This window comes from Pinus tabuliformis, chromosome 9 (genome assembly GCF_031772625.1).
Source record: "Pinus tabuliformis cultivar Carrire ecotype Pingquan chromosome 9, CPIR1, whole genome shotgun sequence".
Classification (NCBI taxonomy): Eukaryota; Viridiplantae; Streptophyta; class Pinopsida; order Pinales; family Pinaceae; genus Pinus; species Pinus tabuliformis.
This window is the reverse complement of record NC_142307.1, coordinates 1,283,961,986-1,284,034,074: the sequence shown is the minus strand read 5'-3', so window position 1 is coordinate 1,284,034,074 and position 72,089 is coordinate 1,283,961,986. Positions and strand designations below refer to the sequence as shown.

The window sequence follows — 72,089 nt, the reverse complement described above, 5'->3', positions numbered from 1 at the left end:
TTGAATTTAATTTTGCATCATTTGTTGCATCCAATTTAGCATCATTTTTAACACCATTTCTTGCATCCAATTTTTCATCCTTTTGAGCATCTAAATTTGCATCCTATGTTGAACCATATATTGCATCCACCTTTGCATCCCATTTTGTGTCTATTGTTACGTTCACTTTTGAGCCATTTTTTCGTCTACTTTTGCATTTGTTTTTGCACCAAGTTTTGAATGATTTGTTGCATCATTTTACATCCAATGTTGCATCTCAATTTGCATCCAAAATTGAGCCATTTTTATGCCCATTTTTGCACCATTTTTTCTTCTTTTGTGTCCAATTTTGCACCATTTTTTATGTCCAAATTTGCATCCTTTTTTCTGCCACATTTTGTGTCCGCATTTGCATCTCATTTTGCACCTAGATTTTAGTTGGAATTTTCATCTAGTTATGCATCATATTTGACATCCTTGGTTTCACCATTTTTTAGTCCCATTTTGCATCTTGTTTTGTGTCTTTTCTTACATCCTTTTTGCATCCTAATTTTACACCATTCTTTGCATCCTCATTTTGGTGTCCATTTTTGCATCCTTGTTTGCACCCAATTCGGTATCCTTTCATATGCCCTATTTTGTTCCCTTCTTTGTGTCTAGTGTTGCACCCTTTTTTAATTTTACTTTAAAAACCTTTTTGTGTCATTGTTTGCATATTGTTTTGATGGCTAGTTTAACATCCAATTCTACTCCCAATTTTTCATCCATGGTTAAATCCACTTTTGGCTTCTTGTTTAGAGTTTTACTTTTATTTCCATTTATGACCACCTCTATGGGTTCATTTTACTAAGTTCATTTACATAGTGAAATATATTAAATTTTCTAAATATCATTTTGCTGTAGGATTTAATGCATGGTTAGATGAAAACAAAACCCTCTCAGTTTATCTCAGAAACCTAGGACAAACCAATTAAGAGAAAGATTGTTCTAAGGCTTAGGATTCTTAGTAGATCAAGATGTAGAGTATAGATTAAGAAAAAGAGAATGAATTCTTGTGAGTCCTCGCATGTAGGTCTTCTTGGAGTTTTTCGTATAGCCAAGAAGCGCTCCTAGCTAGCTCCAAAGCTTGGTCCTACACATAAGAGAGAGAATAAAGCAACCTTCACAACATAATATCTTAATAATCAAAACTATAAAAAACATATAAATATTATTGAATAAATAAATATAAACCAAAAACCCATGCATACATTAGTTAAATAGAAGAAGTAAAGAATGAATAGAAACATATGGAAGGAAGAACAACTGATCTATATGAATAAAGGAGTTGGAGGAAAGTTACAACAATCAGATATAGTTGCAACATCACCTCCCCCAACTCATAGCTCCAAAACTCTCCCTCTCAAGACAGATCTCAAGAGCGTGACAATACAAAATTCCCATCATTTTTTCAATGGCCAAGCCTCTAATATATAGGAAAGTGGAGGCTATGAAGATTTCCAAAATTCCTCATTAGTTCAATTTGGGAAAAATCTTTTGGGTGAATAATGTTTCCTCATATAAAAAAGGAATTTTCCACTTTTTAGATGCTTTTGTGCTTAGGAAAAGGCTTCCCCATGCTTTATGGCTCTTTCCCACTTTTGTATGCTTTTATTTTTTAGGAAAAAGCTAAAAATGAGGATAAAGAGATTACATTCCACCATATGTTTCCGAAAGTGACCAAGAATGTCAAATTCAAATTCTAGTTTGCTTATGTTTTAGTTTTTTTTTAAATATATATTTAGTTTTAGTATTTTTTTTTCTAGAAAAATATATTTAGTTTTTGGTATATTTTTCTATAAGAAAAATTATATTTTGTTTTTATAAAAATGGATTTTAAACATTCCATTCATGCTAAATTTGTGATTTTATGATAGGAGTTTAAATTATATATAGTAAAGTAACTTAATGTCATGTGTCATGTTGCTGAGATGGGTGTTATACATCTCTTTCTTGCTAAGTTATAGAATGTGCTTGGGTTTTCTTAATGCAATAAAACTAATTATGTTCTTCATGATATCTTGAAATGTTCATCTTGAACCAGGCTAATAAAACAATAAAGTTAAAATAGGTTTTCCTTTGTCCTTTATAGATCTTTGTCCCCATTAATCTTGGTCTTAATAGATTAATTGTCTTGTGGTGGCCTTGAGTGGTCACTTCCATTAGTTGCATGCTTTGTAGTTTTCAGTTAGTGACATTTTTTAGGCTTGATAATATGTTATTTAATTTATCAAAATGTGTTATTGTCCATATTATTGTTAAATATTAATATTAAATATGCTGATTTTTAAGCATGTTTTAGCAAAACTTTCCCAAAATGTTTATAGATTGTATTTTATAATGCAATGATTCTTTGCTTGATGAAATTGTTTTGTATATTTTTTTTAATGATTCATTGATTGATGAAATTGTTATGGATATTTTTTTTAGTATATTAAATTGTATGTGATAAAGTCAAAAATCACCTCTTTTTTAGATTTTCATTGATCAATTTCCCTTAAGGCCATCAAGTTCACCATTTGGTCCCAGGTTAAGGAAATATAGGAGTCATGAAGTGGAATTGTCCAAGCACTTAAATCTTGAGACATGTTTCTTTTTAGTCACTTTATACTTTCTTTCTATGTAAATTTTTGATGAAAATAGTCTTCGAACATGAGGGGCGTCAATAGTAAGCGAAAACAAACTCCTAAAAGAAAAATGGTATGCAAAGAACCCATAAATAATGTTGATATAAGAAGCAAAAATATTAAGTGAGGTTCAACCTCATATAATTAGAAAATGGGGGAGGACTTTCCAAGTAGTAGTGATTGATGCTTAGAGATACTTGGGTGGAATGGTTATTATTTGAAATGATTAAGACATCAAGGTTACCAATATGTTTACCTCTTTTCGCATAATGACAATACAATTTTATTTAATTGACATTGAGGACTACTACCATGTATCCAATGTCTATGACTCCAATATCGCAAATGGAAAACCTCTATTTCTCAATTCTATTTCTAGCACAAGTAATTTATACTCCCCATCTCCATGGATTGTTGGGAGTGACTTCAATATTATAAGTGTCTCGAGGAAAAGAAAGAATGAATCGAAATGTTTAACAAGATATTTTGTAAGCTATACCATTAAAGCCACAAAGTAGTCTCCATTAAAGTTGTCAAGAAATGAGTCTCCAACCCACACATGTGGATCAATGAGATGTAATACATGTGTGTGTGGTTACGAACTCAATACACCTCTATAATAACTCCACAAACTTATGTATTTCACTCTGTCACATAAATTGACAGTAGTGTGACATAAGTAAACCAACAGTAGACATGAAAGCCTTAGGAAACAAACATTCCTTAGATCCTCAATTAGGTGCTTAAATGATGAAGTGAAAATGCAAGGAGAAAAGAAGAATTCATGATTTAACCATCACATACATGTGATCAAGTGTGACTAGGAGTGTATATATTCATATATTTTCCAAAGAGGGAGTGAATACATGAGTTACCATTTATTGGCCCTTATTTTTCTTTCTTTTTCATTTTCTTATATATAGGACTTAGGGAATAAGGTTTTCATAAGTTTGGCACAACTCATAGATATAAGATTTACATGAATTTTCACTTCAACCTTAGAGTTTAGACTTAGATAAATCAATATAGTGTATGTTTAATGATTTTGGCTTTCACTTTTTTATTGTATTTCATCACAAATACAAAAGGGGAAATATTTTGCCACAAATCTATGAATGCTTAATCATAAAGTCGTCATGTGATGAAAACAAATTAATCATGTTATTCTCTACGAAAATGATGGGTATTCTTGAGAAAATCTTATGCTTGTGGATGTTTCCTCCCTGGTTGAGAGGGAGTGAGGGTAGACACCATGTTATCCATGTGTCATGTACTATGGCTAGGATTAACAATCGTAAGCCTAGTAAAGGCACTAGTAGGGATAATGGTGGATTGGATAAACATCTGGGACCAATATTCTTTGAGAATTTGGACATTGACTAGGACTAATCGCCATAAGTCAAGTACATTAATCCAAGATAAGAATAGTCATGAGGATTGACATTTTCTGGTGTCAAATATTATGATAGTGGATTAGGAAATGATCATGTGAGGACATACCTGGTAAACATCTTGGTGGGGTAAGTGCCTTGAAAGGCAGTGGTGTCCAAATTTATGCCTCCCAACATTGTGCTCTGATCTAATGGAGAGATAAACTTGTTAGTCAAGGCCTTACTATTTTGAAAATTTTGGCTATGATGATGTAAATCATCATTGATGCTTATCAATCTAGATCCCTTCTTATATGAATATTTCAACTTGAGAGTACTTTTTTGTCTCATTATGAGTACCTCGCTAGTTTAGAGGGAGGGTCATCATCTTCATTATTGCCATCATCACCACCATCAATGTGATCATTATTGTCATCATTTCATTATCATCATAATCACCATTCATGTCTTCTTCATGATCATCATCATCATCATGATTTTGTATATTGTCGTCAATTGTTCATAATTATAGGTATCATAAGAAATATCACCAACCTTAGGACACATGATATATGAAAGAAAAATAACCACTTTATTTTTTAGAAATGATTGATGATCATCAACATCACTACCATTATCATCGTCATTATAATTGTCATCATCCCCATCATCATAACTAATATAAGTTTTATCATAATTTTTGTCATCTTCATCATGAACATCATAATTATCATTCATGCCATTATTGTTCTTGATTATGACCAAGATGAAAATAATGATAATGATGATCAGATTATGATGACTTGGAAGATGACGCCAAAGATAATTATTATGATTTTTACCATGATAACATTTAAAAATTGGGAGGAATGGCCAAGGTCATTAGCATCATCATCATTGTCATTGTAACTCCCATCGTCTTTATCATCATTGTCATTATCATAACAATCGCAATTCATGTCATCGTCATCATCTTCATTATCATCATCGTTATAATTATTGACATTGTCATCAGTTGTTCATAATTTTCAATGTCATAAGAAATATAATCAATGCAAAAGATATGATGTGTGTTGGAAAATGGATGCAAAAGTAAACAAAAAAATGGGGGTAAAAATAGACGTAAATTTGGATGAAGAGTGGACACAACATAAGTAGATGCAGAACAAGATAGAAAAATTGAACAAAAGTGGATGAAAAAGTAGATGCAATAGTTCATACAAACTTGAACACAAAATAGGACTCAAACATGGATGAAAAAGTGGAAGAAAACATGGGCACAATAGTAGGCATAAAACTTAGCATGAATTGTGGTGAAACAAATGTGGATACTCCAATGAATGTAAAAAAAGGGACACAAACTTGAATGCAAAAAGGAGGAAAACTTGGATGAAAAAAGGGATGTAAACATGGGCCAAACATGGGTGCAATAGTGAACACAAAATTAGTTGCAAAACTAGAAAAATCAAAAGTGGATGTAAAAGTAAATTCGAAATGGGATGCAAAAAACATAAACAATATTTGATGCAAACTTGGACACAAAAGAGGATGCAAATATGGATGCAATAGTGGAAGAAAATGTGGGTTGCAATGATAGGCATAAGATATGGCACAAATAATAGCACAAAGAAGGTGGATGTAATAATAGACACAAAAAAATATGCAAACTTAGATGCAAGACAAGATGCTATAAGGGATGTAAAAGTGGATGCAAACACGGGTGCAACATGAGAAACAAAATTGGATGCAAAATATGGATGAAATGGAAGTACATGCAAAAGAAGATAAAAAATGAGATGCAAAACCCAACACAAAAGTGGATGCAAAAATAGATGAAATATTTTATGCAAAAGAGGATGTGAAGATGGATGCAAAATTGGAAGCAAACGTGGGTACAACAGTATGTGCAAAACATGGAACAAATTTTGTCACAACAAAAGTAGATGTAATGATAGATGCAAAAAAAGAAGCAAATGAAGATGAAAAATAGGATGCAAAAAGGGATGTAAAAGTGGGTGTAAACATGGGTGCAACAATGGATGTAAAATAGCTTTTGCAACTTATTTGAAAGAGCAATTTTGTCCCAACAATTAGACTTGTAGCATAAAGAACATGGTTAATACATATGATTCGACCAAAAACTAGTTACTACCAAAATTCAACAAAAAAAAATATTACTACATAAAAACAGAATTAAAAAAAAAAACAAAAATTTCCCAAATTAAAAATAAATAAATGATAAACTTTTTTTTACCAAAATTTAGTGATTTTTTTAGTGCTAATACTGCCATTACAACAAGATATAAGAGGGATATAATGCAAAAAGTTTAATAATAATATGTATGTAGAAGATGGTCTTCAGACTGGTGAATTCATGATAATCAATGGGACTACAGTCAAAATAATTGGATTTTATTTACTTTTTTACATAGATTGTCAAAATAATTGCATAAATCGATTTTTTTTAACCAAAATTTAACAAAAACTTTGCTAGTGCTAACATTAGAACCACCATTACAACAAGATATCTTTCTAGTGTTGACAACACCATTATAGTAAGATACCTCAAGAGAGACAGAAAATTTAAAAAGTATGATAGTAATATGTATCCAGAAGATGGTAGTGAAACTAGTAATTGTTCATTCTCATTATCATAATCATTGTCATCATCATCACCATCGTACTTGTCATCGTTATTGCCATCATTACATTATCATCATAATCACCATTCATGCCATCATCATCAGCTCCATCATCATCATCATTATGGACATTGTTTGCAATTGTTTATAATTATAGACGTTGTAAGAAATATCATCAACCCAAAAAATGTGATCAGTGCTAGAAAAGGGTTGTTTAGGACACATTGATATACGTAAGAGAAATAACAACTCTATTTTTGAGAGATGATCGATGATCATCATCATCACCACCATTATCATCGTCATTGTCATTTTTATCATCCCCATCATCATCATTAATGTAATTTCTATCAACATTGTTGTAATCATCATCATCATTCATGCCATTATTGTTTTTGATGATGACCTAGATGAAAATGATGATGATGACACCAAAGATAATGCTTATGATTATGACAATGACAACATCTAAAATTGGGAAGATTCGCCAAGGTCATTAGCGTCGTCATCATCATAATCATTGCCATCATCATCATTAATGTCATTGTAACCACTATCGTCTTTATCATCATAATCACAATTCATGTCATCACCATCATCTTCATTTTCATCATTGTCAATATTATTGACATTGTCATCAATTGTTCATAATCGTCAATGCGATAAGGAATATCATCAATGCAGAAAATATGATGAGCGTTGGAAAAGGGATGCAAAAGCGAACATAGAAATGGGGGCAACAATAGAAGTAAAATTGGATGAAAAGTGGATACAACATAAATAGATGCACAACAACATGAAAAACCTAACACAAAAGTGGATGCAAAAGTAGATGCAGTTGTCAATGCAAACTTGGATGCAAACATGAAGGCAAAAGTGGAAGCAAACATGGGTCCAATGGTAGGTGTAAAACTTGGCACAAACTGTGGTGAAACAAATGTGGATGCAACGACGGACACAAAAGTAGATGAAAAAATGGATGAAACAAAAGTGGATACAATAGGGGATGCAAAAACATACACAATATCTGATGCAAACTTGAACACAAAAGAGGATGCAAATGTGGATGCAAACGTGGAAGCAAATGTGGTTGCAATGGTAGGCGCAAGATATGGTGCAACAAAAGTGGATGTAACAATAGACAAAAAATATGCAAAATAAGATGCAAAAATGGATGTAAAAGTGGAAGCAAACATTGATGCAACAGGCAAAACAAAATTGGATGAAAAAAATGGATACAATGGAAGTAGATGCAAAAGTAGATACAAAACGAGATGCAAAACCCAATGCATAAACCTGACATAAAAGTGGATGCAAAAATAGATGCAATATTTGATGCAAAAGAGGATGTGAACATGGATGCAAAATTGGAAGCAAACGTGGATACAATAGTGAGTGCAAAACATGGTGCAAATTATGGCATAACAAAAGTGGATGTAATGATAGATGAAAAAAAAGAATCAAAGTATGATGCAAATGAAGATGTAAAAAGGGATGCAAAAAGTGAAATTTAAAATGGGTGTAACAGTGGATGCAAAATTGTATGCAAAAGTGGATGCAATAGAAGTCGATGCAAAAGTAGATGCAAAACGAGACACAAAACCCGATGCAAATCCTGGTCCAAAATTGGATACAAAAAGGGATGCAAAAATAGATGTAGTAGTTGATGAAAACCTAGATGCAAATGAGGATGCAAACGTGGATGCAAAATTATAATCAAAAGTGGGTGCAAAAGGAGGTGCCAAACTAGGCGCCAAACTAGGCGCCAATTGTGGCACAAAAATATTAGATGCAATAGTGGGTACAATAATAGATGCAAAAGAGGATGTAAATATGGATGCCAAACAAGATGGAAAAGTGGATGCAACAAAAGTAGATGCAAAATTATATGCAAAACTAGACACAAAACTCGATGTAAAACGTGGCGCAAAAGTGATGCACAAATGGATGCAAAAAATGATTTAAAAAAGGATGCAAAAAAGGATGCAAAAGTCGATGCAAGTGTAGGTGCAAAAAGTGGATGCAAATGAGGATGCAAAAGTATGTCAAACAAAAATAGATGCCAAAATTGATGCAAAACCTGGAACAAAACCTGGTGCAAAGGATGACATAAAACTTGGCATAAAATTTGGTGCAAAACGTGGTGCAAAACCTATTGCAATACCTGGTGCTAAACTTGGTGTAAGATTTGGTGCAAAACTTGATGCAAATTTTGTGTCAAGTTTTGCACCATATTTGATAAATGGATGCAAATAGCACCAAAAATGGGCTCTAGATGCAAAAAAAGAAGTAAAAAGGGACGCTAATCGCTGGTTTCGTTGTAGTGTGAGCACGCACATCAGCTGACATCAAACATGGAAGGTCCCACTCCTCCGCTTAAGTAGAACATGCGGAAAAGATAAATTGGCCACACAATTAATTAGAGGATTCTTGATCACGCAACTAACATCAAACATACAATTAATCAGAGGATCCTTGAGCACGCAGCTAACATCAAACATACAATTAATCAGAGGATTCTTGAGCACGCAACTAACATCAAACATGGAATGTCCCACTCCTCCACTTTGGTAGAACATGTAGGAAAGACAAAACATCACATCTGCATTAAAGAGGCGAGGGTCATTGTAAGGATTGATCACTTTCATCACTGTAAGTTTAGGGAGGCCTTGGAAATTGAAAGGAGGCCTATCAATCTGAATAGAGATGATGGTTGCAGTATTAGCACGTGTTGGATCCCTACCTTGTATTCCTAAGTTTTTATAATATTTAATTAATTAATTTACTTTTCATATATATATATATATAAACCATATTATTTTATTTTTTGGATTTAAATAATAAAATTGAGTTAATTCATTATTTTGATTTTTCATTTTCTTATTACCATTTTTAGCTTTATTGTTTAGAATAGTTAAATTTGACCTTATTATTTCTATTTTGTTTATTTATTTATTTGTTATTATTTTTTTCATTTTCTTATTACTATTTTTCAGTTTTATTGTTTAGAATAATTATGTTTGATCTTATTATTACTGATCTTCATTTTTTTTTTGTTAATCTTGGCAGGACCTTTCATTTTCTATTCATAATAGACAAATTTACACCACATAGATTGGCTAGGTGGCCTCAACTTGCCCAATGGGAAACCAAGTCTGTTGGCCACCTATCCTCATTGTAAGCCATCCAAAAACAATAAAGTTTCAATCTATCTAGCCAAGCTATATGCGTCTCTATTTCATGGCCATACTCTATACTTCTATCTATACATATACTTGCATGACGAAAAGTAAATGCTATCCGCATATATAACAAAAGTAAACATGGGAAATGGACTAGCCCTTCTACTCCTCTGAGGTCAATTCCACTGGCACGGGATCCTTAACAGTTGCTCCAGGCATCTCCAATAGTTCCAGGATGCATGGAATGTGTCTTTCAATTATGTCCAGCCTAATATCTTTCTTATGGAGTTGGAATTGAATTTTCTGCATATCTTATTTGTAGCTTGGTATACCTTGGAGAGAAACCGCCATACCCACCGAGATTTGTTCCATGGCTTTGCTCAATAGGATTTTGATTAGCGAGTATGTTGAAATGTGGCAACAAGAATATTCCAATTTTAATTTGTTCTTGAATTAAAATTCAAATTTAGTCTCACCAGCTACTTGAAAAATAATTAATTAATTCATTTTGAGTTAATTAGTTGGAGAAATTCAAGTTAGAAGTTTTTCTGAAGTCATGCAATAGTTATCCCTTAAATTAAGGAGATTATCCCTTAATTAAGGAGATAAGGTTGAGTTATATTTGAGTTGTAATTAGTTAGCTCAGTTTACTGAGTTAAGTCCAATTAGATTAGTTCCAAACTGTTTGAGGAACTAATTGTGAGTTCAGTCAGTTAATGCATGCATGCATCCAACTAGTGTACTCTAGATAACTGAAGATTCTCTCATCCTTAACTCATGCATGTCTATTCTGAGAAAGACCCAGTTGAGATTAAAGACATGGATAGTGTACTATCAATTTCTTGAATTTTCCTATAAGGAAAACTCATGCATGCAGAAGGAATTCATTCCTTGAGGATTGCGTAGTTTTACAGGGTGTGATATCAGTGTTACACTTGGTAACAATACGATCACCCACGAAACAACACAAGGAAATAGGAGCTTGGAGGGTAGTGTGGAGGACTTATGAGAATTCTATTTTTCCTGTGAGCATCTGTGAGGATTGTATTGAGAGCTGGCTAGCTGTGAGAGTTAAAGCTTTGAGTAATTCTGAGATATTTCCAACTTGTATAATAATACAGATAGTGGGGTTTTTAGCTGAGGCTTTCCCCTTAGTGTTCTTTTGTGTTTCATGTGCAGTGATTCTTCTTCTAGTTATATGTGTTCCGCTTGATCTTGCTCAAATCTATTAAGCTTCTGCAAGTTTGATTGTAGAAGTAGATTAAAGTATTTTTCTTTAGTTATATTGCATTATCAGGTTAATCTACAGTTAGAATTTCTACAAAGTAGAGGTACAATATCTGCTTAAATTGCATTATCCTGCCTCTGGTGTTCCCAGGATCTGGGATGAGTGTCCTCCAATTTTCCATATCCTCCTCAGTCTCACTGCCCTGCTTAATTTCCTCTTCCCATTCCTCTAACAGATTCTGGATGCCTTCATTCGTGCCCTCACGATATGCCTCAGCAACTTCACTGATAAGATGTTCTACTGATTTCCTCCCTCTGCGGGGCTCAGACGTGCTCGAGTCCTTATCCTTTATGGGCTCCCAACCCTGTCTTCCATGTCCATGACCTCTCGCAGGCCGAGCCATGTCAACGATGCTCGAAACATGTTCACAGCAAGAATTTGTTAACCAAAATAATTTTGACATACTATGGCACTGATTGCTTCCCTGAATTGAATTATCGGTGTCGTCAGCCTCCCCATGCTCCTCCCTTTTCCTTTTACTATCAGTACTGGAGCCATAATGGGCAGAGATCCAGTCCTTAGAAAGGGTCGGTCTCCAAATCCCTTCTGTCATCTCACACCTCCACCCCCAGTGCCTCTCATACGTTGTAAGATTGGTCATCCCTCGCCAAGGCCCCGCAAGTGAGCCCAACCTTAGACCGATAGGTTTCCCTTCATGAATTGCAACCCCTTTCCCCTCTGCCCAGTAAAATAGAGCAATACCCCTGTCATTTTCATACCCAATGTCCCCCTCAAGGGCCCTAGCAGTTCTCTTAACACAGTAATTTCTCATAGTACCCCAACAATTGCAGTGGTTTTGGTAGCAGGTCCAAGCTCCTATATAGCATATTAACTGACCCCCACTTCCCTCAACATCAGACTCATAACCTCTACCTACCTGACACCATCGACCAACCCCACTCATCCCTCAACGTGTTGTGCCCAGGTTCTTAATGCGAAACAACGCAAGGTCAATACAACAAGAGGCAGAGTCAATACCCGATAAGCGCAATATATAGACACATAACCAAACCATTGCAGTCAGTCGCCTCCTCCTTTTCCCTCAGCATTTCCCCCAATTAACATTCCCATTTATCCCCCTCTCCCCCCAGTAGAAACTCAACTAGGTCGTCATTACAAAGGAGGCGAAGAGCCAAGAAACATACCCATTAACTATTGTAGGTCGTCTCCAAGCTTGATGCTGAGGATGTCGATGTCCTCCCTTTCCCTTGCTCCAGCTCCTTCGTCCACAATCAAACTCACCAGCCTTACCCACATGTCTGTCCTTTGCTTCTATAAATCCTGTCCCTCCGCTATCGTCTCTACCACCTTTCCCACCACCCTTGCATGCACTCATGCCAAAGTCCACCACACCTGTCACTTTGAGCATGTGGGGGGCGGTGGTATGTAAATCATATATACGCCTCATTACTTTCCGCAGGCATTCCCAACCACCGACTCACACCCCAATCGGGGTCATTACTGATCTTCATTTTGATTAAAATAATAATTATAATAGAATTAATTTAATTCTTTATTTACAACTAATTTCCATCTATTACTTCATTTTAATTAAAAAATATTGTTTATTAATTAATGATAATTCTTTAGTCAAAACAAGTTGTTATATTCTAACGGCTAGAAAAAATCTCTCTTCATCTATTTAATCTAATGCCATGATCTGGTTCTTCATCTTGCCCTAAAGATGAACCACACTAGATGGTTTGAAACACGTCATCTTAAAATTTATTTATGTGATTTTTATTGAAAGATCTCTCAACATTCATAATATGGTTCACAAAAGCATGAATTCAAATATTATTTTATATTAATTAATAAAATATGATAATTACGCCAATATGCATTCCTTTGCGGTGTTGGGCTACACAAATTCAACCAATCATAGAGGTGTATTTTCGTCATCCTCCTCTGAATAGAAAATTGACACGTGGGTTTGAGCTCACAGGCCCATGCGAGTGCAGGGCCTTCACCACCGATGATACTGGTTCGGGCCCTAGGCATAACAGGGTTTCACAACCTCAAATGCTTCCTTAGAGAGCGTAGAAAATTCAACAAAATCGTTGATGGATGCATCGATGAGGTTTAGCGTTTCACAGGAGGAGCGTAGGCGCGTGCAAGAATAGGAGGCAAAGGCATAGGAGTTGGAAGATACCACCACCATTGTCACCACATCCACCATTCAATAGCATTAGCTAGTGTCAAGTGTTTTATAGAGAAATTTTGATTGGGCATATGATTATAATATGGCTCCAATTGATCCTCATTCCTTCATAGATTCAATGCATCCTCTAACATAGTATACCCATCCTTCATTGTGTTTTGATTTTAGTAGAAAAAGGATTGATGGGTTTGCGACTTTGACTCTTGAAAGTCCTTATTCTGGGATATATATCTTGATACCATTTGCCTTGAAATACATGGAGTTTAGCATGACACCACTGAATCCTTTTCGTCTTCTTCTTCCATGCCTTTCATTTTGAAAAATCTAGATCCCATCAAGGGAAGTCTTCTTAAAGTTTCCCTTACAAATCAAATCTCTTTTATCATAACATTCAAAACCCATAAATTAGCTTCATTTATTCAATGGATGAATCTAGCACAGGCTGCACGAAAAAATTCTTGTATGTTTATACCTAATGCCAGTCTATCCATGCTCATTCTATATTCCCCTGTCAAGACACTCCCAGAGAAAGGAATAAGTACTTGGTTGAGTTAAACATTCCTAAACATATGAGCTCTGTAATGTTTGTTTCCCATAAGGGTTGGATGGCTCCTTCCATAGGAGAAGTAAAGGGAGCATGCCCTAATAAGAAGTGGGAAATGCATGAAAGAGTTGTTGACCAATTTTAAATGCAGTAGAAAATACCTCCATATTTGTTTTCATTTGCAATGGGGAATATTGTTTCTAAGGAGGTTGTTCCCAGGACTAGGATCTATTCTAAACATTGTTCTTTTATGGAATCTATAGAACATGAGTTCACGAACACAAAGAATATAATGAAGAAGGGGGAAATATCTTTGGTGAATATTAAGGGGAGAGATTCAATCTCCTTGTATTGTCCTTGAGTCTCCCATCTAGAGGAATGGAGAATCCCAAATTGTTCTTCTTAACCCCTAGTGTCATCGCAGGGGATTTGAGTGATGGGCAGGTTGTGGCACATGAGCTTGCACATAGTTGGACCGAAAATATCATCACCAATGCCACAAATAATGAATTTTGGCCAAATGAGGTATTATTACATACACACCTAACTATATCTTACCATATTCTATATAAAATTTGAGTTTTGAGGGTTTAGGGTTTTAAGATTTGGGAAGTGTTTTTTTGCAGGGTTTACGACATATGCAGAGTGAAGAATTATTGGAAGTTGTACAGGGCTTGGAGTGTGTTGCATTGAACATGGTCTTAGGCTTCTCGTATTTTAAGGATGATATGCTTAGATCTAAAGAAAATATGAAATTTTACCAAATTCAGAACATATTAGGAAGGGGTTGATCTCGAGGATGTTTACTCTCATGTCCCTTATGAAAAGGATTTTCAATTCCTTTTGTGTATTTAGCGTCATGTGTTACTCACTCTCTTCTCTATTTATTGCTATTTTTTTTATCTATATGTTTCTCGTTTTAATTCCATTCTCATCCTCCTACTGGTAACACATAATGTCAATGTTGAGTGGGTTTGAAGCTCAGTTTTATTGATGCAACAATCCAAAATCAATCTATTGATACCTATACATTTCTGAGTGCAAGTTGGGTGCCTTGAGTTCGATGAGTTTCTAAAGAAGTATATCTGATGTTTCAAGTTCCAATCCATTGATACCGATACATTCCTGGACTTTCTGAAGAAGAATCTCCCCAACATAGAGAATAAAGTTGATTTGGATGTTTGGGTAGATGGGACTAGAATTCCACTAGATGTCATGGAGCCCATTTCCACCATCCACAACAAGGTCTTGTTTGCATCACGAGACTTCATTACCGGATGAATGCCCTATGACGAGGAAGTGAGCAAGTGGCAGGTTCAAGAGTGGAAACTTTACTTGAAAAGTCCCCCTAAGAAACTAAAGATATCACATGTGTGCAACCTTTTCAAATTCTTTACACTTGCCCTATTATGATCAATTTTTTTCCATTGAAAATACTTTTAATAAAAATATAGAAGGGAAAAGTAATGACCATTTCTGTTTGCTTGACATTTTGTGCCCAAGTTTTCTCAATAAAAGTCAAGATTCAAGACCACAAAAATTTTCTTTTATTCTTTCATTTAGTTGCCTACACCTTGATATCCAAAAACTGAAACAAAGTATTGTATCCATGGCCCCACTGAAGGATTCCTGCACTTGTTTGTTCCCATTTCTTGATTGGAAATGGTTGTGCTATATAGGGTGGAATATGAATATGCATTTTTTAAATTCTTGTTTTGTTTGTATGCTCCAATGTTTTTGGTTTGATGATGCACCTACCTTGTTCTTCCAAGTAACAACAAATATTATAAATGTAGTCTACTACCCGAGGATCCTGTCACTGACATTAGCCTCCTTCTTTTGATTTTAAATAGTTGTGTTACTAAAAGTTAGATACAAATACAGTGTATTGAAATGTTTTCATGTTTGGATCATTTTATATATGTAGCTTTTTCCAAGTAAAACTCAATTATAACTATCATAATTGAAGCACACTACCGAAGGATTCTTACATTTGCATTTATTGGAAACAACTTTTCTACTTAAAAGGAAATCATAGATGTCAACCAAATTGTTTATTCTATTTTTAGGTCCTAGCGTGTTCATCTTGTTTTCAATGCTTGAAACAAAGTGTAGTGCTAGGTGCTTTTTATTGAGGTAAGGGTCCGGGGTCATTTATGCACTCTTAGGGAGGAGTATGCTATCAATAAGTCAGTCAGGCCACTCTTAGGGGGAGAAATGTTATGCGCTCAACCTCCTAAGTGTAATCTACGACCTTTGTGTTATGCACTCAACCATTCCTAGTAAAGTTAGTTACCCGCGAACAAGATGGTTTAAAACCTTTTCCTCGAACACTAGCTGGCCCAACAAAACAAGTATCTAATGCTCTTGCCTTGTTTTGAGGTATAAGAGAACCAAAGCTCTAGAAAATTAAACCTTTGTTGTTATGTGCATGCCTAACTAATTGTATTATTTGAATGCATATATTAGTTCTAGATTGATGATTGGGATTTAGCATGAGAAACAATTGACATGTCAAAGTGGCATTTTTGACAATTGTTGAATATTTTGGTTACAAGCCTCTCTTTCTAGAAATTAAAAGATGTTTTAAAGGAATAGGAAGAACAATGTTTCTGAGGAAACTTTATACAGGTTTGTTGCAAAGTGACTTGGAAGAAGGGAAGAAGTTTGTTAGAAGAGTGTTTGAGGAAGGCAACAATTTTACTAACCTTTGTTATGTTGGGCACTAGCATGGTAATTAGAGATGGAGCATTGACACCTACGATATTAAGTTCATCTCATACAAATTTTGTAAAAACTTGATTTTTCCATCTGCATTGAACCCTTTGTCAAAAAAGTGCAACCAACCTATAACCACCCCTCCCATATTTACCCAGTTTCACCGCCCTGCGAGGGTAAACATGAGATGAAGAATTACTATGACATGACTGGACCTCCTAGATTCATTTAAGGAAGTGGAGCTGACAACTAATGACATATTGACATCTTATCTGGGCTATAGGTCACTCAAGGGTTAAACAACCACCCTAAGTGGCCAAACCCTGAGTTGGACTCCCTTTATTCTGCCCTAGGCCCACAACCGCACCCACAATAAGGCCTCCATATGGTTGGAGAGCTCAAATTGCATGCAAAACACTGCATTCATGTGGTTGTAGCCAAATTTCTCCAGTTTTGAGCATGTGGTCCCGAGATTAGTGCCATCTTTTCAGGCCTACCTCCAGACCATTTCCCAGAATTGCTTAAGACCTTCCAGAATTATATCTAACATGGCAAAAAATATAAACATACAATCTCAACTCAAAAATTGACCTATATTGATTAGAACATACTATGGATTTCGTCAAACACATGACAAATATGTAAGATATAGGTCATGAATGCATATTTTATCATAAAAGACTGATATTAATCTAAGAATCATTGAGAAGGCCCTATGCCTTCTCCACATAGCTACAATAACACTTATTAGTTCATACATTCATCAACCGATGAAAATCCAAACAATTCATGACATAAACCATAGAAGATAGACATCATATGAACAACGTATAACCAGAAAATAAACAACATATAAACCATGGCAACCCAACCATAATATCACCAACATATTTCCAACATTTATACATGAATCACAATAGAAGAATAACTCTTATTAACATATGAAATTTCAACCAAGTCAGGGACTTACACATTACACCTGACCATAGATTGGGTTGAACCAAATCTCTCTTTCATCCAATCACCCCTACACCATATTCCAAGCATGAATTTGGGATCTCATGGAATAAACGAAGAAATACCAAACCAATGCTTCCAAAGTCCAAACCACAACAACCATCAACCAATGATTCCAAGTCATGGTAGGACATCACTAGCACCAACCAAATCTGTCTCTACCTAAGTTTTTCAAGGCTTCAGGAACTATAACTCAACCCACAACCTTTCAGGGCTCCAAATTGTTTGTCCAACCGAGCTCCAGGGACTAGTAACACAACCCACCAAGGGCTCCAAAGAATTTTTCCCAGCCTAGGCTCCAGGACTAATAACTCAACCCAAGTTTCTCCAAGGATTCCAGAGCATTTGTTCCAAACCACAACCATAAGGAATTACAAGCACCAACCAAAAAACAATTAAATGGAAAAACCCACAATGCCATGGCTATCTAGGAAATGGAAAGGCAAGGCTAAAACCATTGTTAATATAGGCAATCCTCCATGCCAACGACACCACATAATGATAAAACCACATACATCTACCATGCATCCATAAATCAGCAAGGAAATCACACATTCAACCTGTTACCTACTAATAAATCCACTTCCAGTTGTTTATCCACTTGTTCCCTCACACTTTCCTTCTTTCCCTTGCCTTTTATCCATATCCAAAGTATGCCAAAGTTCTCCAAGAATGCTCCAAGAAAACTGTAAGTGTGAAAGAGTAAGAGAGAATAGAAGATAGCTCCAAGCTAAAATTGATAAAAGGCTGTGAATTGATCCTCAAAAGCTTTTTATCATTGAGGCCTCTATTTCCTTCATTTTCCTTCATTTTTACTTCAATTTCCCTCTCATGCAAATCTGTGACATTTCATCTCCCTTTTCTCCTATTTTATTTTATTTCATAAATAAAATGCCAATTAATGCCACTTTTCCTTTGTCAATTTCCATAGCCATTAATTGATCACAAGTAATCCCCATCACTATGTTTTTCCCAACATTTAGCTTGGAATAACTTGGTCTTATTTTATTCTTTTTTATTTACAAAGGAAATCAACCAGTGGTTGTTACAAACCCCTCCCCTGTGGGGGAGCACCGTCCTCGATGTTCAATTACACTTATAACTACAAAACACATGTTTCCCATGGAGCTTTATAACACAACTCATTTCAACGTTTACATCATATCATACTGTTAAAAACATTAGCAACATATCATGAACACCATACCACTTATTGGAGATTTATAACACATATCGATGTGGTATTTACATACATATGCATACATATAGACATAACCAAAACACAATATCACACACATATATAGAATATATTCACTCAACTAGTGAATAGAGAATGGTACATAGCCCACATCTGATCAACCATCTCCCGTGTAGCTTCATCGGGGCCAAAGTGCTTCCAATGCGCTTTAACTTGCTCGATTTCTTGATTCCATAGCATCAACATATTTCACTGCAAAATGCATTGAGGTTACAACTAGAATTCTCTTTTTGGTTCCACCTGCAATATAGACCAGTCAATCACATGATCAACATCTTTCACATACTTCTTAAGCAATGACACATGGAAAACATCATGGACTTTCACTATCAAAGGCAGTGCAAGTTGGTAGGCCACTGGTTTAATCCTCTTAAGGATATTGAAAGGCCCGCAATACCGAGGTGCCAACTTGACACATGATCCAATCCTTAAGGAGCTCCTCTTGGGCTTGATGCGCAAGTACACATGCTCCCCAACCTGAAACTCATTAAATACTATGTGCTAATATGCATTACTCTTCTCTTTATCATGTGTTACCTTTAGATTCTTCTTGATAATCTAAATTTCCTATTCCATATCTGCTAACATATCTGTTCCAATCAATACCTTGTTTACTGGATCACTCCAACTGATGGGAGTATTACAACTCTGCCCATAAAGTGCCTCAAACAGAATCATTTTCAACAACTCTTGATATCCATTGTTGTATGCAGATTCTACCAGTGGAAGATACTCCTCCCACCTCCTCTGTTGGTGCATAACATACATCGTCAACATGTCCTCAAAAATCATATTAACCCTCTTTGCCTTTTCATTTTTCTGTGGATGATAATTTGTACTGAAGGCCAACTCTATCCCCAAACCTACAAACAACTCTTTCCAAAACCTGGAAGTGAAATTGGGATCTCTGTATGACATAATCTTCCTAGGAATACCATGTAATCTCACTATCTCCCTAATGAAGACCTGAGCTACCTCACTAGCTGAATTCATAAACTTAACTATAATGAAATGAGCTACCTTGAACAATGTAAAATATCAAATGATAATTGTAAACTCAAAATGAGAACTCTAGCCAAAAAACCCCCAAAAAACATGAAAAACGTCCCAAAAAACAAAAAGTATGTATGCCAAAACAATGATTTTTTTAAGGGTAAATTTTCAACGTTTATTAAAAATGGCAGAAAAAACCAAATTTTTTGTGCGAAAAAAAGATGAAAAAACGCACTGAAAATGAAAAGTGTTGATGCTAGAATAACATTTTTTTGGGTACAATTTCAACATTTTTTAGTAATGGTGTTAAAGATAAAATAATGAGACTCAAAAAACCTTAAAATTTCAACAATTTTCAAGCATGACATTAAAGACAAAATGTCACATCTCTAAAAAGCCTTAAAATTCCAACAATGTCAAATCAAGAGAAGGATGCATTAAGGGAAATACTTGTAGAGGAAGCATACAAATAATGGTTGAATTAACCTCCTATTCAATTCCCACTACGTCCAAATTCACTAATGGAGGCAATCAAATGGAGGTTGGTATGGATGATTACTTGTGGGATACGACTACCATGGAGACAATGTTGTTAGATGCATTCCAAAATTATGAGCTAGGGGATGATGCTTATATGAATGATACCTTATTCGAAATCCTGAAATCTGCTTCCACCACACCTTTCTTTGGACATGGTGGCAAGTCAAATTCTACTCAGCTTGGGACAACGATGTTGTTGTACAAAGTGAAAGCAAAGTTTCGTAGGTCAAATGCATGTTTCTCGACAATATTGAGGTAATTGACTTGCATGATCAATTAAGTTCCTTATATTTTGTCACACAATCAAAATTATTTAAAGATGGTCAATTTTATGAATGTTAAATATTGAAATCGTACAATTATATTCCTCGCCAACTGTAGGATATTCAAAGATAAGGTTATTTCGAGTGATAATGTATTTTCGGGCAGATACGAAGAGACAAATTAGTTGTTGAAAATGTTAGTGGTGAGTACATATCATATCATGCATGTATGAATTATTGTGTTCTATATAGAGGAGAATATGAAGACAAAGATATATGTTTGAAATGTGGGCATGACAGGGACCATAATGCACAAAAAATGGGTAAATCGCATGGTCCTCATCATAAGATATTGAGGCACATGCCTATAATCTAAAGGATTCAAGAACTCTTTCGTTGCAAATAATTAGCAATGTTGCAGGGATGGCATGCCTCACACAGAAGTGATTCAGGAGTTATGTGAATCCCAACAGATTTAATAGCCATGAAGCATATAAAGGATACATGGCCTGAAAAACTCAAGGATGAAGTATGAATTATACGACTTAGCGTATCCATGGATGGTGTTAACCCATATTCCCTCCAAAACACCAACTATTATGTTTGGCCTATAGTAGTGATCAATAACCATATCCCCCCATGGTTGTCCGTGAAGAATGAACATCTTATGTTGGCTCTCATAGTCCCTAGTAGAAGACAAGTGAAGAATATCGATGTCTATTTACAACCATTGGTAGATGAATTTAAGGAATTATGGGAAGGGATACATTTGTACGATGTATTAAGACCCATCACAACAGAGAGGAATTTTACGTTTCATGGCATATGTGCTTACACCATACATGATTATCCAAGATTAGGAGTTTCCTCTAGTAAATTGCATTCTTATTGATATGTTTAGTAGCAATATTATTTCGCATATTAATTTAATTCATTGCAATTGTTCATATTTTCATGGTCGCTAACATGTCGGCTTGTATACAGTAATTTTGCAGGTTTTGTAACAAAAGGGTATCATAGATGTAAATGTTGTGGACCTTCTTTGAAGGCTAGGTGGGCCGACCACCTATGAAAGCTAGTGTATGACTACTCTAGGGTATTCCTCCCAAAAGAACACCCTTACAGAAGAACAACATTTACTTTCAATGGTAAATTAGAGAGAACCCAAAGGCCTACAATAATGGCACTAGTTGGATGGCTTAGAGCATATGAGATAGAGAAGGAGAAGGAGTTTGCAGAAATGTTCGATTCAAATGGTGAGACTATGTTCGATGATCCAAATTTTTTTGACACCTATGTTGAGAAATTTCCCATTGGGATGAAAAAGAAATTTGTCTTTTATGAGCTCCCATATTGGGAGCATCTTAAGATTGCCCACTTACTAGATCTCATGCATATATTTAAAAATGTTTCATTTTATTTATGGAGACACATATCATCGAAAGAAAGTGACACATTGGTTGTTAGGGGAGATCTTATTTCTTCAAAAACTAAAAATAAACATTGTTCAAGACAATAAACTAGAGGAGAGGTTGACCCTCTTGGTCTTTCAAAGAAGGTGATGTCCCATGGATTTTAAAGAAAGATGATCTTTCTTTGGCAAAGGAAGTTATAATGAGTGTGAGGGTGCCTTCTTTATATGGGTCTTCACTATGACACTGCTTCATTGTGGATGATCGTTTTTCAGGGTTGAAATCACATGACTATTTGAACCTTCTAAGAGTACATACATCAAAAACATGATTTTTTTATTTATTTGTTTTTATTTTTATGTAATGAGATATTTTATAATTAATTTTTGTATAATGTATTATTTACTGTGCAGTGTCATTATCCTTTGCTCGTGCGTGGGTGTGTGAACCATGTCTTCCCCTAAGACCTATGACATGCCATATCTAAATTATCTACATTTGTACATTAGATCACATCAAAGGATATTCATATGGCTAGCATTCCATGGTGGTGTCAAGAGATAGTTGAGATTGTTTGTATGCTTGAGAAGGAATTGTCGACGAGTTGCATGGACTTGTAGGTTCATCTTCTAATTCACCTAGTAGATGAGGTTTAATTAGTTAGGGTCATTTCTTATTGTTGGATGTTCTTCCTAGAGAGGTACATGAAGAAATTGAAAGGTTTTGTTCCTCAAAGGGAAAAACCCGAGGGGTCTATGGCAGAGAGGTATATATTGTATGAGTCTTTCTATTATGTCAGTGAGTACATCAATCAGATCGACAACACACTAGGTGTGGCAATTTGGGACTATGAAAGGGATGAAGACAAAAGAGAAGGGGAGATTCTCGAAATGAATGGAAAGAGGTGCATGATAAAGAGTAAGTGCATGCTTATCATTTGTCAAATTACTACACAATAACTATTCACACTGAACTTCATATTAATGCATATTTTGATCTCATATGTACTACACACACACACACACACATATTGGTTTGATTTCATCAGCGAATTTAAAAATTTGAATCCATCAACAAATTCATTCTTTACAATATGGAAGTGAGTCAACCGCGGGTCACATTGTACGAAGAGGAGAAGAGGAAATGAGACAGTGGCAGGAGAAAATTCAAATGGTTGAATGGTAGAAGCGTGCCTTATCTTGATCATTTAAAATAAAATATGCCAATGACATTCCCTAATAGTTGGGTTGTTGATCAAATCAGAGAGAAATACAATGCATATGGTCGTTACCCGCGTGTTGAAGAGGATGTGTTAAACATAGGGATTGGGTGAAACAACTCGATAAGTATAATATCTTTCTATACATTTTTAACTTCATATTGCACCTTTGAATTATAAAAACTATATATATTTATATTTTTAATTATGTTTGGGTTATTAGACACATGACACTGTGATTTTTTAACTTTTTTATAGGTGCATTTGTTCCCATCTATGTGGGAAAATGGACATCAGTTTCACATGAAGGATGTCGATGATGAATGATTGAGACAAGACTGTGGAGTGGAATTCACGTTTGACCAATATAGTCATGTTAGCCAACATGATCAAAACCTGATGCAGGGGACATTAGGTTACATTAGAAAGATATAAGATATCATTTAAGTGGACTTCTCTTCATTCCAATGTGTTATTTTAGGTGCAAGTGGTGGGACACCTTTGATCAGAATAGTGTAAAGGAAGATCGCGATAGTGGGCTGATATATATCAACTATAGAAAGATATGGCATGAAGCTAGGGAGCCTTATGTTTTCCCAAAACACTACAACCATGTGCTTTTTTACCCAAATGTGTTAGATAGGGATTGGTGGCTCATATTAAGACACAACTCTAGATCAAAACATGTTTTTGAGAAAAACAGTGTTATCATGCCAAGCACTGAGGAAGATAATCAAGGTGATGACAATGGAGAGTGATATGTACTTGTGTTATTTCATCATTTATACTATTGTTGTATGTTTTTGTTTTCATTATTTCCCTAAGTATTTCCAATTGATGTTGCTCCCTTTGTTGACGTCTCTGCTACATGATTGACATATAAAATAGATCAACCTCATACATAAAATACCATTTTTTTTTATTACATGAAGAGCGTATTTATTAATATGGAAACATAACTTTCAATTAAAAAAAACACATTATCGGTGCGCCAAAAACAAAATCATGCACCTGCTTCGGTGCTTTGTAAAACATAAAAGCATCGTATACGGTGCACACATACCTATGATGCATCGTTGTTGGTTCACAAATTTAAATTTTCGTAGTGGTGTGTCACACGTATAACATTTTCGCATTAGGGCAAAACATTCACGTTAGCGAACACATCGAGATATAACTACATTTTTAAATATTATTTAGGTGGTGCATTGGGTAAATATGATAGCACCAGTGCTAGAAAAACATACCAAGCACACCGTATTTGTGATGGTGATTAAGAGACATTTGTTTGAGTTTCAAATAGACTTGTGACGCATTTTTGTTTCTTGTTTAGATTATGTAAAATAAATATCTATTTTTTATGTATTTGTAACTAAATTATTTAAAGTAGACATGTCTTTATCATTTTTGAACATGATGTAATATTAGCTAGGAGAAATGTGAAAACATGAATTTTAGTGAATATCTGGTGATAATTTAATTTGTATTATTTAACTCATATTTGTTATTAAAAAGAGTTAAATTTGTATTATTTAACTCATATTTATTATTAAAAAGAGTTAAATTTAAACCAATACAATAACAAATAAAGAACCAAAATAACAGCGAAATATTATATCTTTATTACTAGAAAAAATTTCACTTGACTTTTTAAGGGAGAACTTCCAGTAGAGAAAATCCCCAACTACAGGTAACTTAACTTGATCACAAGCCTTATTGTACATTTCTTTATCCTCATCTTTAGAGAGAGAATTTTTTAATTTAACTTGGTAAGAGTTGCTATAAAGATTCAATTTAAATTGCTTGAAAATTTCACAACTTTAGTAATAAAATACAATTTTTTAAGTTGTATTAAATCAAATTAATTGTGTCGCTCTACAACTTAGTATGGGAGAGATATTGACACATAAATGTTACATTTAAAAATATTAAAATAATAATTGAAATTAACAAATTAAAAATAGTAATAAGAAAAGAAATTAATGTTGGCCACAATTACAATACTTCATTTTGCATCTTAATCTTATATAACTTTATATAGAGATATAATATAAGCGAAGATAACAAAAAATAATTTAGCTTTTATTATGAAGAAGAAATGTAATGAGTAAAAAAATATAATTTACTTTTTTACTACAAGGAAAAAATGTAATTTTTTCACATGACAAGAAATAGTATTATTGATATTACATTATGCATAATTCATTCTATGTTCCATTTACATGTGATATTTAAAACAACAATATATTTATAACAAAAAATCCATAAGTAAAATATTTCAATGTCCATACTAAATAACATAATTTTATAGATTTTTTATATAGAGAAAAATAAAGTAATTTAAATTGATTTTTTTTCTTATATTTTCACTATAGTGAGAAAGATTGAGAGAATTCTGATTCCATTAATAGTTGCTTTCTAACTCAATGAATGAATGAGAGATATTTGTAAAATTTTCAATATTTAATATGGATTTGATTGGTACTATTTTAGAAAATATTAATAATAAAAATAATTAAATGTATACATACACGAAAAAAATGTGAGGGGACATATTAAACATTTTAATACGGAGAATATAAATAAAATATTTCATTGTCAACTATATATATTAATATACCATCTACCTAGATCCACATGGGACATATTTTAACATTTTAATTCAGAGAACATGAATTATAAATAAAATATTTCAATTTCAACTACATATATATTAATATACCAACTGCCTAGATCCACCAAAGGCGTAGAGGGATCAAATCTATTTTCACTCAAAAAGATGTTTGCATCTCAAGAGATTTGATCCCTCTGGGTGCTTGGTAGATCCATATTAATATACCAAATATTTCAATTTCAACTACATATATATTAATATACCAACTGCCTAGATCCACCAAATGCCTAGAGGGATCAAATCTCTTTTCACTCAAAAAGATGTGTGCATCTCAAGATATTTGATCCCTCTCTACATTAAGATGGATCTAGGTTGCAAGTTGTAAAAACATTCTCACTTAAGTTTTTTAAACTTAACAATAGATTGAGTTTTATAAACCAATGTTGAATTAGTTAAATTGTATTTTTGAATAATTTATTAGTTAAAATATTTTATATTAAAATTTGAATGAGTTACACATTTCCGTCTTTTTAAGAATTAACTAAATTATTTTTCCTTTAATTATTTTATCGTTGTGAGTATTGAAATATTTTACTAATTAAATTAGATCGAATACCAATGAACTATCTAAGTAATAGAAAAATATTTATCGTACTTTTACGATCATAGTTTCAACCATACTAAACTTTGTAATTTATAAAAATATCTTTGCATTTTTTCAAAGTAAGTCGTTTTATAAAAGTTTGATATAAATTTACCAATACATAACATATAATAAACGTTATTTCATAAAAATAAGCATCATGATAATAATTATCTAATAAACATAAAATAATCTAAGATACATATTCGAACTCAACACCATCATCTAATTATATACACTTTTAGTAGCACATATAAACGTCATTAGCTAGCACACAAATCTAATAATCTAACAATGCATCATCATTGTGATCACATCTAACAAAACACAAATATTGTAATCTAACATTATCACCACACACATCCTCAAATTAACATAAATCTCATATCAAATAACTGCTATCACATACATATCTATATGCAAGCACATTAAATGAACATATCTAACATGACTTAATAATATACACATCAACAACAACATATAAATTAAGTACATAAACATGAACAAAAAAATGCACCATATACACACACACACACGACGAAGTCAAATAACTACATCATGAAGTCAAATAAGTGCAATCAAATATCTTATACAATAGATGTAGTAGTGCCTATAGCCTGGTTTGCTGTAGAAGATGATGGATGGTCAACTACTACCTAATCAAGTACGTTTGTCGAACTTAATTGAGGTGGAGGACTAAGAGGTGGCTACTTTGCAGTGGAAGGTGGCTAGTCTGCAGGAGAAGGTGGTTGGTCTGCTCTGTTGGGAGAAACATACGACACATCCTCTAGCTCTGACATCTCATCATTAAGCAACTAACGAGCATGTGTACTACCAAAAGGATCATCGACACCCTTATGACCATGATCCAATGGGGTGGCACCACCAGAAGCATCATCATCACCATCCTCATCATCATGATCATGATCATCACCCTCATCATCATCATCATGACCACCCTCATCTAATGGATGTGTTGCTGCATGATGCCATGTAACCCTCATTGTTGCCAGCAAAGTACTAGCTATGATGACACGCTACATAAGAGACATCAAATCCCTCGGACAATCCTTGTATAGATCCACGAACATTGGATCTGCAATGATATCTTGAGGTCTCATAGGGTGGACTCTCTGTCAAACCAAAACTCTGGCTAATCTATCATAGTAGTCCATTCGAAATCACATAACAGGCCTCCACCCCTAGATTCCCACGCCCACATGAGGATGTGCCTCACCCTCTTGGGCCTCGCCCATCTCCTCATATCCTCCATCTGGCAGTGGGGGAGGAGGCATGTCCCCATCATATGAGGCAATGTCTATAAAATATATAGTACACAAAAAATATTAGGCAAATTTATTAAACAAGTTAATAAAATAAGTTAAAGAACGTACTAGAATAAATTTTATTCTAATTCATTAAAACTAGAAAATGAAGCTAGATCAATTTAAAGAAAACATTAATATTACCTCTATCATATGGAGGCTCGGCCGCTATGAAGAAGATGTTGGGAAACCCTCTCTAATCAATTCCTTCGTACAGATACGCCAACACGATAAACACATGGTCATCCAAACTGACTAGTAGCACCAGTGCCTCATTTGAAATCCTGGACGGGAACTCCGACATGCTCCTCTTGGGAATCATCTACCCCCACATGTGCATCCAACCCTTAGTGATTAGCCTAGAAGGGTGATGATAAAATGCATGAATCATTTCCGGAAACCTCTAAAAAAATAAACAAAAAAGCTCAAAAGCAAAAGGGAAGGTCTCCCTCCCTTGTCTCAACAACGCACTACATATATCTAAAGTCGTGCAAAACTGCCTCAAAAAACTGGAAAACCATCTGATGCAATGTGGAACCTGAATCAAAGAATCAACATAATACAAAAGAGGGCAACTAATGTGCTTCCCATCACCACAAGATGTTGGCATTATGGTGTGCATGGTTCCAAATCGTTGATGTTGCCATTGGTTCATGATGGCAACTAGCTCATATTAACATTGATGTCAACCCTATGTAGCCTACCTTATGTTTGGGTGCCTTCATTGTATCATGGTTGCAACTATTTGTGTTGGAATTTGGATGATTGAGTTGGAATTGATGTCAACTATATGATGTCACACTCATGATGGTCAGATGTTAGCATTGGTATAATTGATGGTTTGTTGGCACATTTGATGAGTTGGCATATTAGGTCTTCATGCTTATGATCATGGATATAACTTGTTGTAGTGTGATGGCCTTATGTTTATGATGGAGATGTGCTACAGTGTATTGCAGGTCTGCCAGAGGTGTTGCAGTTTGTACAGATGTTTGTTGGAGAGTGGAGGACTTGTTGGCACTCTTTCCAACCTTGTTTGTTAGCCTTTTAGGTCAACTTGGTAGTGGCACTTGGGAGACATGTTTGATCCACTTGTAGAGGTGTTATTGAGCTTAACAGAGGTTTGGAGGTGAGTTCAGATGTTGAAGAAGAGGATCCAACATGTGGTAGAGGTTCTTAGACGAGGCCTTGTGGTTTTTCCTTATGCTTTGCCCCAGTCACATGGAGATAGGCTTATGCATGTGACTAAAAGGCTCCAATTGTTTGGATACATGCTTGTGCATGCGACTGAAGGTCTCTAATTGAGTTTAGCCAGTGTTGTGCATGCAACTAAGTTTTTTCACAAAAAATCCTCAACATTCCTTATACAAATCAAAAGAAAATTGGCATGGAAATTCCCACTGGTTTCTAAAAGTTGTAAAGGTCAGATTGGTTTGAAAATGTACTCCAATGATGTGAACACTTTTAGTGCATAAGTAGTGATGTTAGTGGATTGATTTAGTCCAATTTGTAAATCTTTGATCCCATCCCAAAGGTAATTTCTCCTTCCATGTTTTATATAATTCACTTTGGAGTTGACTGAGGTTGATAGTGAGTGTATATGAGGAAGAGAAGGTTGCATAGTGTGAGTATGCTTTAGACCTAGTTGTGAGAAGAATTGTTTCAGTCAGTGAGTGTAAATAGTAGTTAATGAAGTAGATTTCTGATGCAGTGAATCAACATTCAAATCAGATTTGAGGTTGTTATAACAGAGATTGTTTGGAGAGTTTTTAGATGTTGTTGGACTATATTTTGTGGTGACTCTCACTTTTGTTTTTGCAAGAGTCGCTGATGCATTTGGCACATAGCCATTGTGTCTATGTTGATTGTATTATGCAACAATCGTATTTTGGAGTGAGGGTTTGATGTTATGGCTGTTTTTTTTTTTTTTTTTTTTCAGCTGTTGGTGATAGTATTATTCAAATTTGATGGATACATTGTGGCCCCTATTTTGCTAGAGTGGAGAGCATATATTTGTGGTGTTTTTTTTATTGTTTTCGTGATGGTGTCTTGCTACTAGAGTTCGTTTTGTAGATCTGAATTAGTTTGAGCAGAAATTCTTGCCATCTAGTATGAAAATAGAGTAAACAAGGTCTGCATAGAGTAGAGGAGCAATGACTTCATGGATGTGGAGCATTGGTTGAAAAGTTTTAGTGAAAGGAATAGTTTCTCAATTCAATGGTAGTTGGATTGTCCAATTAGAGTTGGACAAGGATCGTTGATTACGGTGGCCTTCAATGGACGGTAGTCCGTAGATCCATGTGAAAACATAGCCTTTTGCACTGATTAGTAGAATTGAGTCTCCGGGATGATGGGATTCAACTGACTATATATGAGGTCGAGTCTCTTAGCTGATTGAAGTAAACAATCTACGTAAAAAGAATATATTTTCTTAATATAGTATTTAGAGCAAAGAAACAACAAGAAGGGTAGTTTTTTGCCCAGTGAAGGGTTTTCCACTAGATATCTTGTGTCTCTTATGTGGATGATTTTTGAGGTTGTGTTTGATGGTTTTGTTGTGTATTGTTGCTCTCATGGTTTTTGATTTAGTTCCTTATATTGTTTATATTCACGTGATGATATGATATGATGTTGGTTGATGGTGCATGATTTAGTAGAAAAGTTTAAAGTGGTAAAAATTGATAATAAGACACACTACTGATTCACCCCCCCCTCTCGGTAGTACTCAAAGGTTTCCAACACAAGAATGTGAAATGGTGCTGACTAATAATGAGAGACACCTAGCCTCCTTTATAGAAAAATAAGAAATCCGTAATTGTTTACCATGGACTTGAAAATCTGATTCACGGATCGCATGAAGCCCGACATATCTCCGAGTGCATGTAAGTTGAATCTCAGTTGCAACACTATGGGGGACATTAGGAAACTAGGGAAAATCTTCCTCTTTCCTAGATAGGCCAGTGATAAAGTATATGTCTTCCTTAGTGGGTCTATACCACAACTCAGGACCAACATGGAAAGCCTACTTCTGGACATTCCATCGGCGGATCAGATGCGCCAATAGGACAGAGTGCGCCTTTAGGGATGTACCCTCCTCATAGTACTTGAGGAGGCCTACATTCCTCAAGAGTGCTCAAGTCCTTGCATTAATAGGTCGAGGGTATAAATCCCCCCATCTCTCCAGCCTGCCATGGTTAGACCGTATTATATGGGTCTGCCTACTGCTCCTGCTCCTACTCCCTCTGTTGACGTCTCTGCTACATGATTGACATATAAAATACATCAGCCTCATACATAAAATACAATTTTATTTTTATTAAATGAAACATGTGTTTGTAACTATGGAAACATAACTTTCAATGTATTTTTTTTATCGGTGCGCTCAAAACACAGTCATGAACCGGAGCCAATGTGCTTTCAACTATAACTGCACCGATAATGGTGCACACATAAGTATGACACATTATGGGTGTTTCAAAAATATAACTTTTCATAGCAACGTGACATACTTGTGTGCCAATGCGTACGTATAACCTGCTGGCACCAGTATGGTACATTCCGGTTATCGAACACACTGAGCTATAGGAATATTTTTAAATATTTATTTGTGGCGCATTTGGTAAATATAAACAAACTAGGAGTGATGCACCAACATACTCTGTCGCATCTTTCTCGGTGCTTTTATATTTACACAACGCACGGACACAACGACGGTGCGTTAGGTTCACATACCAAAACGCCGTGCACCTTGTAAATTTACAGAGTGCACCACTCCTAGTGTGACTTGAACATATCCAACGCACTACACGCTGATTTTTTTGTTTGTTTGCAAAAACAATAATAAATTCAACCTAATTTGCAATTCTAATCCATAAAAATTTAAATTAGAAAGAAGCATAAAATTACTTAGACATTTTGTCGTTGGGGAGACATTGTGGACACCTAATGGAGAAAAACAATTTTTCACACCATTTGAAAAAATTAGAAACTCAAACAGTGAGCATGGTATTGAAAGGTGGTGAGAAAGAGAAGCATCGACATTAGGGCGCTTACACGTGACAGGAGTGACACTGGTGCTTCAGAGCTTTCTTGCACTGTAGATGGTAAAAATGAAAATTACAGTTGGGAGGTTTTTTTTTATTTAACCCTCCTTTGGAGCATTTCGCGAAGCGCACTAAGGCGGGATATATCCAAAAGCACTGTGTTTTTTTTTTTTTTAATTTAAAATTATCATGGTGCTTTATTGAGACACTTTGGGGATTTACGTTACTGGTAACGCACCGTGATGTGGTTTTAGAAAAACACCGGTATTTTTTTAGAAATTAAAAACCATATATCAGTACGATTTATAAAATTCCCCAGAGCATTTTTATATGTTTACCACATGTTGTAGTGGCTACAAACACCCTCCAAAATTTTGCCTTAGCTTCGTTTTGGAGCCTCCTTACCAACCATACTTAGTAGCATGTCTTGCACTGTCAAGTACATAGGCTTCATTGATTTCTCAGTAGCTTGCCAGCCTGTGCATGTCAGTTTGCTTCACTCCCCTCACAAGCCGTCGTTCCGGACTTGGGCTAGTTGCTGGTTGAGCAACACCCTTAGAAAATTGCGCAATTTTGGAGGGGAACCAACCTTCCCTCTAGAAATTGCACAAATCTGTTGGGCAGCCCAATGGGCTCAGAAATTGTGCAATGCAGTCAAACATGCTTCCTTGGAAAAACTACACAATCTGGCCCAACATTGCAACTCAACCCAGAAATTGCGCAAATCTACTGGGCAGCCCAATGGGCTCAGGAATTGCGCAATGTAGTCAAACAATATTCCTTGGGAAAATTGCGCAATCTGGCCCAACACTCCAGCTCAACCCAAAAATTGCGCAATTTTGGGTAGCAGTCGCTTGCTCCTCCTAGAAATTGCTTAATCCCTCTAGGACAGCTAGCCCAGTTCCTCTCAGAAATTGTCAAATCCCTCTCTTAGTTAAACAAGTTGTTGTATGTGCCTTGATTTGCATGCATGGACTGCTTTTTCCTAAATAGAAAAAGGTAGCATGCAAAAGGCATCCCTGGATTCAGGACCTATTTTTAGCAACTAGATGTTACATGCAAAGATCTTTTTAGAAGCCTCTCGCCAAGTGTCATTTTTTTCCTAGATTTGTGGCATGCACGTCATAACCTCGATCTTATCAAAAATTATGAACCAGACGCTGCAAAGCTCATTCCTCACATCGATCTTGCGGCTTTGACATCCCACACTACATCCAAGAGTCTTCGGAACTTTCAGCTTAGTTGTTTCAGGGTAAGTCTGCTTCTCATGTCTTACGCTGCGTTTCTGTCGCTTTTTGTTTTTTGCTTCGTGTAAGTGTTGTCCGCTTGATTTCAGTGAATGCTTGCTGTCATTTTAATTTATGTTAACTTGTAGAAGTGCGGTTTTAGTTTTTTTCGCATCTCATTGTTGTCGCATGCATGAAATTGTTTTTGCACTAACATTCGTCGTTGCAGTGACTCGCTTCACACACATGCATGCTTTCCCATTTTTAGAATCCTGCACTTACTGTTTGCATGCATGATCATTCACTCTTGTTTACACTCAATATCACCATGCAATCAGACTTCTCATGTTATCAGTCGCCTGTTGGTGGGTTTGGGTTGCCTTAGCCCGGATAGCATTGCGCATTTCTCGAGGAGAAGGCTCTGCCTTCCCTCCAGAAATTGCGCAAGTCTAGCCCAACACTGACCTCCAGGCTTGCGTTGCACAATTCTGGGAGGAAGTGCCTTGCTGGCCCTAGAAACTGCGCAATGCAGTTTGCTGGTTTGCATGTCATTGCTGACTGAAATTGTGCATTGCACAATTTTAGTCCTTAGTAGGCCAGGCTATTTTGTGCATTGCGCAGTTCCAGCAGTCAGTTAGCCTCCTGACAGCTTGGATTGTGCCTTCCGCAGTTTTGGCAGTCAGTCTCCCAGCCTCCCAATAAAAATTGTGCAATCTTCACAGACAGTAACACATGTATGTTGCATGTCAGTCCTCTAGTTTGTTTTTGTTTTCAACTGACAGATTTATTTTCATGAGTGCTGCTATGTCTCCAGGTATCACAGGTGTTCGTCTGCCTCTCAACAACACAGGTATAAGAGTTTCCAGGAGATCAGAGTTAAAGACACCGTTCAGAGCACAAATGGGGATGAATTCGATCAAGTGTCTATGAACTTGTCTATCTATGAAGACATCAAGTTGTTCATGGACAAGGATATCAAGATGAAATGGAAGCGACGTCACAACAAGCAGCACCATCAACAGCAACAGAAGGCAACACACCTGCATGTGACAATTGCAAGAGGGAGATTGTTGATAGCGCATAGGTGGAACAAAGTTGCAAGCTCAAGCAGGTCCACTTGTGATGAAAGTAGCTTTGGAGATTGAGGCTATGAGGCAACGACGCGACAAGAGGATTGCGTGAAGGTAGAGAGAGAAACAGAGAAGGAGTTGTAGGTGCTGAAGCAACAACTCAAGGAAGAATAGGCACTGCACAGATGAGAGAAGTAGTTGCAGCAGGAACAGGTACAACAAGAGGTGCAACATCCATAAATTGATGAAATTGCACCCATACAGGTTATAGATCCTTTCAGTAGCCGGCATGGAGCAAACAGGGTGAGAAGTGGCGTTGATCAGATGCAAGGGTATTTAGGAGCATGGATGTCATTATGCGCATGCATGCGATCCCACCCATTTGGTACACTCACTAAGGTGAAGACAAGAAGCAAGTTTGACTAGAGCTAAACATGTATTTTGACAAGTTGATGCGCATGGTCACCAGCACACACTCAAAGATCAACACAGACACTATGCATCAATATGTTGTTGGTCCAACTACACTCAAGACGATGATGTGCATGTTATCAGACGAGTTGGACAAAGGAGCCATATTAGTGTACCTGGATGCAACAGAGGCAAGAGTTCGCTTTTGGCAGGATGTCACCATTGAGCGCACAAACACCCTTATGGACGACCAAAGCTTGGCATCAGTTCGCCACCGTCGATTATTGCAAGGATGTCAAAGAGTTGGTCTTACCATGTTATGAAACCAGCTCACAAAAAGATAGAAAAGAGAGATCCACGCCTTAGAATTCAGCCTCTTCGAGGGGGCAACCTCCTTTACATTACATAAATGAACAATTCTTCGATGATACAAATGAAAATACCTCCTTTCTATATATAGGAGTCTAAGTGGTCCCAATACAATCAAAGCCTACATAACAATAATATTGTAGGGCACAACAATAACAATAGTGGGCTTCTATGTGGCACAATAGTAACAATATGGACACTACATGGGTACATCAATATAAATAAGGGGTATAACTACAATAGTAATGGGGTAATCACTAGTATTATAGGGACCCAACATGCCCCTCTCCTTCAAAAAAAGTGTTGTCCTCAACGCTTGAGTAGTTCAGGATACTTCTGCATAAAATTCTCGTCCTCCCATGTGGAATCTTCAGCGGATAAGTTCTTCCACTTGATAAGGTACTCTGAAATTGATCGATTTCGTAGCTGTCGAGTTCTTGTTTCTATAACTGCTTCCGGTTCCAATATAATTTTTCCTTCTTCGTCAAGTTCTGGCAATATTGTTTGAACTGGGAGCTTGTCGCCTATAACCTTCTTTAAGCATGAAACATGGAAAACTGGGTGCAATCGAGAAGCTGCAGGAAGCTCCAATTTGTATGCCATAGTACCAATCTTTTGCAACACCTTGTACGGACCATAATACTTTGGTGATAATTTATTATCCTTCTTAGCTTGCTTGAGGGACATTTGCTTATATGGTTGTAGCCGTAGGAATACCCAATCACCTACATCAAAACTTCTTTCACTGCGATGTTGATCTGCCTGTTGTTTCATTCTATTCTGTGCCAACACAAGGTTATCCTTTAAGAGTTGGAGGACTTGTTGTTGATGTTCGATGTGATGTTCCACTGCCTGAACCTTAGAATTTTCTCTTAAATATGATGTGATGGATGGTGGTTGATACCCATAAAGTGCCATAAATGGGGTCATTTTTGTTGCTGTATGAAAGGAAGTGTTATACCACCATTCAGCCAGAGGCAACCATTTGACCCATTGTGTCTGTTTATCAGATACAAAGCAACGAAGATATCCTTCCAAACATTTGTTTACTATCTCAGTTTGCCCATCAGATTGAGGATGATAAGATGAGCTATGAGCTAACTGAGTACCAAGACAAGAAAATAATTCTGTCCAAAAATTTCCAGTGAAAATGGGATCTCTGTCACTTACAATAATCTTTGGGTTTCCATGTAGCTTTTGAACTGTTTCCATAAATGCAGTAGAAACTGTACTGGCTTTAAATGGATGTGATAATGCACAAAAGTGTGCATACTTGGTAAGTCTGTCAACTACCACCATGATGACACTCTTTCCCTCAGACTTGGGTAAACCTGTGATAAAATCCATTGAAACCTCCTCCCAACGTTGGCTTGGAATGGATAAAGGTTGTAATAGACCCGGTGTCTTAATTGTTTCAACTTTATTTTGCTGGCAAACCAAACATTCCGCCACAAACTTTTGAATATCTGATTTAAGGCCATCCCAAAAAAATTCCTTCTTAACCCTGTGGTAAGTTTTTAAAAATCCTGAGTGCCCTCCTAAGGGAGAAGTGTGCAATTCCATAAGAATCTTTTGTTTTAGCTGGGAATTCTTACAGAGGTATAAGCGATCTTTGTACCATAACGAATCATTTTTCCAGCTAAATGTATCAGAAGTACTGGAATCTTGTTGTAGCTTTTGAATAAGTGCCCACACTTCTTCGTCATTCTTCCATTCCTCCCTTGCTTCGTTTATCCAATCTGGTTGGATAATAGAAATGGCACACAACAATGCTTCCACATCCTCATCCTTTCTTGAGAGTGCATCTGCCACCACATTTTGCTTCCCTTTTTTGTAGATGATTTCAAAGTCATAACCCAACATCTTTGTGACCCACTTTTGTTGCTCTTCAGAGGATAATCTTTGTTCTAAAAAGTATTTAAGGCTATCATGATCCGTTTTTACCTTGAAGTGTCTTCCCATTAGGTAGGGTCGCCATTTCTTAAGTGCATGGAGTATTGCCAACATTTCCTTCTCATAAATAGCTTTTCTTAAAAACTTTCCCTTGATTGGACGACTTTCAAAAGCAATGGGTCTTTCATCTTGCATTAGAACAGCACCAATTCCATTTCCTGAAGCATCACATTCCACAATAAAGGTTTTTGTGAAGTCCGGCGTAGCTAAGACCGGTGCTTGGCACATTGCCTCTTTAAGATGTTCAAAGGCCTTTGTTGCTTCCGAATTCCATGAAAATGAATCTTTCTTCAATAATGTTGTTAGAGGTGCTGCTATTCTCCCATAATTCTTAACAAACTTGCGATAATACCCTGTCAACCCAAGAAATCCTCGCAGATGCTTTATGGATGTGGGGATTTTCCATTCCTTAATGGCTTTAATTTTGCTAGGGTCTACCTTAACTCCTTCATGAGATACAATATGACCCAAATATTCCACCTCCTGGACTCCAAAGAAACATTTGGATCTTTTTGCATATAATTGTTTCTCCTCCAATAGTTGTAGCACCTTGTCAACATGTTCAACATGATCCTTCCAAGACTTGCTGTAGATTAGTATATCATCAAAAAATACTAACACAAATTTTCTAAGGAATGGTTTGAAAATTGAATTCATCAAACCTTGAAATGTTGAAGGTGCATTGGTAAGGCCAAAAGGCATGACCAAAAATTCATAATGACCCTCATGAGTTCTAAATGCTGTTTTCGGAATGTCTTCAACCTTCATTCTAATTTGATGATATCCCGAACGAAGATCCAACTTGGTGAAGTAAATTGATCCATGCAATTCATCCAGTAATTCATCAATAACAGGAATGGGGAACTTATCTTTAATAGTGAGCTTGTTGAGCTCCCTATAATCTGGACACATGCGCCATGATCCATCCTTCTTGTGCACCAATACTACTGGAGCTGAGAAAGAACTTTGACTCGGTTGAATTATACCAGCCTCTAGCATTTCTGCAACCATACGTTCAATTTCACTTTTTTGGACATATGGATATCTGTACGGCCTGATGTTTGGAGGAACACTTCCTGGAATCAGATGAATAGCATGATCATGATCACGCATAGGTGGGAGACCTTTGGGAGTCTCAAATACCTTGGAATGATTGTCCAGGACTTTTTGGAGATCTGGAGAAATAGATGATTCCAATGTGGAAACATCTAGCGAACATAATTGTGCAATTACACCTCTTTGCTCCTTTTTTAGAAGCTTTGTCATTCCATTAGAGCTGATTATCTTTCCTGGTTTCCCTGCAATACCCCTTAATTCAACTTCCTTTCCTTCCACAGAAAATTTCATGAAAAGTTCTTGAAAATTAAAAGCTATTGTACCCAAGGATTGTAGCCATTGGACTCCTAGTACAACATCAGCACCTCCCATTGGAATGGAAAGCATTGGGCTAGTCAATACATATTCTCCCATGGATAGCTTGATATTATGGCACTTTCCAGAACAATTTATTGTTCCTCCATTTGCAATCATCACTTGACACTCTGGTGCTGGATATAGGAAGCAATTCAATTCTTTTGCTACCCTACAATGAATAAAATTGTGGGTGCTTCCTGAATCAATCAACACTATTACCTTTTTCTTCTTGATTTGTCCTTCTATCTTGATGGTTTGAGGAGTGGTAATTCCCGCCAATGCATTACAAGATATGGTCGGATTTATTTGTTCTTCATCTAGGCTTTGTTCCTGGAATATATCCTCTTCTTTTGACCTTTCTTGCTCCTTTTCTTCTTCCTCTTCACAATCTATGTAGAATAATTTCTTCTCAGCACACTTATGACCTTTTGTGTATTTGCTATCACAATTGTAACAAAGCCCTTTTGCTCTTTTTTCTTCCAATTGTTGTGGTGTCAACCTTGTAGGTTGTGGAAGACTATGGGCAACAACACTTCCTTCTTTATAGTTGTGAATGGTATGCTTCCTAGTTGCCATAATTTTGCTTTCCATTTTTCTTGCTAACCTGAATGCCTTCTCTAATGAATCAGGTTCCCAAAGGCGCACATCATGTTGGATATTATCCTTTAAAGACCCTATGAACACATCAATCCTATGCTCTTCTGGAATATCTTTTACCCTTATGTTCAATTTTTGGAACTCCTCAATGTGCTCCATTATTGAACCCTTTTGTTTGAGACTTATCAATTGGCTAAAAAAAGTGTTGCTTTTTGTATCCTCATAATGTGCTATCAATTCTTCCGTAAAAATTGCCCAAGTGATAAATGTTTACGAGAACAAAGCCATTGATACCATACAAACTGATTTGGTTCCAAATATAAAGTTGCCATACGTACCTTTTGTGTGTTTTGCACATTATTGAGATCGAAGAATTGCTCCATCTGTAATATCCATGTGGCGGGATCCTTGCCATCAAACTTCCTCATATCGATTTTTGGAACATGGTGAGTCTTTGATCCAACATTAGAGTCTATGGAATCATGATTAACATTTCTTTTGTTCTCATCATGAGTTTCCTTTACTACCTTTTCACCATTAGTGACCCTTTCTTGTAGCAACTTCTTCAATTCTTCCATGTTTGTATTCAAATCTATCTTCAAATTTGCCATCGAATCCTCCATCTTAGCTTCCATGCCCTTTATCTTAGATTCCACGCCATTTACCTTAGATTCCACGCCACTTATCTTAGCTTCTGTTAGCTTTTGTGAGCGTGACATTTGTTGCACTTGTTCTTGTAATTTTGATATATCATGTAGCATTTCTTCCTCTTCTTCATGAGTCATGCTAGAGCTTTCAGGTTCCTTACTAGGTGTTTGCATTTTCTTTCCTCGGGGCATCAGTTACCGATAATAATGCTTTACTATGCCCTTTGAATTCCGTTAAACCAAGCTTACACAAAAATTAAAAAAAAAACTACACACCTTTTTTCACTTTATAGAAGCCTGATATTGAATCTGATGTATCTCTGTAATTTCGGATCATCCAATTCTGAAATTGCTACCTGTAGTAGCCTTCTGCGTCCTCTTTCCAATGCCACAAGTCTGAGCCAAATTGGATTCTCCAAGGAAGAGTTATGTGAAATCTCCCACGGTGACTTGCTTTTAGACTGGTTCAGTAGAGCGAAGTTGTACGACGTGCCACGAGTCACTGTTTCGACCTTTGGATCTGAAAAACACCCACAAAAAACTACAGTCCGTCCTCTTTCTGTACCTTCTTACGAAACTTCAATCCGATGCTCAGAAAGAAAGTTATGATGATTTTCCCCAGGTCACCTGTTTTGAGTGTAATTCAGGAGTCATCAAAAAGACCAACTTCCTGAGATCATATCTCCGAAAATATCGCGCTAAAAGCTCTGAAATTCGGACCCAAGGTTCAGCGCGATGTCTTCTCAAATGGGTTTTTTTTTGCGACTTCTGAAACGTCACAGAAAAAAAGTTATAGCGAAAATTCCACGATGACCTGTTTGGAGCAGCGAAACCCTAGAATCCAAAGCTCTGATACCAAATGTTATGAAACCAGCTCACAAAAAGATAGAAAAGAGAGATCCACGCCTTAGAATTCAGCCTCTTCGAGGGGGCAACCTCCTTTACATTACATAAATGAACAATTCTTCGATGATACAAATGAAAATACCTCCTTTCTATATATAGGAGTCTAAGTGGTCCCAATACAATCAAAGCCTACATAACAATAATATTGTAGGGCACAACAATAACAATAGTGGGCTTCTATGTGGCACAATAGTAACAATATGGACACTACATGGGTACATCAATATAAATAAGGGGTATAACTACAATAGTAATGGGGTAATCACTAGTATTATAGGGACCCAACATACCACAACGGTCCGAGTGTTAGTGATATCTTGCATGGCTTGCTCAAGCCATTTTGTCTCACATGGGTACATGTGCAGATTGGATGTAACATCTTGTAAAGTGGAAGCGCAAGTGTCAATAGTTGAATGTAATAGTCATATAGTAGTTGAAGAGACATGAGGGTAGGTGAATAGTCACAAAGGGGAATGTCAAGGGTCACCCCACCCTTTGCTATTTATAACACCTCATAACTCATTGTAGAGGCTTTTCGTCAGCCAAGCTTCCGATAGGAGTATCTTAGAGAAAGCTTGGAGAGTATTGTAATGAGCCTTGGCTTCTCCATAGTGCAGAGCTAGTACATCTATTTGGAGGAGAAAGTGACAGTGACTGTAATGTTTCACTACCGAGACTAGTAGTTGGTCATGGTTGTACTGTATGATTGGAACTTTCACTTCTTAATATAACAGAACCCACACGTTTCATGAATATGTTGTTATTCTATTTCAGCTATCTTGGTTACCCTAATGATATATGTATATATTTGTTTACACATGCATGTATGGACTCTTTCTGTATAAGTATGTATAAATCTTACTGAGATGTGCTATTGGTTTAACCATCACTTTGGATTGTTAGCTTACTTACTTTCTAGTGTGTGATGCATCTTCGCTCGTGTGTTCCCTTCCAAGCCGCGTGCTTCCACAAGTTTCCAAGGGGCACACTCACCTCACTTTCTGTGTGTTAGAACTGTTCATGCATCTTCCTTGGCTTGCTACGCATGTCACACCCTTACTACCAACAAAGACATCTTACTTGCCTCTGAACGCAACCATAGTCAAGGCGATACCGTACGACCCACTGCTAGGACTCCTACACCAAATGGTTTGAGGTCTAGTTGGGACTTCTTACCGGGGAAATCCCCTGACATGTTGGCGGGTCCAGCATCATCAACACCACACTAGGACATCATTGTTGAATAACATCGAGACATTTTACTATATGAAGGATTCTGGTGCTAGCGAATATTCAAGCATGCGTATGTTTCAATATTTAGCGCACTGTGGTTTTTTATTTTTCAAAAATAAAAATCCACAGTGCACCATGTGATATGCAACTCTAGTGCGTGTACACTGTATGGATGGTAAAGCACTAGTGCACTTGAATAATTTAGATGCATAGTCAAAGAAACATCCTTTAAAACATCCGCCCGTCCACCTCCGCTACAAACGGATTTTTGGGCTATTTTTATAGGGGCCTCCACAAAAACTTTCGCTAGAAGGTATTTTCCTTGTAGTGTATATTGTAAGTCATAGAAGTTACAACAACCAATTGTAAATGAGTATTTGTAAACCATTGAAAATAGACCAAATTACAAATTGTGTTATGCACCACCCCTTCACCCGCACAAACACACAGTAAAACCTTGCACAATGAAAATTAACAATTTTAGTCATTATTTTCTCCTGCAAATACCTTGTCCTCTGCAAAGACACATACTTCGTACTCCGCACAGTAAAATATATGTATGACGAAATATAATAATATTCCTCGCTCTCCTGCACATACCCTATCCTCTGTAAACAATCATACGATATACGATCAAGAAAAGTGTAAAAATATTAGATTTGTTCGGAAAATCGATAATTTATATTGTAAGTCATAAAAGTTACAGTAATCAATTGTAAATGAGTATCTATAAAGCATTACTGAGTACGGAACTAGCTAAGCGCAAGTGATTGTGCGTTATTACATATTGAAAAGAAGTAAAATTACAAAATTGCGTTATGCACCACCCTTTCTTTCGCACAAACCCACAAAAAAAACATTGCATAATGAAAATTAACAACTTTAATCATTATGTTCTCCTGCAAACACCCGTCGTCTACAAAGATTCATAGTTCTAAAAGAAAAGCTCTACACAATTTCTCTCACGCACATACTTCATACTCCGCACGATAAAATATTCGTACAACGAAACATAACAATATTCCTTGCTCTCCGGCACATACCACATCCTCTGTAAACATTTATATGATATATCATTAGGAAATTTGTAAAATTATTAGATTTGTTCAACGAATTGACAAACATACCCATCTTCATTATTTTCCACATGCACCCCCAGTTATTGTGGAAATACTCAGTCCTAATAAAAGCTCTGCACAATGAAATATCTAGCACAAACTTCGTACCCCGTCATAATCAAAGCTCTATGCAATTCTTGTACGCACATACTCCGTACTCCACATGACGAAACATAATAATATTCCTTGTTTTCTCACATATACTTCATCTTGCGTAAACATTCATACGATATATGATCTGAAATTTGTAAAAGTATTAGATTTGTTCAAGAAATTGATAAGAATATGCCATCTCCACACAACAGAACATAATAATATTCCTCGTTCTCATGAACATACCTTCATAGAATGCATAATCATAGTTCTCCCAAAAATACCATGTCCTAATTTCGTCTTTGCCATAAAAGCTCAAAAAATTAAAAGCTCCACACAATGAAATCTCCCGCATCCACACACACTGCTTCTCTTACACATACCTTCAAAGGATACATAATCATAATTCTCCTGAAAATACCCTAACCTATTTTCTTATTTTCCATAAAAGCTCAACACAGTAAAAGCTCTGCACAATGAAATCTCCCACACATACCCTGTCCTCTGCAAAGATTCAATTCTAGCACTAATTGTAGAAATGTGGTAATAGAATTGCAATTGCTCAAGAAATCTAATCTAAATTAAGAGACACAATTCTACACTACTACTATGTGGAAATTAATTTACAATTTAGAACAACATTCACAAACATGCATCAATCACATACACAAGTACACATATTTATCTAGGGGAAAACAACTGGTAAAAACCCCTTAAGCCTGCTTGCATTAATTAGATGAATAGAGAATGTATTACAATTGCTTGCTCACTCTGAGCTCAACCTACAAGTGAATAATTGTTCTCTCTGCTCAATGAAAAGCTCTGATCCAGACTTAGTCAATTTTTGCCTCCACCTGAGCTCCTATTTCCTTGCGCAAATCCTGAGGAAATTGGCCCCTATTTTTTAGGAATTTCCTCCAAATTGATTGCACAATTCCCAAGGATTGATCATTAATTGCATGCAACACCTGTACACTCAAGACTAGTCTACAACTGATGTTACACTGCCTTGGAATATCCACCACAACTGAGCAATTCAAATTCCTTACATGCATGAGCTATTTTTGGTTGATTGATTAGTTAACTAGATGATCACTAAGTTAGACTATTGTCCCATTGCACAACTGACCTCCAACTAGTTCTATTAACTATTAGAACTAGTTTAACTGAGTACAACTAGAAATAACTGAACTAGATTGCTACAAATTAGCAATCAACACATGCAAACTGAACTCCAAGCCCATTAACTCAAATTTACTGAGCTAACTGAGTGACGACAGCCATGTCACTTCAGTAAACTGCCTCCAAGTTGTCCGCTAATGTGGAAATTTCAAATTTTCTCAATTTGACCAAGTCTAAGTCAAATTGAGCCTTCCTTGCTACACTTCTCAACCCTAATGCTCAGAACAACATTGAATTAATTACTTAACGCCAGTCTCCATGCAACTTCCTCCGCACACGTTTCTTCCATACACACTTCCTTCGCACAACCACCTTCGAATGACCACATGCTTCCTCTGCACAACCACCACTGTACAAGCTTAACTTATTAACTTTTAGTCAAACCAAACTAGAAGAGATCAACAGGCACTCCCTGATGTTGATTTGATAATGTAGATCAACACTGCATAGCCTAGAAAAATCAGAACACTGAAATCAACAATCTTAACAATTGTGCAAAGATACATAGCTCTAAAACCAAAAACTCTATGCCACTGCTCTCTCGCACAAACTTCATAATCCGCACAATAAAAGCATCACACAACGAAACATGATAATATTCCCTGTTCTCTCGCACATACCCTGTCCTCTGTAAACATTCATATGATATACGATCCGGAAATTTGTAAAAGTATCTCTGCACAACGACTTGTGTAGCCTGTCATTGTCGCCGCCTCCCCCCGCCTACGCAAAGGATCTGCAACCATGTTAGTTCTGTAATCATGGGGAAGAGTAGTACCATAACAATGTCAGTGTCAGTGTTAATGTCAGAGCACTTACTAATGAAATGGCTATTGAGAAAATTAGTTTCTGTTTATTTTTAAATCAATTGTTATAAAAAATAAAGCACTAATGAAATGGCTATTGAGAAAATTAGTTTTTGTTTATTTTTAAATCATTTGTTACAAAAAATAAAGCGCTCTCCACTAAAAGAATTATGTCCCATCCAAAGGTGTTGGGCCAATAAAAAAATTAGAAATAAGATTTTCAGAAAATTATAAAATTAATTTTGAATTCATGCAAAATAGAAAAAAGCCACATTTTCCAAAAACTTTGGCTAAAATGACTTAAAGACAAAATAATAAACAATCAATGCAATTTAATCGTGAGTCGAATGTTGTGCTCCCCGACAAAGCAAGGACTATCAAGGGAAAGAAAAACGAAACACTACTTGAGAAGATAATAGAAATGGACGTTGATGGCTAACTAATCGCTAAAAGCAAATCACTAATTAATTGTTTTTTTTTTTGAGGTTTTTTAAGTTATATTCATTTGAAATTTAACACAAAATTATTAAATCAGTATAGGTTTGAGTAGCAAATTCTGCACATTTAAAATGTTACAAAAAAGTTTCAAATTTATTTATTTTTTAAAAACACAGTTCACAATCCACGTAAAAATAATTTTCACCAAATTTCAACGGATAATTAGGCAACGCTATTTCTAAGACAAAGACAGCACAACTTTTTATTTTTCTTAACAAAGTTGTCGATAAAATTTATTTATAATATATTCTCAGTCTCAACGATGGATGTAGGCTTCTCCCAGGATAAGCCAGTTAAATGAATGAAGACGAACTTTTGAAAACACATATTTTTCAAAAATCCAAAGCTCACATTTTAAGTGGGATGTATGATGGTCCTGGAAAGATTAAAAGTCCAGTACTTCCACGAATATAATGGGTGGGGATGGTTCAGTTCGTCTATAAAATATTAAAGAAGGAACGACAGTAAAGCCTGAATTCAAGCCTGCTAACAAAACTTAGTTATCATGGGTTTTTTGAGGTCCCTGTCTGATAAAAGGTTTTTTGTTTTTCTGGACAATTATTTTTGGAGGTTATCTATCAATACAGGTTGATTTATCATCGTGTTATTTAAGGAAACTAGGCCACCGAGAATAAATGGTTGGTGGTATCTGTCGGATGCTTTTACGTTTAGAATAATTAACTTATTTTTTAAGCGGTTGTTTAAAAATTATGTTTTTTTTGCATTAAAAGTTATGGAAATTCTGGTTATATTTTGAAAAAATATGGTAGGAATTTTTGTAAATCCAAGTAAAAACGATTAAAATTCATAATTTTATGTGTTTAAGACGTTTTTGATGGTGCTGAATCCATTTTCACCATAAAAAACATGATTCGAACTCTGCATCTACAAGACTTTTTGAAATTTTTTTACCAAGATTCCAGCCTTTTTTGACCATTCATTCAGGCAATGCCTGCACAATACACGACTCCATTTCTTTATATCTAAAAAAAAGCTCCTCACTAAACACAAACAATTTTAAAACAAACCCAAATAAATCAAATGATATATGAATAAATTATCATTTCACTCCAGAAAAATAAAAAAAAATATTTTAATATTCACCGGACTAAATATAATTTATAAGACAAATTGCTTTATAAAACTTATGAATTTTCACAATGTGAACAACTCTCATTTATACTGTTATTATTAATTAATATAAAAAAGCCCAAACCCTGAAATTGTGAAATGGGTTTAATGTAAATATAAAAGAAAACAAAATTAAAACCAATTTGTTTAGTATCTTTGTCCAATTTATTGTCATTACTCCTACGTGTCCAACCCTAGTGTCACTTCCAAGTCCTTTATTGGAGAGAATGCTTGGAAGTGTTCGAATTTGGATTCAGTGATAATTTTTGTTGCGGCTGATTCGATTTTCTGAACATATTTATGTTTCTCTCTATGAGTGAGAATTGAGTTGAAGTTAAGATCTTGAATTTAATTGGGAAAAGACAAACGAAGCATCACGTGACAAGGTAATAAGAATGGACTTTGATGGCTAATTAATCGTTTAAAGCACAAATAATACAAATAGCACAACTTTTTATTTTTCTGCAAAATGTCAATCGTACACTAAAGTTGTCGACAGACAATTTTTAATTATATATTGTCAGTCTCCACGATGGATCCAGGCTTCTACCAGGAAAATCCAGTCAACAAGAATGAACACGAGCTTTTGGAAAAAGCTGAAATGGATGTATTTTGCAATAATTCAAATGTCACATTTTAAATGGGTTGTATGATGGTCCTGGAAAGGTTAAAAGTACATTACTTCCACGAATACAGTGGGGACAGGAGGTGTACTTCTTGGTTTAGTTCTTCTGTAAATATTAACAGAAGAATCACAGTAAATCCTGAATTCAAGCCTGGTAACAAAACTGAGTTATTATGGCTTTTTTTTAGGTCGGTGTCAGATAAAGTGGTATTTTTGGTGGAATACTTGGAAAAATTTATCATAATTTAGTAGTTAAATTAGGCAGTGATAACAATTTAGTGGTCAAACCAGGCAGTGATTACATTTATTTTAGGTGGTATTGAATCATCACTGCTATTGAAGGAAATAATATAATTATTTTAGGTGGCATTGAATCATCACTGTTATTGAAGGAAAATCATGGAGTCTTCTACATAGGCGCTGATGAATTGTCCTGACAGCCAAAAGTGGTCTGAAACCCGGTAAAAAATTTCAAAAAATCTTGTAGAGGCAGTGTTTCAATCATGTTTTTGATGTCAGAAATAAATTCAGCACCATCAAAAACTTCTAAGACACTTAAAATTATGAAATTTGAGAATTTTTACTTTAAAAAAAATTTGCCAAAACTTTTTAAAATATAACTCAAATTTCCATAATTTTTAAGGTAAAAAAACACAACAATAAAACTACAACAAAAATCATACCATCTATACCATATAATATGAACTTTTAACCTTTGGGTGGGCCTGAAATGACAAACACAGACTCTCACTCCTGCCAATATCCTTACCTCTCTGTCTCCTTATCTCTCAAAACAAAAACAATTTTAAAACACCACATAAAACAAAAAAAAAACAATTTTAAAACATACTACGGCTAAATCCAATCAAGATCAAGTGCTATACTAATAAGTCGAGATGTAATATTTAATTACTTTTTGAGCGTGCTACATACTTCAATAAGAACAGCAAGCGGTATTTAGACAGCGATGCTTAACAGTAATTATTAAGCAGAATGTACATATGCAGAGAGCGGATATTACTGGATTGCATTGAACGGTAGGTATAGCTGTGACACTTTCCTTACTTTTTCCCTTAGAGCTGATCACGATTTGTGCATGGTTTTATTGTGAGGTCCCACAGGCAATAGATCTTTCATGGTTTTTGCTTACGTATGAACACCAGAAGAATCGCTGTAATTGGAGTGGAGTATTATTTTATATAAATAGACATGTAGGATGAATCCATATTCATAGATGATCGGCTGGTACTGCGATTTTAATCCATTTTGCAGTAAACACTGAAACCTTGTAATGAAATGTCTATTTCATTACAGCTTTATTTAATTTTGCAGTGTTTACTTAAGTGTCTTCACTTCAAGAAGTTATGATTTTGCAGGGCCTTGATCTGTATGAACGTGTCGAGTGCAGGAACAAATAAGTGAGTCCATTAGGCTCAGGACCAGTGGTGTGCTAGAGTGCCTCAAGGATGCTGACGAGGGTTACCAATATGGAGCATGTCCAGTGTTCGATCGCCAATGTCAGATCGTCTATGTTGCTCAGTGGACAGCGGATGCTCACACGAAGCACAGCGCGCGAGTTTTGCTTCCCGACAAAATTTCCGGGCAGGCAATCGAGCTGCTGGAACGATGGTAGTTGCAGAAGGAGAATCGGTCCAATTTGTGCTGTTATCAGTGATAAACCTGCGACGACGACCGCCGTGACGCCTTCTGTTGACAAGGGTGCGATGATCAATGTGAAGGCCGTGGCCACAATCAGAAAGAAACTCAAGGAGCGCATGAAGGACAAGATCGAGAATCAATGGGTGTCTCTGTTAGATGTCATTGGCCAGAACGTCCTTCTGGAACTAGTCAGTGTTGACATCGATCCAGGTGGGGTGCTGTGATCTAACTCTTTTCTTCCGTTTTTCAGTTGCTTTTTAATTTGTAAACACAATGGTTTAATCTGTGAGAGCTATGATCTCCAACACAACATTAACATGGAAGGCTCTATGAGATATGAACTTTGGACCACTGCCTTGAATCGTCAATGCCTTTACCGATTACAATGCAATAACCCACTTTAATGTGGAGGGCTTTGGAGATTTTAAGTCTAGACCTCTACTCTGAATGGTCAATATCCCACTTTAATATGGGAGGCCATTGGAAATTTGAAGTCTAGACCTCTGCCCTGAATGGTCTATGCCTTTTCCAATTACAGTACTTTAACATGGAAGGGTTTTATGGGATATTAGAATTGTGAAGCGCTACCCTGAATGGTCAATAACCTACTTTAACATGGAAGGGTTCTATGAGATTTTAGAACTCTGGAGCTCTGCCCTGAATGATCATAACCTACTTTAACATTGGAGGGCTTTATGAGATTTCAGAACTCTGCACCTCCGTTTTGAATGGTCAATGCCTTTACTAACACAGTAAAACAATCCATGTTAAGAACCCTAGACCTGTCTTAAATACTCAATGCCTTTACCAACATAGTACAACAACGCACTTTAACATGGGAGGACTGTATGAGATTTGAACTCTGGGCCTCTACCCTGAATGGTCAATGCCTTTACCAATTGTAGTACACTAACTCATGTTCTCTATGAGATTTGAACTCGCGACGTCTGCCCTGAACTATCAATGCCTTTATCAACTAGCCATGCGGTAAACCCCATCAACTCTTTGAATTTACGTTCAGCCATCTAATCCAGGTCTGATCAGCACCTTGAGGTTCATAGGCTCAAACATTGATATATAGAGTTCATGTAAACAATTCACCTATCGAAAATTGGAACTCAACTATGCAATATCATGCTTTGGTTGACGTATATATCAGGCCCAGGTTTAGATGGGTATGGGCTAATTCATAGTTTGTTGGTCTTCCGTCTTATTAGTTTTCCTGTTTATGTACACTGAATTGGCTGGATGAAGATGTTTTGTTTGCTTATTTTTTCACTTCTTTATCTGCTGCAGAGACAAGTAGTGGCAAGAGAAGCAAAGAATCTGCTTTGAAGGGCTGGCTGCTGCAGACTGCCCGTGAAGATAACATAATGGAATGCACTGCAAATTTTACAGTAAGCGCTGACTTTGGTTGGCCGGGAGCTATTTTAGTTACCAATCATCACGACAAAGAAATCTTTTTAGAATCCATTGTGGTGGAAGGGTTCGACAGCGAGCCGATCTACTTCCCCTGCCACTCTTGGGTTCATTCAAAGAAGGATAATCCCGAGAAAAGAATCTTCTTCAGCAATCAGGTTAGTTAGATTGCCCAAACTGGACATTGGATTTTCAGAGTTTATCGTGTTTTTAGAGACTGAGTATACTAGGGTTTAGCTAGCTCGGTGCACAGTGTCAGACTGGCCTTCCATGGGTTGTGTTCAGAACATAGGTCAAGTAAATTTCCCTAGTAAGGAGGAATAGGGGATAAGGTTACGAAATGAAATTATATTCATGAACTTAGCAGGCCCTGTAGAATCTATGAGAGAAAAAAATATAGGTGGACATTTTCTTTCCTCTAGCAACTGAACAAGCTACACACATTCTGAATAATTAGGAAACTGTGTCTTGATTGTGCAGATTACAATCCCAACATGGTTCATGTCAAATTTTCATTTTTTCTTGTTAAAAACTTGGGAAGACAATCTTACTGCGTTTTATTTTTCTCTTTTTGAAATCAAAACAGCCATATTTGCCTTCAAAAACCCCTGATGGGCTAGAGGATCTTCGGCAGAAGGACCTGACAGACAAGCGTGGGGATGGAAAAGGTGAACGTAAGTAGTGGGATAGAATTTATGACTATGCGACTTACAATGATTTAGGGAACGCTGATAAAAGTGAGGATCTTGCAAGACCGATTCTTGGTGATGGTGATATAACTTATCCAAGACGCTGTCGCACTGGTCGTCCTCCTATGAAGACAGGTGAGGGATTCTGCTCTGCTTTGTAAATGCAAGTACCGAGTGCCTATTGGTTTTAGTGACAATAGGCCTTATGATTCATGATACTGACATGATGCAAATTGATTTTACTTTGATTATGTCTTTTTATCTTCAAAAATCCTGGTTGAACTAGTAAAGGAATAAAAGATTAGAAAAAATAACAAATGTACTGCCATCAACCATGAGAACTACCATAAAGGTTCCATGATACTTTGACATGATCAGACTACGAAGTAAAGCTGATTGAATAGTGCATGATTCAGATGCTTGATTGAACCTGACCTTCCCTACTTGGATCTTTGTATGACTATTTCTATGAGTTCCTTCAATTTACATACATTGAGAGTGTTTTGTTATTCTCAAATTGCTACCTTATTCATCCCAGCTTAATTAGCATGACATCAGTCTTTCATGTTTTAGTGCATTTTGTCATTATGTACAGATTTCAATAGTGCACCATACCTTTTGATGGTTCATTTGTATGAAACTAAGAGCCTGAAGCTATGATTTTCTTCGACTTTATGGTAATTATTAAATGGGTTGTATAGGAATTTTCATAAAAGCTCATTTTATATTGTGATATTCTGGTTTATGCCTTCTGTTTTCTTTTTGTTATGATATGGTGATTACACAGCTACCTTTAGACTATCATTGATTCTTGTTTTAACTTCAAATTGTTAATATTTGAATAACATGCCAGCATTTTTTGTTACCTTACCTTTTATTTCTGTTGTTGTGGAGAAAATGCTTCACTAGCTGATAAAAATCATGTGCAATAGAACAATGGAGTACCTAACTATGACTTCATACCTATACAAACTTGGACTGTTCTTTTACATAGTATAGCCATAGTAAAACAAAAGCAAGTTAACAACCTTTAACTGCCTTAAAGAAAGAACAGCATCTTTTGGGAGAGAATCTAGACTGCCAGATCTAGTGTGGGTTTTCTCCCCAGCTATCATAAGATTTTCCCATGTAATTGAAAGGAGGAGACCTTAGTGTGAAAGTTGCTTCTTTGGCATCCAATGGATTCTTTGCCCACAGAATTCTAAATGGCCATATCAATATAATATTTTCAGCTCTTTTTTCTTGGAATTTCTAAAATTGGTTATAGATTGGAGACCCAAAAAATGATCGTGAATGAAAAACATATAAGACTAATAATGGACATGGAGATTAGATATTTTTGACATTTATGGGTTTCATCCCCACATAAGTCGTGTGCATTGGAAGAGGATCATACTGAAAATTCGTAAGTGTATGTGATTAAGTTCCCACATCGAAGTCTCCAAGAAGCGTACAAGAACTGTGATTCTGCTTAATAGCTTTCACAAAGAAGATAACGAAACTGAAATATCTTCATACTATTTTAAAAGATGGTCATTCATTAATTGTTGTTTTGCCTAGTTTTTTCATTTGGTAAATTTCAAATGCAATTTCAACTATAAGGGGTTGAGCAATTTACGCTGCCCTAATAGTCGTACAATGCTTATGGACAGATCCATCTGCAGAAAGCAGACAAGAAAATCGTATTACTGTATATGTTCCACGGGATGAAGCATTCGAGGAGATCAAGAAAAGTACATTTTCTGCAGGAGCACTAAAAGGATTATTGCATAACTTGGTACCATCATTGATAGCTAGTTTCTCGAATCCCAATTATGAGTTTGGGTGCTTTTCTGATATTGATCGTCTGTATAGAGAGGGCCAGATTTTAAAGATTGAGCCACATCAACATGATATTTTTAAAAATCTGATGTTGCCAAAGATAATGAATAAGGTGCTAAAAACTGGTGAAGAGCTATTACGATATGAAATCCCAGGCATAATCTCAAGTAAGGACAAAGAAAATTTATGCTATTGCTTGCAAGTCTTCATTTTCAGCTGTTTTTCACGCACATCGATCACCTGCTTCTTGTCACCATGATTTATGGACAGAAACAGATTTTGTTCTTTGTTACTTTAATATGATATGCATGATGTTTCAGGGGATAGATTTGCATGGTTACGTGACAATGAGTTTGGCCGCCAAACATTGGCGGGGGTGAACCCTGTTAATATTGAACGGTTAAAGGTTTGTTTTGACTTCTGTCTAATTCTGAACTGAGTTAACTGTGATACTCCCTTAAAAGGTTTAAACTAGTTTGTGATTCATTAGGAGGTTCATTTCAAGTCTTAACAATCCAAACGAATGAATGTCGTTCAGGACTTTCCCATTCTCAGCAAACTGGATCCGGCAATATATGGTTCACCAGAGTCTGCAATCAAATCTGAACATGTCGAAGGAGAACTAAATGGAATGTCTGTTAAGCAGGTAATATTATTTCTCATATTTAATAAAGACCAGTGTAGGAGGCAATATGAACAGGCAAGGCTGTTGGATGGAATAACCGGAACATATAAATCCTCTGCTCCATTTCTTTCTCTCTCCAGCCCACTGTCATAGACAAACCAAAAAAAATCAGGAACATGAATGATCTGAATGTAGGGTATTCTTTAGATTAGCAACCAAATTCCTCTAGTAACAGATGTTGTATGAAGCAGGCACTTGAAGAGGAAAGATTGTTCATCTTGGACTACTATGATGCATATATGCCGTTTGTCACCAAGATAAATTCTCTGAAGGGGAGAAAGGTTTATGCTTCAAGAACAATATTCTTTTTAACACCACGTGGCACTCTTAAGCCTATAGTTATTGAGCTCAGTCTCCCACCAACCGTTACTGGAGCTGAATCCAAACGAATTTTCACTGATGGCCATGATGCAACTTCGTACTGGCTTTGGAAATTAGCGAAATCTCATGTGTGCGCCAATGATGCTGGTTTTCACCAGCTCGTCAATCACTGGTATGTTGATTAGTTTATTTGCACAGATTATAGATAGTTTTCAATGTATGTAGTTTCCTCACTGACTGCAATGGTGTATATGGCAGTGTGGTACAAAAGAAAAGTTTTGACATTTACATAATGGTAGCACTTTTTTTTGCATCTGTGCAAACTTTTTATCAGGAGTTGAGTAATAAACTTCTAAGATGGCCTGCCTGACATTTTCACTCATACAAAGTCTTATGCTAGACCTTAACTCTCTGGATCAATTGACAGGCTACGGACACATGCTTGCATGGAGCCCTATATTATTGCAGCTAACAGGCAGCTGAGCTGTATGCATCCCATCTTCAAGCTGTTGCTACCACATTTGCGTTACACTATGGAAATTAATGCATTGGCTCGCCAGAGCTTGATAAATGGAGGAGGAGTTATTGAATCTTGCTTTACACCAGACAAGTATTCCATGGAGTTAAGTGCATCTGCATATGACAGAGCATGGCGCTTTGACAGGGAGGCCTTGCCTGCAGACTTGCTTGCAAGGTATGTGGTTTAATTTGAGACAGTAAAAACATGACTTTACTTTCATATTCCATTCTCCATGAATACCCGATGAATCCATGGGATCTAATATTGATAGAAGGCACATTCAAATCCTTGATATGAGATGCTACTTTAGTTGGAAAAAATGGACATTTCTTCTATTGACGAGCACATTGTAATGTCTTGTTGGATCCCTCACAAATAGGTCTTCATTTGACAATAATTTTAGTTGCCTAAATGAAAATTTACAATTTTTAACTCTATCACTTTTATATCATCCATTTTAAATCCCTTGTACAACAGGCCTAAACTGCAGAAAACAGAAAAATATTTTCCTTGTCGTATCCTGATTCCTGAGGGCAAAGGAAGTGGTCAATATGCTCCAAATTCCCTTAAAGAAAATATTTTCCCAACCTTAAATCTTAACCAGCACTAGTCTAGTTCTTTGAAAATGGCCATTAATCCAGGCAATTGTTTTTTGGATTGGAGAGTACTGCCATTTGCCTACTCATTTTTATCAAGAAAGTAGACACTTCTGCATTGGTAACTTGTAATGCTTATTTCTAATCGATGTCTACTAAAATCATCGTAGACTATTTAGTATTAAATTTTAATGCATTTTCATATTCTGCATTGTTCCTGCTCTCAGATAGGATACTCTACATAGGATATTTCCTAGTAGCTAGCACATTACATATGCTGTCAGTGCTGCTCCCATACTTGTATTTAAGTGATTTGTCCATACAACTTGTCAATTAAGACACTACAAAGGGTGTGTGATGGTCCAAACTTATTATCTTAGTATGAATTTCAATAGAAACACATCCCTTATATTTTTCATCTTTTTACACATTCTTGCCACTTTTATGATCAAAATTTCCAATTACTTGCATGGTGCAACTACAAGTTGTCTATCTCAGAATCCACAGCAATAAACCATGGTAGCCACACAAATTTCAAGGGGCATAACATAACACAGTCCTTATTATAGAAACTAAACAAAGCCAGAAACCAAAACAAAGCTATTCTGCTCATTACATCACAACCTCAAAATGTCACTCACTCACATGCAGACTCATCATCAGATCTACTCTACAAACTTAATGCTCCAGATCCTTTCAACTTCTAATCTTCTTCCAATATGGATCTTGATCTCCATGAGTGAACCCATGACCCCCAAGAGCTCTCTGAACTCTTTTACTCCACTATGTAGAAATTCTCACTGTAGATTAAACTGATTATGCAATATAACTAAAGCAAAATACTTAATCTACTTCTACAATCAAACTTGCGGAAGCTTAATCGATTTGAGCAAGATCAAATAGAACACATATAACAGAGAAGAAGAATCAATACACATGAAACACAGAAGAATACTCTGGGGAAAGCCTCAGCTAAAAACCCCGCTATCTGTATTACCATACAAGTGGAAATATCTCAGGATTACACACAGCTATCCATCTCTTAATGCAATCCCTCACTACTGCTCATAGACAAAATAGACTGCTCATATGCCCTCTCTTTTGCCCTCCAAGCCTCCTATTTCCTTGCGCAGTTTTTCCCTGGGTGCTCCAGCTGTAACCTTGTGTGACATTGATCTTACACACTGCTCCAACACACTGTAAAACTGTGCAAATCTCAAGGAATGAATTTCTTTTGCATGCAAGAGATTTTCTTATAGGGAAATTCTTGCAACTGATAGTACACTGTCCCTGTCTTTAATCTCAACTGGGTCTTTGTCTGAACTGACATGCATGAGTTATTTATGAGAGAATCTTCAGTTATTTGGAGTACACTAGTTTCATGCATGCATGCATTAACTGACTGAACTCACAATTAGTTCCTCAAACTGTTTGGAACTAATTTAACTGGACTTAACTCAATTAACTGAGCTAACTAATTACAACTCAAATACAACTCATCCTTATCTTCTTAATTTAAGGGATAATCTCCTTCATTTGAGGGATAATTGTTGCATGACTTCACAAAGATTTCTAGCTTGAATTTCTCCAACTAATTAACTCAAGATGAATTAATTAATTATTTTTCAAGCAGTTGGTGAGACTAAATTCGAATTTTAATTCTCAATTTTAATTCAAGGACAAATTAAAATTGGAATATTCTTGTTGCCACATTTCAACACTCCCTCTCAACAAGAAAGGGATTATCAGCCACCCCGATCCCGTCTCTATGGAACTCGAATTTACACCTTGACAATGCCTTAATCAAAATGTCAGCATCTTGTTCCTCGGTCGAAATATACTGCAACAACATGATCCTCCTCGCCACACAGTCTCTGAGATGATGATACCGAATGTCGATGTGCTTGGACTTGTCATGAAATACTGGATTCTCAGAGAGTTTGATACAACTCTGATTATCACAATAGATCACAGTTGGATCCATCCTCTGATCAAAGTTTCAAACAAACCAACTAGAATTTTCCGCATCCAAATGCCCTCACTTGCTGCGTGACTTGCAGCCATGTATTCAGCCTCTGCTGTGCTGAGTGCAACCGACCTCTGTTTCCTACTGTACCAAGAAACTGCAGCTGACCCAAGGTTGAAAATCTCTTCTGATGTGCTCTTCCGATCTGATGGAATCCTTGCCCAATCTGCATCTGTGAAGCCCTGTAGCTTCACTCCCTCTGTCCGTCTGTACCATAATCCATACTGACATGTGCCTTTGAGGTATCTCAAAACATGCTTAGCTGCCTTCCAAAACATCTTGGTAGGTTGAACCATAGCCTGACTTAGCTGGTTCACGCATAGCACAAATCTGGTCGTGTGTTCACTAAGTACATCAGTGAACCCACAAGCTACCTGTACACAGTAGCTTCTACTACTTCTCCTGAAGTAGCATCCTCCTTCCTCCAGTTACCTGCTAGAGGAGTCTGCATGGGCTTGCACTTCTCCATGTGGAATCTCCTGAGTATCTCATTGGCATACTTTCCCTGAGACACAAACAACTCCCCATCCTTCTGCCACACTTCCATGCCAAGGAAGTAGTGCATGAGACCCATGTCTTTCATCTCGAATTCTCTTGCAAGGTCCTCCTTGCAAGACATGATCAACTGATCATCACCTGTCAATATGAGATCATCAACATAAAGAACAATGATCAACTGCTTACCTTTCACCATGATGTGGTACAGGTTCGCATCCGCTTCACTCTTTGTGAAGCCCAACCTGGTGAAGTAGTTGTCAATCCTAGTGTACCAAGCACGAGGTGCTTGCTTCAACCTGTACAAAGCTCTCTTGAGTCGGCACACATGCGACTCACGATTGAAGGTCTCAAAACCTTCCGGCTGCTCTATGTACACCTCTTCCTCAATCTTGCCATTGAGCAATGTGGTCTTCACATCCATCTGATGGATCTTCCAATCCATCTATGCTGATAGTGCCAACATCGATCTGATAGATGAGTACCTTGCTACAGGAGCAAAAGTCTCATCATAGTCGATCCCCTCGACCTGTGAGAAACCACGGGCAACAAATCTTGCCTTATGTTTCTCCACACTACCATCAACAGCTTGCTTTACCTTGTAAAGCCAACGGGAACTCACAACTGACTTGTTCTCCGGTCTTGGAACCACATCCCAAACACTGTCCCAAATTATGGAGTCATACTCCTCTACCATAGCATCAACCCAAATCGGCTGCTGTACTGCTTCCTCAAAGGAAGATGGCTCGGTTTCAACACATTCCCCAACAAGGGCCATGTATCCAGTGTACCTATCAGGTGACCTCCTCTGTCTGTGCTGAGAAGATGGTTCTCCCACATTCTCTCTCGCATCCGACAACAATCTGTCAGCTTCTCTTGTGCGCTTCCATCCATCTCTGGAAGACTCTGCTTGAGTGGATGTCTCCACTCCTGGAACCTCTGCATGCGGCTGCTCCGCATCAGTCTGAGGCTCCTCCTCCTTAAGAACTAAAAGTTCCTCCACAACTTGTAGTTGGAGCTCCCTCTCAAAGGAAACTCGCATGGCCTTCTGCTCATCAAACTTGAGATCTCTACGAACCACTGTCCTCCGACTGGTAGGCAAGTACACCCGATAGTTGTGAGGTGAATCAGTGTACCCCACAAGTATTCCCAATTCAGCTTTCGGCTCAAGTTTCTTTCGGGCATCCTTGGTCACATGGCAATATACCGATGAGCCAAAGATCATGAAGTGACCCACATCTGGTCTCTTCCAGGAGAAAGCTTCCTCTAGTGTCTTCATCCCAAGTATGCGATGTCGGCTTCTATTCTGCAAATAGACCGCTTTGTTGCATGCCTCAGCCCATAAATGAAGTGGTAGGCCTTGGTCATGCAACATCGCCCGAGTTGCCCCCACAATCATTCTGTTCTTCCTCTCGGCCACCCCATTCTGCTGTGGGTTATGAGGTGCCGTCAACTCCCGTTTAATTCCTTCCATTGCACAGAAGTCCTTAAACTCTTGAGAGACATACTCTCCACCATTGTCGCTTCTCAAGGCCTTGATCTTCTTCCCTGACTCTTTCTCAACCAAAGCTTTGAACTCACAAAACTTTGAGAAGGTTTGGTCCTTCTTCTACATGAAATAAATCCAGCATTTATGAGAAAAATCATCAATGAAAATCACATAATACCTTTGTTTCACGGTGGATGCTGTCGAGAATGGTCCACACACATCAATATGAACTCGCTCTAAGATTGCTTCAGCTCGACTGTCTCGATCATGAAAGGAAGACTTGGCGTACTTTCCCAAGGTACAACCTTTGCATGTGTCCACTTGCTCAAGTTTACCTTTGGGAAGTCCGGTAGAGATTTGCTGCATTATCTTCAAGGCCCCATGATGCAAGTGGCCCAACCGCCTATGCCATAACTCGCCAATGTCTTGGCTTTGCACCAATTCTGCTTTCGAACTCAATGCAGCACAATCATCTACCTCTAGTTTATAGAGATTCTTCACTTGAATCCCAATCCTCTTGGTCTGACCCGTGGCTATGTGTCTCAGGAACGCCTTTCCTTTACTGAAGACAACATTGTAGCCTTTGTCTTCCAACATCGCGACTGATACCAAGTTCTTCTTCAGTCCAGGGACATATTTTACATCAGTCAAGGTGAGACGAGCTCCATACTCCCTTTGAAAAGCAACCGTGCCTTCTCTTGAAACACAATACTTTCCGTCATCACCCATTTCTATGCGCATCTTGAGGTCTTTCTCCTCCAAGGTACTGAATAAAATTTTATCGCTGGTCATGTGGAATGAGGCTCCATTGTCCAGATACCAAACACAACCCACCATCGATAAAACTATGCATGCGATGAGGGTAAAATCCAATTCGAACTGAGAGGCTAATGCCTCACCTTCTGATCCTTTCGAGGATCCCTTCTTGGATTTCTTCAATGGGCAATTAGTTGCATAATGGCCCACCTCATGACAATTAAAACATCTCACTTTAGATTTGTCAATCTTCTTCCCTCCATGAGAAGAATTAGATTTGGAATGGGAAGCCTTCCCTTTCCCTTTCCTTGCCTTACTTGCTAAGGCCAATTTTTCTTCATCATCATGCTTAGATGAAGAACCATCTCTTGTGTTCCTCTTGATCTCCCCTTGCATCAGATCCGACCACAGTCGTTCCCAATCCGACAGTTTCTCTCTTCCATTCACAAAGTCCTGGTAGCTATTCTAGCTCTTTGGAAGACCGAAGAGAGCAAAACTCACCATATCATCGTGGGCTGTAGTTATTCCCACACTACCAAGCTCATCTCTGCAGGTGGTGAGCTTGTTCAGATATGTAGAAACAGTGTCGCCCTTCTCCATCTTGATTTTCCGAAGTTTATCCTTGAGCGCCAGATTCCTTTGGTCGCTACTGTTCTAATATAGGTCCTTCAATGTCTTCCACATTGAAAACGAAGTCTCCTTCCCATGGAGACTCAAGACAATATGGTCTCAAACTCCCTCTAGAAGAATCCGTCTCGCCTTCGCCACACACTTCTTCTATTCAGCCAATTCTTGTGCATTAGCTGCAGCTGGCTTGGGGATTTCTTGACCAATGAAATCTTTCAAACCATTGTCTTCTAATACCGCTTCCATGCGATCCTTCCATGCTATGTAATTCGAGCTGCCATCCAGAGCATACTCGAGTCTCAAGCCATTGAACGCCATTGGTGAACTTTGAGGTGTGATAAGAATTCGATTTTGCACGTGCAACCAAGAACTTCAAACTTCGAATTTCCCTTCTCAGTATACTGTGCACAGCTTCGATCACCTTTGCTCTAATACCATGTAGAAATTCTCACTGTAGATTAACTTGATTATGCAATATAACTAAAGCAAAATACTTAATCTAGTTCTACAATCAAACTTGCAGAAACTTAATCGATTTGAGCAAGATCAAACAGAACACATATAACAGAGAAGAAGGATCAATACAGATGAAACATAGAAGAATACTCTGGGGAAAGCCTCAACTAAAAACCTCGCTATCTGTATTATCATACAAGTGGAAATATCTCAGGATTACACACAACTTTAGCTCTCACAACCATCCAGCTCTCAGTACAATCCCTCACTGCCTCTCATAGACAAAATAGACTGCTCATATGCCCTCTCTTTTGCCCTCCAAGTCTCCTATTTCCTTGCGCAGTTTTTCCTTGGGTGCTCCAGCTGTAACCTTGTGTGACACTGATCTCACACACTGTAAAACTGCGCAAATCTCAAGGAATGAATTCCTTTTGCATGCAAGAGATTTTCTTATAGGAAAATTCTTGCAACTGATAGTACACTGTCCCTGTCTTTAATCTCAACTGGGTATTTGTCTGCACTGACATGCATGAGTTATTTATGAGAGAATCTTCAGTTATTTGGAGTGCACTAGTTTCATGCATGCATACATTAACTGACTAAACTCACAATTAGTTTCTCAAACTGATTGGAACTAATTTAACTGGACTTAACTCAGTTAACTGAGCTAACTAATTACAACTCAAATACAACTCATCCTTATCTCCTTAATTTAAGGGATAATCTCCTTAATTTGAGGGATAACTGTTGCATGACTTCACAAAGACTTCTAGCTTGAATTTCTCCAACTAATTAACTCAAGATGAATTAATTAATTATTTTTCAAGCAGCTGGTGAGACTAAATTCGAATTTTAATTCAAGGACAAATTAAAATTGGAATATTCTTGTTGCCACATTTCAACACACTAGAACTTGAAATCTTCATCTTTGATCCCCTTTGTTGAGAAACATGCCTCTTCTCTATTTTAGTTCCCTTGAAGATTTCCTTCTCATCTACTTGGATTGCCTTCCTGCCTTGAGCTATCCTAAATTGCCCACTATTGAGCTACCCAAAGCTGTCCACAAATGAATTTGTATGCTCCTTTAATAGGCTCTAATCCTCTATAAAATCTGATCATATGGTTGACATAGTCAAGTGGGTCCACATTGTCACCAATCAACAATTACCATGTGGAATCTGACCCAACTTATTCCTAGGTCTTTGTGATGAGGTCCCTTTGTCCTTTATTAAATACTAGGAACAATTACTGGAATTCAACAAACTGGGAAACTGGAATGGAAATATTTTTGGGTGATGCGGGATGGTCTATACAATTATATCAATACTTCTCAACATACTTGTCACAAAAACCTCATAAATAACCAACCAATGCTGCCTCAATCTGGGGTACTCTCCTATGACATCTTGCTCTTTAGGTACCACTCATTTCTTGAAAATATTTGGTTGCTGTGCAACCACAAATTCCCTGCCTCTATCGTCCTGATACATTGCAGCTTTCACATTGTTTGTAACCTTCGAATCTGTGCACAAACTACATGCAACGTTCATCTCATCCCTTTCAAGGAGATTCTCAACTCCTTCTTGGTCACTGATCTTATGGAATTCAAATAAAAGACATTTACATCCTCGATCTTTCATATTTGCAAACTCAACACAAAACATATTAGAATAATCAAAATTTCCCACATGCATCTTTTGCAATGGTGCTTTCTCTTTAACTCCACTTTTCTAGATTTTTTCTTGCATATTTTATGTTGTAAGCCCCTTCCTAATTTCTTCTAGGATGCACACAACCACATGCCCTCTTTACTCATAATTGGCTTTCACCATAACAATCTGGGAACACTCTCTCTAGATATTATTATATCTTGCAACTCACATCATATTGCACTTCACATATCTGCTGTCTTCATGTACTTGATTGTTAATTTTGTCGTCAACGTAGAGATACCTTTCTATAGATTTTATTTTCAACATTCTAATAAATTCTTCACCTTTTACTTTTCCTTCTCCCTTCACACCCTGTTGTCTGTTGGTCAACTTCTGCTTAGCTTCCAAGGCAAGCTGATGTGCTTGTTTAGGAGACACCTTCTCATTGACGACAAAAGTAACAATCAAGTACATGACCTCCTATCACTCATCTTCATCCTCATACGCCATCTTTACTTTCCTTTCTGCCAAGCCCCATCCAAGGCTTGCACCTCCTTTACATAATATAATCTCATACTCATCTCTGTGAGGTCTGCTCTTACTTCCTTGGACTCATTTGCCTCCTTTCTCTGCTATATTCTTCTCACTTCCCTGAAATTTTCTTTACAAATCCAAACAAATCTTACCTCGCCCCCATGTTGGAGCTGTCTCTTTCTTGAACAAATCTACTGAACACTTCTTTTGTTAGTGCCATGTCTTCCTCCAACAACATTTCCCAACACTGTCCTTCTTGGAGCTATCTTGACCGTAGGTTCTTCCCACTTTGATGCAACAAACTGCCTATCTTAGAGTGCACAACAACAAACCATGGAAGCAACAAACACCTCAAGGAAGCATAACATAACACATGGCTTTATTATTGAAACTAAACAAAGCCAGAAACCAAAACAAAGCTATTCTACTCATTACACCACATCATTTGCTGGTACATGGTGAGCTTCATTACATCTACTTTCATGAACTTCACGATTTAAATCCTTTTTTACTTCTACTCTTCTTCCAATGTTGATGATCTCAATCTCCACGATCAAACCCACAATCCCCAAAAGCTCTCTGAACTTTCAGACACTTAAACTCGAGATCTTCTCTGATCTCCTTTATTGAGATATCCGTCTTTATATGTTTGATCCCCTTGTGATCCCCTTCTCATCTGCTTAGATTCCCTTCCTCCCATGAGCAATCCCAAGTTGCCCACTGTTAAGTTACTCAAAGGTGTCCAAAAATGAATTTGATGCTCCTTTTATAGGCTGTACATCCTCATAAAATCTGTGCATCATAGTTGATCATGTCAACTTGGTCCACATCACCAACATTCATCAGCTGTCCTGTGGAATATAACCCAAATGCATACTGGATTTATTCCCGGGTCTCCACGTTGTGGTCACTTTTCCTTTATTAAATACTAAGAACTATTACTGGAATTCCACAACTGAAACCTGGAATGGAAATATTTTGGGTAATGCAGGATGGCCCATACACTAGGAATGCTCCACCGTTATACCTTGTCAATCTCGGGAAAGAGTATTTTGCACACAACTGTCGTAATGTAAATAACAATGTTGCCACTCTTTTTCCACGTACTTTCCAAAGTTGCTGTTGTAATGGGGGCATTGTTAACAGTTGAGTGTTCGGCTTTGAAATAGGTTTAATCTTTTTCCCCTTTGTCGCTTGACTGTCGTCAGTAATGCTACTGAATATGTTATTTGTGTCAAACTGATTAGCCTGATGCAGCCGTCAAGGCTCTGTGTTTCTCCCATCCTTGTATATTTGTACCTTTGGATATGTACACCATTCTTGGCATATCCTTTCCAAGTTGCAACATCGAAGGGCCTGGTGCATCTAGCTTGGCTCATTTCAGTAGCTCTGCTTGTATGCCAACTTTTATCAAAATGGTGTCATTAGTACTTGTTTCTACAACGTCAGTGCCATTTCACTTCCCACTCGCATAAGATATATTTTCTTAGCTCTAATGGCAAACGTCATTCAGTTTAATTTCACATAAATGATCTGGTAAGCCTCAGCCATTTGTCATGTTGGCTTCATCTTCAAAAAAGCTTAGGTTGGTTGATCTGCTAATGCTGTATTTTTTTGATGCACTACTGCTTGTTTCTTGCTAGTTCTTCACATTGTGTTTATGTTCTCTTTAAATTCTTCTCGGGTTAGATTCTAGGGAGTGAGAATCCTTGCATATTGTAGCTTGATTTATGATTTTATCGGAGTTATTTTGTCAAAACCTGTTTTTCGTCATAGCATTGTTGAACTACTCTTTCAACTATTATTCAGAAAGACATAAAACTAGTTGAAACACATTTGTTCAAGAGAAGCAAACTATTCACAGCCCAAATGCTGCAGATCCAGGTGCAAGCCTCAAGGTAGTTAAAAAAGGCCCTTCTTTTCCATTTTCTTACCATTGCAAAACGGCGTTTCTTTCTTTTTCTCTTTCTCCTGGTGACCTCTTGTGGTCTAGTTAATCACAAACGTGCCTAATCAACAGCTTCAGTTTTTCGATTAGAAACAAACACTCAAGAAACCAAACAAGGAAAGAGGAAAACAAAGAAGCTTGGATTTTCAAAATATGCATGTATATCCATGTATGTATGTACACGTCTGTGTGTCAGAGTGCATGTTGGTTATTATTTCGTGGTCTTATTGTTTCCCTTTTCTCCAGTCACAGCTACTCTGGCTCTGACAAATCAGATGAAAGTCAGCTAAAATCTAGGCTTTTGCAAATACTTTTCGTTTATCATCACATGTATCAACCTAACAAGTGATGGCTTTTTCCATGTTAGGGGCATGGGTGTAGAGGATCCGAGTCAACCCCATGGTCTAAGACTTGTAATTAAAGATTACCCATATGTTGCCGATAGTCTTCTTATTTGGTATACCATAAAGGAATGGGAGGAAGATTATGTTTCCATCTATTACTTTGATTCCAACAGTGTGCAAACTGATATTAAACTTCAAGCATGGTGGGATGAAACAATAAACAAAGGGCATTACGATAAAATAAATGCATCCTGGTGGCCAAAGTTGGAGACAAAGGAAGATCTAGCAGGGATCTTAACTACAATAATCTGGGTGGCATGAGGGCAGCATGATGCTTTGAATTTTGGACAATACCCATATGGAGGGTATGTACCCAACAGACCCTGTATTATGAGAAAGTTGATCCCCAATGAAACAGATCCAGAGTATAAAAGCTTTCTTTCAAATCCTCAGAATTTCTTCCTATCATCAATGCCAACTCAGCTCCAAGCCACCAAAACCATGGCTGTCGTGGACACTCTCTCAACGCATTCACCAGATGAAGAGTACTTGGGCGAGAGACATGAGACTAAGTGGACTAATGATGGAAGAGCACTGGAGGCCTTTCAAAGGTTTTCTGCCACAATTCAGGGGGTAGAGGAAATCATACATCAGAGAAATGAAGATTTGAGTAACAAGAACAGGAATGGGGTTGGCGTACTTCCTTACGATTTATTGCTTCCATCATCAGGTCCAGGGGTAACTGGTCATGGTATCCCCAACAGTATTTCAATTTAGCTATCAGGATGAAAGTCCAGTTTTTCCCTATTTTGGGTTTCAGAACTTGTTATGCTTTGACTTCAGCATGATGCTATATATGCATATATGTCTAAACCAATTCTTCTCCCCAAGCTCGGAAAAAATATTAGATCAAGCCTTGCCACTTTTGTCTTCATTAGCAGCAGCAGTAGCCCGGTTTGAAATAATACATGGTAGTTGACTGGCCCCTTTCAAAGCTACTCACCTGTCCAGTCACTCACAGAGTACATATCCAAGTTGTCATTGGGGTTGTTTGACAACGTTTGTTCTTCTTGTGTTGGCCAGCTTCGTTGGTGTTGCCTAACAGTCTTTGGCTTTCTACTTCTTTACTTCGACATCTAGTACATATGCGTTTCCTGGAGGTTTGATAGGTAGGAAATTGAGTTAAATCAGCATATATGTACCTATGTAAAACTAATTTATACATCAAGGTCACACAAAATTCAAGTGGAGGCTCATCGTGTGAAATTGAAATTCAGAATTGCGCTCTAATATCATGTAGCGAAGATTTTGTGCAAGCATTGCATTTGCATATGCCTGTCTTCAAAGTATTCAATAAGGTTGAATGATTTTGAACTCATCCCAATTTATCATAGACATTTGATTTGTTTCATGGCTTTATATTGTACATAGACTTCCCACCAGGGTATATGATACAAGTATCAAAGTTATAAAGAAGATTTTCTATATAACTTTAAATTGATTGATTAACAACCATGTATATCACCATTATAACAAATTTTGTAGGGATTTTGTATTAATATCACTTCTGTAAAAACCCATTAAGTTGAATTTATATGGCAAATAAGTTAATATATGCATGGAATGTCAATGATATAAATTAACCAAAATGTATTATATATTAAATGAATAGATTATATAGTTCTCATAATGGGTAGTCAAAAAATTATATCTTTTGTATTTTAATACTCTCATACAAATAACTAACTAAGGGAAAGTTGGAGAAGGATTTAAGTTTTTTGAATAATTTCTTTGCTATGCATCAGAGTGATAATATTTATTGAATAGATTTTTGAAATATGGTTTGCCAGAATGTTACATTTAATATAAAGTATGTAAATAAAGTGTTTTGACAAAAATTCTCAACTATATTACAATGTTGAAGATTACGTAGTATATGTGGAGATTATAACAGAATATTATTACTCAAGCAAACCATGCTTAAGAATATTATAATAGGTGTACATGATTGCAAGATTTGAAGTGTTATTTGTGAGAGTATTAGAGTGTAAGTGCTATGCCAAATGTCTGACTATAAGAGTAGAAGTGCCATGTAAGACAAGTTTAAGACTACAAGAGTAGAGGTGCCATGTGTGCCAAGTTTCAAGGAAGCTATGATTGTATAGTTTCATATGTAAAGTTGCACGCAAAAAGATGCATCATGTGTTAAGTCCTAAGAAAGGAATGTGTAGGTAGAGTCCAACTCCCATATGTTCATAGCTAGAGAACTTGTGAGTAATGAAATGCATAAAAAATAATATTTATAAAGAGAGAATCCCTGTCATATAGGCACATTGGTTAGCACTTTGTTTGTTTAATTATTATCACTAAAGTTCATCATCTTCTATGTATATTGTGATAATTAGCTTCCAATTTTGACTTTTGTTCTATGTTATTTATATAGTTGGTGTTGTGACTCTTCAGAGTTTTATGATCTAAATATGGAACTTAGTGCAATACAATATTTCAATAAAAAACAATCTTAATTTAGTTCATGAAAATATCCAAGCACATGTATTTTGATGGGATTTTATTTATTTATTTCTTCTATGGAAAAATTGGATTTGAATACAAATGGACATATTTGACAATGTTAATGCCATTTTTATGGTGACCATAATTATGTGTCCATTGACATCTAACTCGCTGCCACTTTATGTCCAATTTAATATTTTTGATCAAATGATATTCACAATAACATCTCAAATAATACCCCCCATTAACATTCACACTAGTATTCATAATAACACCCTCTTTGACAACTAAGTTGTCATCTAAGTTAATGTCCACATTATTTTCTTCTTTTAGAATCAAAGTTCAAATCCTCAATAGAGCCAAGTTTAGGGCAAGTTAATAGTATCGTAAATTTGGTCCTAGTTGCATCCAATATGGCAAAAAATACAAGGGTTTACGTATTTTCTTACTATTTTGATTAAAATACATTTTAGGTTCATTTATAGTCTCAATTAAGATTTTGAATGTTGTCTCAAAAGCATCCAATGATTTTTTCAAGTGGAAAAAATGAGAAATGGGGATTTCCATTTCATATATATATATATATTAAATTTTAAATAGTTGAACCTTAGTTTTTTGGTTTTAATTATTGAAATACATATAATATGTGCTTACTAGACAATTGATATTTTACCATTGACTATTAATGATTGAATTAAAATTAAATTTTAATGGTACATATATAATAAATCAATGTAATATCAATAAATGTTGGCAAATGTGAGGATCATCATTGATCTTAGAGGACAACAATAATTAGCTTTTGTTTAGGACTTGGAAATGCAATGAACAATAAGGCAGAAGCTCTTGCAACCTTCCAAGGGATCACTTTTTTTAAGGGAAAGACTTAAGACAAGATCACCATCCTTGAAGACTTGTCAAATGTTATTTAGGCTCTCATTGGGAGAGAAAACCATTTCTTGGGTATAAAATTGCATTATTAAATGCATGCTCTCTCTTATGGAGATTTAGTGAGGTCTTTAAGTTCAGGCTCTTGGGTCCCTATATTAAGGCCCTAATAAGCATTCATTATTAATTTAGTTTATTTGTCATATTAGGATGTCAACTAGAACATTTCATCGTACCCATTCATCGTTGTTGCACCCTACACACACACACACCAAGAAGAGTTAGTCTTAGGATCATCATCTCTCGTCTCATGTATTGAATCCATTGTAAAAGGCGGTTCCCTCCTCAAAGTGGATTGTATTCATTGACTTCTTATCAATTTTAAGGTTCATGGTTCCTAACACTTTATATATCAATTTTGAATACACTTGAAATAATTTGCCATGTCCAAGCAAACAAGGGAATTGAGGATCTAGAAACCACCCTTACAATCTACGTGGATGGACGAGATCATAGGCATTTGTTCCCCATTTCATGAAGCTCAAATCAAATTATCTTTTTATTTTATGGAAGGTGACATGAGGCTCCTACATTGAATCCATTGTAAAAGGCGGTTCCCTCCTCAAAGTGGATTGTATTCATTGACTTCTTATCAATTTTAAGGTTCATGGTTCCTAACACTTTATATATCAATTTTGAATACACTTGAAATAATTTGCCATGTCCAAGCAAACAAGGGAATTGAGGATCTAGAAACCACCCTTACAATCTACGTGGATGGACGAGATCATAGGCATTTGTTCCCCATTTCATGAAGCTCAAATCAAATTATCTTTTTATTTTATGGAAGGTGACATGAGGCTCCTACACGTGTCACCTCCCCTAAATTTGGTGTATGGAAGAATTAACAGGTTGTTGACCTCACTGCCATGGTCTTGTGGTGATGTATTTCGTCATCCAGTGGGAATAATGTGAGGCTCATGCTGTTGTTGGGTTTACGTGTAGGAGAATAGTCCTATGATCATGTACATCATCTTGATTCTCCTAGTGTTTAATGGCATAAAATATATTGTTTTTATGTTGTGTGAGACTATCTTCAAAGGATTTTCATTGTTTCTTGTGGTTTTAAGACATTGTACCTTGCACATACCCTACCCAGGGTGATAGGATAATGTATTTCCTTACAAGGGGTAGGGTGGTTATCATTCTTTTCCTCGGGTTTAAGAAGCCAATGGAACATTAACTACCATTGAGGACATGTAAGAAGTTCATGGTCACTTATGATGTTGTTTTAGATAAACTAAAAGGCTCAAAGAGAGTCAAGATGAATCACTAGAAAGATGAACTAGAATCCAAAAGTATAATGTTGGGGCTCCAAGGCTCCAACAAGTTAATCTTCATACTGCTTTATTCTTATTCAATTACTTTAGCCCAATTCAATTCTTCAATTAGTAATCTTTCAATATAATTAATATTTCCAATCATCAAAAATAATTGAAGATAGAACAATAAATGCAATGACAAAGGAGACAATTAACACATCAACACGAGACACCATATTTTTGTAGACATTACTATGTATATTTTCAACTGCTCATGAAATTTTAATCAAAATAACAAGACATAAACCTACTCTACTGTTATGCAGACATTAATTCACAATTTAGAACAAAAATTTTAGACATGCAAGAAGAAATAACACACATGCAACAAGTATTTTTATCTGGAGAAAGCAATCTTTTAAAAACCCCAACGCCTTCTTGCATTAAATTAGAAGACTAGATAAGTATTACAATTGCTTTGTTCAACTGAGCACACCCTGCAAGTGCATAACCTATCTCTCTACTCACTAAATGATTATGACCCAGACTTAGTCAAATTTTGCCTTTGCTTGAGCTCCTATTTCCTTGCGATGTTCCTTGAGGAATGAGGCCCTATTATTTAGGAAATTCCTCTACTTGAATTGCTCAATTCCTTAGGTTGATCATCTAACTGCATGCAACACCTGTACATTTAAGACTAGTCAACAACTGATGTTAGACTACCTTGGAATCTCCACCTCAACTGGGTAACTAGAATTATCTGCATGCACTAGCTATTTTGCGCTGAATGATTAGTTAACTAGATGATCATTAAGTCTTACTGAAGTCCCACTATTTAATTGATCTTCCACTAGTTCCTCCAAAAGTTGGAACTAGTTTAATTGAAAACAAGCCGAGATAATTGACCTTGATTGCTACAAATTAGTAATCACACGTTGAACTGAACTCTAACTCCAACTCAAATTTACTGAGTAAACTGGGTGACATAAGCTATGTCACACAAGTTAACATCATCCAAGTTGTTTGTTGATGTGGATTCCACATCAACAAACAAGGAAAAATCAAATTGAGAATTTCTTGCTGCATTTTTCAGCACTACCTCTCAGCAAGAAAGGGATTATCAACCACCCTTATCCTACACCTGTGGAACTCGAACTTCCCTCTTGACAAGGCCTTTGTCAAAATGTTAACATCTTGTTCCTTTATCAGAATGTATTGCAATAACATTATTTGCTTCCACACACAATCCCATAAATGGTGATACTAGATATCTATATGCTTGGATCGATCGTGAAAAAAATGATTCTCAGAGAGCTTGATGCAACTATGATTATCACAATAGATCATAGTTGGATCTATCATTTGACCAAACAATCAAACAAGTATCTTTCTCATCTAGATCGCCTCACATGTTGCTTGACTTGCATACTAAATATTTGAGGCCAACCTTCTTCGCTCCCTAAAATACTTGTCTGTAGTTTCTCTTCCATATTCCATCATATCCAGACAATTTTATCCTTCATTTCTGAAGCTCTAAACCATGTGAGGAATATTTCTCCATGTGATCCTCCACGTGCTCGTGGAATGGATACCTACAATTGCCAACAACAGTTGCCATAATGACCTCCACCTCTTGATGCACATTATCTCTTCTTCCTTGCATCTTCTCCTGGTTGCATGAGATAGGGGCTCGCATGGCAACAAATACTTCTCCTTTATGCTACATGGATTCTCGTGGATCGATTCTTAGTATCTCACCTCTACTAGGTTAAATAAAACCATTCTCCTTTGGGTATAATACTAAATGTTAGCATCATGAAAACTGAGAGAAGTGGTGGTGCCTAATGACACCATTTTTGTGATCCCAATGGCCACTAGGACAAATTAATATGGATTTTTTATACCTTTAAATAAGCTACACGAAAGAATAGTACCATGGTTAAAACTGTAACACCCTCTTCCCACATTCACCCAAGCTAACTGGTCCACCAAGGTAAAAATGTGACGAAGAGTTACTATGATATGATTCAACTCCCCATGTGTAGTTAAGGAAGTGGAACTGACAAAACTAACCTTCTTAAGAAGCTACAATACCTTTAGGATCCAACCAACCCCTTCAGGTGTCCAACCGCTAAGAGAACTTGCTTTTTCACTGCCTTAGAGCCTCAATCAT

The 72,089-nt window shown here is 36.6% G+C and overlaps 1 protein-coding gene and 1 pseudogene across 1 annotated transcript; both read left to right on the top strand.

The window, feature by feature from the left end:
* Positions 1–13,370: 13,370 nt before the first annotated feature.
* Positions 13,371–15,245, top strand: LOC149153254 (leucine aminopeptidase pseudogene; annotated as a pseudogene).
* A 33,204-nt stretch (positions 15,246–48,449) lies between these two features.
* Positions 48,450–66,668, top strand: LOC149153253 (linoleate 13S-lipoxygenase 3-1, chloroplastic-like). Its single transcript, XM_089445918.1, is given in 9 exon segments — positions 48,450–49,024; positions 50,111–50,391; positions 50,820–51,057; positions 52,575–52,910; positions 53,064–53,149; positions 53,282–53,389; positions 53,620–53,921; positions 54,177–54,443; positions 65,216–66,668. Coding segments are annotated over 9 exon segments (2,775 nt in total). The 5' UTR covers positions 48,450–48,621; the 3' UTR covers positions 65,970–66,668.
* The last annotated feature ends 5,421 nt before the right edge of the window (positions 66,669–72,089 follow it).